The 72,089-nt window shown below is 36.8% G+C and overlaps 2 protein-coding genes across 5 annotated transcripts; one reads left to right on the top strand and one right to left on the bottom strand.

Annotated features, from left to right (window-relative positions):
• The first annotated feature begins 44,808 nt into the window (after nucleotides 1-44,808).
• Nucleotides 44,809-49,581, top strand: LOC124926870 (serine--tRNA ligase, chloroplastic/mitochondrial). Of its 2 annotated transcripts, XM_047467179.1 has the most exons (10): nucleotides 44,809-45,147; nucleotides 45,243-45,397; nucleotides 46,422-46,515; nucleotides 46,594-46,742; nucleotides 47,558-47,650; nucleotides 47,759-47,938; nucleotides 48,419-48,585; nucleotides 48,672-48,806; nucleotides 48,873-48,966; nucleotides 49,301-49,581. In XM_047467179.1, the coding sequence occupies exons 1-10, from the start codon at nucleotides 44,913-44,915 to the stop codon at nucleotides 49,577-49,579; spliced, it is 1,581 nt and encodes a 526-aa protein (XP_047323135.1). In that variant the 5' UTR covers nucleotides 44,809-44,912; the 3' UTR covers nucleotides 49,580-49,581. The 2 variants fall into 2 exon arrangements, with proteins under 2 accessions (XP_047323135.1, XP_047323136.1); XM_047467180.1 differs by lacking the exon at nucleotides 44,809-45,147 and having other exon boundaries at nucleotides 45,261-45,397; nucleotides 46,415-46,515.
• Nucleotides 49,582-50,189: 608 nt separating this feature from the next.
• Nucleotides 50,190-53,528, bottom strand: LOC124926496. 3 transcript variants are annotated; one of them, XM_047466731.1, is made up of 6 exons: nucleotides 52,026-52,163; nucleotides 51,791-51,929; nucleotides 51,586-51,714; nucleotides 51,423-51,513; nucleotides 50,860-51,056; nucleotides 50,190-50,559 (listed from the first exon to the last, which is right to left on the bottom strand). In XM_047466731.1, the coding sequence occupies exons 1-5, from the start codon at nucleotides 52,100-52,102 to the stop codon at nucleotides 50,890-50,892; spliced, it is 603 nt and encodes a 200-aa protein (XP_047322687.1). In that variant the 5' UTR covers nucleotides 52,103-52,163; the 3' UTR covers nucleotides 50,190-50,559; nucleotides 50,860-50,889. The 3 variants fall into 3 exon arrangements, with proteins under 3 accessions (XP_047322687.1, XP_047322688.1, XP_047322686.1); XM_047466732.1 differs by having other exon boundaries at nucleotides 50,865-51,056; XM_047466730.1 differs by lacking the exon at nucleotides 50,190-50,559 and adding an exon at nucleotides 53,140-53,528 and having other exon boundaries at nucleotides 50,576-51,056; nucleotides 52,026-52,139.
• Nucleotides 53,529-72,089: the final 18,561 nt, after the last annotated feature.

Genomic DNA, 72,089 nt, shown 5'->3' with positions numbered 1-72,089 from the left:
AACGTCTTATTCCGGTTCTACCTCAGACTTGTCTGAAGGAGTTAGACTCACGTCTAACTTTCAATAATTAGACAACCCGTCTAATTATAATAACTATTAGACCGGTATGTCTAACTCCACTGAGTTAGACTACCACGTCTAATTCCGCGTATTCATTAAACCATCCGTCTAATTCTTTACGTTTATTAGACTTACACGTCTAACTCTGATGAGTTAGACTGTACGTCTAATTCCATTAGACTTACGTCTAACTCCGTGTATTCATTAGACTACCCGTTTAATTCTTTACATGTCTATTAGACTTACACGTCTAACTCCGATGAGATAGACTGTACGTCTAATTCCATTAGACTCACGTCTAATTCCGTGTATTGATTAGACCATCCGTCTAATTCTTTACACGTCTATTAGACTTACACGTCTAACTTCGATGAGTTAGACTGTACGTCTAATTCTATTAGACTCACGTCTAATTCCGTGTATTCATTAGACTACCCGTCTAATTCTTTACACGTCTATTAGACTTACACGTCTAACTCCGATGAGTTAGACTGTACGTCTAATTCCATTAGACTCACGTCTAATTCATGCGTCTATTAGACTGCCCCTGTCTAACTCCGTTGAGTTAGACTGAGCGTCTAATTTCATTAGACTTGCGTCTAACTTAATGCGAATGGAGATCAAAATCGGTCTAATGACCCTCATTAGAACCAAGTCTAAAGACATGTTTGTCTTAATACACCTGTATCAAAACTTATAAATTATTTCATCATCAAAATATCAGGGGATAAATTATTTCAACACATAGTTAAAATAATTCGACCCAACAATTTCCCCCTTTTTGATGAAGAAATTGCAAACCTGCATACAAGTAACACAACATGCATTCATCCAATAAATAAACAACCAAATTGTTCACTTACACCAACCATTCAAAAGAGCCAGTATTCGAAAAACGTATCAAAAACCATGTTCAGTAAAGTTAAACAGAGTAAAAGAAGAGAGATCATTGTTCTGCCCTTTTTACTTGAGGATCGGCTGGACTCATTTCTTGCCTGGGAAGCATGTTCATGAAGTGAGGATATCCGCGACCACCACGACCTCCTGCATTCGATCTACCTCCACGCTCAGCAACAATGCCACGTCCACTTTGATTAATATCAGACAGCCTACCTCGGCCGCCACCATTTCTTCCACCACGTTCAGAACCACTTCGGCCACCGCATCTCTTGGTTGGCCTAGGATTGTCATCAGAATAGATGGCCCGCCTGGATATTGTTCCGGTTGCTACTCCATCGTTTCTCTTGCTAGACTCCCCTTGAACTGGTCGAGGTTGAGCACTTTCATCATTACCTAAGGCATCTTCCTTAGCTTGAAATTTCCTGGCAAGGTTCTCGGCAAAAGCTTGTCGTTCATTGTCGTTTCGGTTCATGCAACCTTGCATTTCCACTAGCTGATTCTTCACCAAAGCGAATTCATCCAAGGTTTCCTTGTGGCGTTCGTCATTGATGTGCCTCTCAATGTCAAATAGTTCAGTTTGACGGTTGAAGCATTCTTGTTCAAACTTTCCAAACTTTACATTAGAGACATGGGTCTCATAGGTGTTCAACTTCAGGGTCTTATCCAACTCAGATAGGATATTGAACATTTTATCAAAATTCGCTCTTTCCTCTTCCCTGGAAATCATTGATTGACACATTGTCTTCTGCATTGTCGAAAGCATAGACCTCATAGATCTTAACATATTATTTCCTCCAGCGGATGGACTTTCGTGAGAAGACACTTCTTCAGATTCTGCAACCATACTTTGAATAGGCTCAAAGTTTGTATGAACCTGCAAGGATTGCTCTGGCTGATGAACTTCAGCATCCTTAGCAGCTTTCTCTTGTTCCTATTCTTCGTCAATTTCTTTCTGTGCCCTTTCGAATCTTTCGAGCAAACTTCTAGCATAGTGACGAGGAGTGGTTATATTTTCATGAACACTTCCCACAACACCTTTGGGAAATAAGTAGGTCTTAACAAATTTGGGTTGTTCATCCTGTTCCTCCTCAGACGAGGAACCTTCTTCTTCATCACCTTTTTCCTTAGAGGGTTCCCCCTCAGTTCTTGCAGTCTCTAGCTGAGTTGTCTCGGCCAGTTTTTCTTGAACACCCTCTGTTCTCACAACAGGGGTTATAATCACATCTTCTTCAGAAGGAGCTTTCGAAGCCTCCTCAACTACATCTTCCAAGATTGCTTCTTCAACATTTGTTACAAGAGCTTGTTCAGGCTCTTGAACATTCACCATTGCTTCATCTTCATTGGGAAGCTCTTGAACAGGGTGATCTTGAATGCGTCTCTCTTCGGCAGACAGGGTCCTGAATTCGATCAGGAGAGCAACATATGATTCATCAGCATTTGAAATGTCCATGGCTTCTTCTTCGTTGAGCGGTTCTACGCCAGAGCAATCGACGCCATGGATGTATCTGGATGCGGCAGAGACATAGCCTTCCATGATATCATTCAACTTCTTCAGCACTTTGGCTTCAACAACAGCTCCTCTTGCGTCAGGGTTGAAGTTTGCTTTTCTGGCTTCATAAATTTGGAATAGAGTTTTCCCAAGAATGCAAGCTTCCACCAATTCTCTTTTGTTCAAAGCTTCAGCCACATCTGAAGTTCTTGCCCACTTCAGGACCTTCTTCTCGTTTGCCACTCTCTTATTCCATTCTTTCGTTATGGCAGCATTGGACAGAGAGCCATTATAGCTAGAGGACAGCCTCTCAGTACGCCAGGAATCATAGATCTCTAATTTCTCAGCCGAAAGGACCTTCACTTGATCAAGAATGAGATCAACAATACCTCTTGCTTCAGACACCTTCTCAGGGGCTTGAAGAGCAGTAGACTTACCTTTTCCAACAACCTCTACAGGTTTTGGAACAGGTCTTGGTTCACCAATAATGATTCCTTGTGCCCCTTTCCTGGCTCGCAACAGTTCGAAAGCGGATTGGGGTTTCAGACAGAGCTCAGCAGGAAGCTCTCTGCAAACGATTTTTCCAACTACCAAGGAGTCCTTGGGAGCAGGAATGATGGGTTCACCAACAGCAAGGGTAGGAACATCACCTTGTTCTAGTATGGACGACTCTGTAGCACCGGCGGCTACCTGATCAGATTTAGTAACAGGGGATTCTGCCCTGTTAATAGATTCAACAATTGGACCGGCTGACTCAACAACGGGCCCTTCAGCAGATTCTCTCAAGGGAGAGAAGACAGATTCGGCTTGTTCCACTTCGGGAACAACAAATTTTGGCACAACAGCCACAGACTTAGAAGACGTTACCTTAGCAGATTTAGACACGCGAGGCGCCTTTGTCTTCTTCTCCTTTGAGGCACAGGACCTCAAAGGTTTCCTCAGGAAAGTTGAGGGAGTAGATACAGATGTCATCGGGGTTGCAGCAAGTACGCCTGGACATTGCTTCACCCTTGAATCGACAGATTCCATGTCCTTCTAACTTGGACTCTTCATGCTGGAGGAACTGGCCTCCGATTCATTCACGGTTCTGGTTCTCTTTGCCCCTGTTGACATAACAGAAGCAGATGGCTTTGATCGGGTGGAAGGCCTTCCACCAGTCTGGAAACTAGAGGCTCCAGAAGCAAACTCTAGGTTGTTCTTCACTCTGATTAGAGTGCTGGCAACCGTAGAAGCGGTAAAAACTCTTGCAGAGTTAATCTGAGTCGGTTCACCAACAGGAACCCCCAGGAACTTCAACAGATGGCTCAGTTGAGCCGCATAGGTGATACTCTCCTTGTTACTCTGGCAGATGGAGTAACACAGATTCTGGAACAGGGTATGACCCCAGTTCACTTGGATTCCTTTAGAAATAGCGCACATATAGTCAAAACGGTATTGACTATAAAGGTTGAACGATCCGGACTTCCCTTGCAGCGCCTTCGCCATAACGTTGTTTAGGAGAATAAAATGGGGCTTGAATACCTTCTTATATCCATTAACATGGATTTTGGAACCATCAGCAGAGAAGGAAGTCTTCATTTCCTCCATGACCTCAGAAGAGAGCACCAAATCGAACAGATGACCCTCCGTTGGAAGTTCAAAGAACTCCGCATATACTGCTTCGTCAAAGGAGATCTCCTTTCCGTTGACGGTTTCTACGATGGAATCATCCACCATAACCGCCGTTTTGAAAAACTCGTGAACTTCATCTTCATAGAAGATGAACGGTCCGCCCAAATACTTCCTCAACCCATAATATTCTAGGGTTTGGAACATCTTCACCACCTCCGGCTGATCGAAGGTGTACACAGATAGAAAGTCCACCTGCAAAGTACAGTGACCGAGCGTGATTTTCTTCACCATTTTGAGAGAATATGAATCGATATGATATTTCAGAGAGTTTTAGTGAGAGAGATGCAAGAAAACTAGGGTTCTTAAGAATTTCAAGAGATTGAAAGTTTTCAAAATCATGTAAGAATATCCTTATATAGATGAAAGATGGAAATACTGAATAACCGTCTATTCTAGGGGTATGTCCCATTAATAAATGTTAGACGTCCTTTTTCAAGAAGTAATCAATAAAAATGAGGGTATGTTAGTCATTTTCTTTAAACTTGATAGACGCGTGTCTTCATGTTATTAAGAGATGACTGTTCGATATTTTGAGCGGGAAAAGTAGATAGCTCTCAGCGTGTGACAACTGTCCCTGATCAGTCTAATCGGCAAGTAGTTAGCCGTTTTTCTTACTTCACAAATAACGCAGCGTCTATTAGACGGATGAGTGTATTAGACGCATACGTCTAATTCCGTGTTTATAACAAATCTGTCTAATGTTTATTAGACATTACATCTAATTCCGCATGAACACCACGTGTTAGACGTGTGATTATTAGACGTGAGCATCCTTTTGCTCAAGACGTAAAAACGTCTAACATCTATTAGACGTGTCCGTCTAATTGCGTGGATATAAAATCCCAACATATAGACTTAGATGTATAGATTGTGAATAAAAATACGTCTAAGTAAAAGCTTTTTCTCTTAGACACCCTTGTCTAATTAGACCGATTAAAGATATTCGTCTAGAGAATATCTTTAATTCCAAAGAAAATTTTCTTCTCAAAAATGAATATGGACAAAAGAGTTTTATAAACAATTTTTGTGGTCCAAAGACGAAAATAATTTTAACAAATAAAAACAATTATTCTTCCAGAATGGCAAATGTCATTGTTGATCTTCCAAGCTGTGTACTCAGATGAGTACTCTTCTAGCTTCTTCCCTGCTATCCTCCTGCATCACCTACAAAATAAACTATTTACAAATCTTGGTACCCATACTCAATTGGGTCCTCGATCAATTAGTCCCTTAGGATTCCATATTTGAGTTATTTTGATGGATTTCCCATTTTGTGTTGTGATTAATGCATATGATTTTGACTTAGCAGATGACTTCCTGCTAGCCACTGATCCGTTGACTTTTGAAGAAGGTTTTCTTTTAAAACTCCTTGACTTAGAGTCAGGTTTTAATTTACCATACTTATTAGCCTTTTCAAGCTTATTCTTAAGCCAGCTAACAGTTGGTGAAACATAAACTATTTCATTTTTAAAAGCAACTTCTTCATTAATAGGATCAGATTCAATGTTAGTCATACTTCCTTTGACAAAACTTATTGGCTTAAGTTTGTCATTTGGCTTTGACTTTATGCAGGATAGGTTAGGATCATTGCTATCAAATCCCAATCTGGACCTAGATCCAGCAGGTTTCAACATGCTGATCTGGTATTTGACAGCATCACCAGGCCTTGTCCATACACAAACAACATAGTTAAGCCTTTTGTTTTCAGATAAAAGAGTTTTAATCTGTTCCTTGAGCATCTCGTTTTCAGATGAGATCTCTTCAATTTTCTTTTCAAAAACCTGTGACTCTTCCTCTTTGAACCGATTTGGTTCATTTAAATCTGATGAAGATTTAGTTTCATTTAGAGACTCTGCTAGCTTTCTGTACTCGATGACCATTTCATCTAGTGCAGCTACCAGTTGTTCCCTTGAAAACTTTTCGGAGGAGAAATCAAATACCTCAGTTTCCCGAGTTCCTTCCTCATCTTCTCTGGCCATGAAGCAAGCCACGTCTTCTTCATCACTTTCACTAGATGAGAAGTACGAGCCACGACTGCTTCCTCTGCTTTTTCCGTTACCGACCATAAGAGCCTTCAACTCTTTTCTATCTTCCTTAGCATCTTCACGCTTTGGCTTCCGGCATTCCGATGCGTAATGACCTTTAATACCACAGTTAAAACAAGTAACATTAGCTTTAGATTTTCTATTATCGTTAGAATTTGAAGAGTTTGAGTTAGAGTTTCTCTTCTTCATGAAGTCGCCAAACTTCTTCACAAAGAGAGACATGGCATCGCTGCTCAGCTACTGAGCTGCCATCTTCACGTCCGGAACAGTTGGTGGCTCTTCAGCAGTCACCAACGCCTTGGCAATGATAACGGACGAGGGTTGATCTTCTTCCATCCTACAGTTCAGCTCGAACTCGTAGGCCTTGAGGTCAGCGAAGAGATCAAAGAGAGAGGATCTTGTTCAGATCCTTGGATTATCTCATCGCCATAGTCTTTATGTCCCATTCCCTTGGAAGAGCACGCATGACCTTGATAGCAAGCTCCCAGTTGCTATAGGTCTTGCCTAGGATGGACATAGAGGAGACGATCTTGCTGAATCTGGTGTCGAAATCGTTCATTGTTTCACCAGGACGCATTTTGAAGCTGTCGAACTGTTAAGTGGCAACCATGATCTTGTTTTCCTTGGTTTGCTCGTTGCCCTCACACAATTGAGTGAGTCTGTCCCATACCTCTTTGGCAGTGTCACATTTGATGATATAGTTGAACATACTGTCATCGAGAGATCTGTACAGAACATCAAGAGCCATGTTGTTGAGGTTGTTCTACCTCTTTTCATCAGCAGTCCAGTCGGCCTTCTCCTTTTCAATCTTGATAGGACCTTCTGTGACAACACTCCATATGTCATCACATATAGCAAGGATCCGATGAGTCCTATATATGCTGTTACATCGACACTTTGGCCACCTTCATCTTTATCCAGTTTACTAGAGGAGCTCATTGGAGTAGTTACAGCAGAACAGTTCTCCATTCCAAACTTCTTTAGCAGTTCTTTGGTGTACTTGGCCTAATTGATGAGGGTCCTTTCTTCTAACTGGCGGACTTGAAGCCCAAGGAAGAATGTTAATTCTCCCATCATGCTCATTTCAAATCTGTCATGCATCAGCTTAGAAAATTTCTCACATAGTTTGGGGTTAGTTGAATCGAAAATAATGTCATCAACATATATTTGAACAAGTAGAATGTGAGAGTCTTTAGTGAATCTAAACAAGGTTTTATCCACAGTTCCAATAACAAAATCATGATCAAACAAAAATTCAGTTAAAGTGTCATACCAAGCTATAGGAGCTTGTTTCAGACCATACTGTGCTTTATCAAGCTTATAACATGATTAGGTAACACATGATCTACAAACCCAAGGGGGTGCTCAACATATACTTCTTCACTCAATTTCCCATTTAAAAATGCACTTTTCACATCCATTTGAAAGACCTTAAAGTTCTTAAATGATGCATATGCTAGGAAGATTCTAATTGCCTAAAGTCTTGCTACAGGTGCAAAAGACTCATCAAAATCGATACCTTCCTCCTGTCTGTATCTTTGAGCAACTAAACGAGCTTTGTTTCTAATGACTAAACCATCTTCACTAAGGTTGTTTCTAAAGACCCATCTTGTTCCTATAACTGACTTATCAGTTGGTCTAGGGGTAAGATGCCACACTTTATTTCTCACAAATTGGTTTAACTCCTCCTGCATAGCATTGATCCAATCTGGATCAACTACAGCTTCACCAATTTTCTTGGGTTCAATCTGAGAAATAAATGCAGAATTGGCCATTTAATCCATCAGTTGACGACTTGTCCTTCGAGGAGAGAAGGGATTTCCGATGATCAATTCCGATGGATGATTTCTGTTCCATCTGAAGTTGGATCCAGGGGGGTTAGTCATCTGAACGGGTGACTCCGCAATGTCTAAACTCTCAACATCTTGTTGAACAGGAGTTTGGACGTCTGGTTGAACCTCAACTGGATCATCCACTGGATCAGACAAGGTAATCCGCTTGTCCAGAGTTTCTTCTTCTTCACTCACAGACTCAAGACTTGTCGCTTTTAGTTTGTCAGCAAGATCAATGGGTTCAATGGATTTGCTCTCAACATGCTCATCAAAAACTACATGGAGGGATTCCTCAACTATGTGTGTTCTTTTGTTGTATACTCTGTAAGCCTTGCTTACTGACGAATATCCCAACATGAATCCCTCATCTACTTTAGCATCAAAAGCGGTCAGATAAACCTTTCCATTGTTATGAATAAAATATTTACACTCAACTATCTTAAAATAAGAAATTGTGTGAATTCTCCCATAATACATTTCATAGGGAGTTTTATCAAAACGTTTGTTGATTATTGACCGATTTTGTGTATAGCAAGCAATGCTTATTGCTTCTGCCCAAAACCTCTGAGGCACGCCTGATTCAGCTAGCATAGATCTCGTGGCTTCCTTTAGAGTCCTCACACTTTTCTCAGCAATGCCATTTTACTGTGGAGTTCTGGCACTAGATAACTCGTGCCTAATTCTAGTCTCCTAGAGATAAGATGATAGGTATCTGTTAGTGAACTCAGTTCCTTGATCACTTCTAATGCATGCAATATTCAACGATTTCTGATTCTGAATTCTTTTAAATATTCTAATCAAGTTTTCAGCAGTTTTATCCTTTGATGACAAAAATGCAACCCATGTAAATCGAGAAAAATCATCAATAACAATTAGGGAAAATCTCATTCCTCCTAAACTTTTTTACAGGAATTGGACTAAACAGATCCATATATAATAGTTCTAGGCAACGGCTGGATTGAGATTTTCCTTTACTTTTGAACGATGATCTGCCCTGTTTACCTAACTGGCAAGCATGACATACCTTGTCCTTAGCAATCTGTAATTTAGGTAATCCAATAACTAAGTTGTTTGAACAGATGTTGTTAATGGTTTTGAAATTCAGATGATTTAACCTTTTATGCCATAACCATTTCTAGTCATTTTTGGCAATCATGCACATAGGATCAGAAGATTCTTTTTACCAATTCATTTTGTATGAGTTTCCTACTCTACTACCTGTTAACAAAGTATTTCCGTCTTGGTCTTTAACTAGACAAGCATGAGTCTGAAAATCTACTGACAAACCATTATCGCATAACTGACTAATACTGATCAAGTTATATCACAAACTGTCTACATGTAGCGCATCATTAATGGTTATGTTACCATGGATAATCTTACCCTTACCCATGGTTTTACCCTTCTTGTTGTCACCAAAGGTAATCTTAGGTCTAGAGAAATCTGCTATATCAGTAAGAAGCCGTCTGTTTCCTGTCATATGCCTGGAACATCCGCTATCAAGATACCATACAGATTTCTCTAGCCCATCGATTATTTGTACCTACATAGATAAATATTTACAATCTTTTCGTACCCACTTTTAATTGGGTCCTCGGTCAATCAGTCCCTTAGGATTCCATATTTGAGTTATTCTGATGGATTTCTCATTTTGTGTTGTGATTAATGCGTATGTTTTTGACTTGGCAGACGACTTTCTGCTAGCCATTGATCCCTTATCTTTTGAAGAAGACTTTCTTTTAAAACTCCTTGACTTTGAGTCAGGTTTTAGATTGCCAGACTTGCTGGCTGCTTCTAACTTATTTTTCATCCAGCTAACAGTCGGCGGAACATAAGTTATTTCATTTTTGAAGGCTACTTCTTCGTGAATAGGATCAGATTCACTATTAGTCAAACTCTCTTTAACAAAACTTATTGGCTTAAGCTTGTCATTTGCTGAGTTTGACGTTTTGCAGGACAAGTTAGGGTCATTGCTGTCAAATCCTAGACCGGATCTAGATCCAGCAGGTTGTAACATACTGATCTGATGTTTGACAGCATCTCCAGACCTTGTCCATGCACTGAAAACATAGTTTAACCTCTTGTTTTCAGATTAAAGAATTTGAATCTGTTCTCTAAGCATCTCATTCTCAGATGAGATCTCTGCTATGTTTTCGTTAAAAATATTTGATTCAGATTCTTTGTTAGAAGAAAGAACAATTGATTCATATTTTACTTTCATTTCGTAAAAAGAGTCAGTTAACTTTTTGTACTCAATGGCCATTTCATTGAGTGCATTAGTTAACTATTCGTTTATAAATTCTGGGGTAGAGACATCATTTACCTTGGATTGGTCATCTACCATCAAACATGTAACAGCTTCAGTCTCTCTTTTAGCAGGAGACTCCTCTGAATCACTATCAACCCATTTGGATTTATTTTCAACACACATCAAAACTTTCTGATCCTTCTTTGCTTGAACGTTTCTACCATAGATCTGAGTAAGCTTATCCCATATCTCTTTAGCAGATGAACATGACTTGATTTCATAGAAAACGTTCATGTTGATCGACTGATACAAAATGTTCTTAGCAACATTATCTAGGTTGTTGGTCATCTTGTCTTAAGTAGTCCACTCACTTCTTGGCTTCGAAATCTTTATGGGGCCATCAGTAATGACGCTCCACATATCACAATCAAGGCAGCCAAGTGAGCTTGCATTCTCATCATCCAATATTCACAGGTATTTCTTGACAGAATAAGGATCTCATTTATGATAGACATGATTCATGATCTTTAAGCTTGAGAATAGAAAACCTTGTTCTGATACCAATTGATAGGATCGGCTTAATCAATAGAGACGGGGGTCTGGCGATTGATGAAGGCTTATGAAAAACTGTTTGAAAGAAATCTTGTTAGGGATTTAATTCACTTTCTATTCTACGCAAACCCTTGTAAACACTTGAAACAGAATAAAGTGCGGAAATGTTTACTTAGGTTTGAAGCTTAAGATGAAGAATGAGAGGATGACATAAATGAAAAGACACAGCAGTTTGTTTATGGATGTTCGGAGCAAACTCTCCTACGTCACCCCTTCTTCCAACCACCGGAAGGATTCACTATGATATGATTTGAATCAAATACAGCTTGTACACACTTAGCTCACTATTGAACAGAACACACTCTGTTCAACTTACAAGATGAAGAATATCACTCAGCTAAAGGATGATTTTGATTCCAACTCTTTCTTGATTAACACACAGTATACTCAGGAAAGCAGCTAACGATTTCAAAGTTCAAAAGATTTATTTCCCTCTCTTGATTCAGGCTTGTTCGCTCTAAGTTCTGACTGTTCTTCCATTGTCCTTAAGAATCTTTAAATATGAACAGGTACCAACGGTCGAATCTTCATAATGATACGTGACACTCTTCCATTGGAACGCCTCCATAGTACACAGCAGACTCTGAATACAAGGATCGTGGCCGTACACAACAGGTAGTGCGCCGAATATTCTTCAAAGATATACCTGCAAAATAAGTAGTGGGAAGGATATTCGTTTACGTGTCATTAGTTAATTGGTTATATATGGCTGTCGTACTGATCTTCACTAGAAAGTGGAGCAGGAGTAGCGTTCAACTATAGCACGTGGGTAGGCGGGTGCTAGCTTCAAGCAATCTGCTTAAGCATGGCATTAGACGTATTTCAATTAGACGACATCGTCTAATGAAATCAAACGTCCCCGTCTAATAACAGAATCCATTAGACCACATGGTCTAATGGGATTAGACTTACGTCTAATTACAATCACTTCAGACTAATCTGAAGGAGTTAGACTGCACGTCTAACTTTCTCTTTCCATTAGACTGCACGTCTTATTACGGTTCTACTTCAGATTAGTCTAAAAGAGTTAGACTACACGTCTAACTTTCACAATTCATTAGACTGCACGTCTAACTCCACGAGTTAGACTGCACGTCTAACTCCACGAGTTAGAATGCACGTCTAACTCCACGAGTTAGACTGCACGTCTAACTCCACGAGTTAGACTGCACGTCTAACTCCACGAGTTAGACTGCACGTCTAATTACGGATCCAATAGACTGCACGTCTAACTCCACGAGTTAGACTGCACGTCTAATTACGGATTTATTAGACTGCACGTCTAACTCCACGAGTTAGATTGCACGTCTAATTACTGATCCATTAGACTGCACGTCTAATTACGGATCCATTAGACTGCACGTCTAACTCCACGAGTTAGACTGCACGTCTAATTACGAATCCATTAGACTGCACGTCTAACTCCACGAGTTAGACTGCACGTCTAATTAAGAATCCATTAGACTGCACGTCTAACTGCACGAGTTAGACTACACGTCTAATACCATGCATCTAATACCAAATCGGTCTAATGAGCCTCATTAGAACCAAGTCTTATAAAATCTAATTTCGATACACCTGCATCAAAAACAGTTAGACGCATATATAATCCATTCATCATCAAAATTCCAATAGTCAAACTATTTCAACACTTAGTCAAAATAAATTGACCCAACAGATTCCAGTTTCTTAAGGGTACTCTGATGTAGACTATGCAGGTTGTAAGGTGGACATGAAAAGCACCAGTGGAACATGCCAATTCCTTGGAGATCGTCTTGTCTCCTGGTATAGGAAGAAGCAAACCACCATAGCAACCTCAACGATAAAAGCGGAGTATCTAGCTGTTGGTAGCTGTTGCGCTCAACTGTTATGGATTCAACAACAATTGAAAGATTTCGGTAACCAGGCTGAGGAATCCCCAATCTTCTATGACAACACCAACGCCATTAGCATAACTTATAATCCGATATCGCACTCGAGAACCAAGCACATAGATTTCAGACATCACTTCATCCGAGATCATGTATTGTAGAAGCATATTCGGTTGGAATATGTCTCATCCGATCAACATGTGACCGTCATTTTCACCAAGCCACTCCTAAAGACTAAGTTTTCCTACTTTAGAAATATTTTGTGTCTTGTAGATCTTAACTAATTTTTCTAAAACCACAACATGCATTTAGGTAGAAGCTTTCGCTTCTCAAAATGTTTTTCTTTTATTGCACTTGTTTTCATAAAAATACCATGCATGAATTTAGGGAGAAGCTCTCGCTTGTAAAAATGTTTTTTATTGCATGATTTTATAAAATATTGGTTTGCATAAATTTAGAGGGAAAGGAATTGTTAAATCAACTAGACAGATAAAACCTAACGATTTTCTCATTTAAAACTGACCAGATCATTCGACTGAAACTACCGTAGATAGTACCAAAACTGCTTAAGTAACTTGGAATTTAATCAGGTCAGTTATTTACAATTTGAACAAATACCGCTCGGTCAGTCTTTGCTTTAAGCGGAAACAGTTTTACCTCAAAAATAAATAATCGATCTATTAAATACATGATATGCAGACAACACATCCTTTCGGTTATTTACATGAAAGTTTCGGTAGTATCATCTTTAGATCAAAATGGGACAATTATCTTATTTTTTCATTATTTGTCCATGTGCCTTCCCTCCCGTAAGTTGAATAGTCATATTTCGAATAACTTGAAGACACATGTCTCTCAAAGTTAAGAATATGACTAACATATCTAACGACCATTTTTTTTATATGATGGACTTTATGATGGCCCTTAAATATATTTTTCTCTATTAAATGACAATTTTATTGGGGGTAACTTACATATCTGAATCGATCCATTATCCTTTTAGTAAGTACAAGTTCTTATCCTCTCTCTATCTATACAACTCCTTAAGATTCCAAATTGCTCTCAACCAAAAGTCATCTCCTTCCATACATCTTTCACCCATTCTATGAGGTAGAGGAGGTAACACATTTATGCTTTGCTGACGATTTGTTCATTCTAGCGCACACCGACGTTGATTCCATTAAAACTATTAGGGCTGCACTAACGTTCTTTTCTGAGGTAACAGGTTTAACTATTAATGAAAGCAAAAGTGTGGCATTTTATGGAGGCGTGAAGGACGAAACAAAGCAATACATCTTCAACATCATGGGCATCAAGGAATGCAGCTTTCCCATAAGGCACTTAGGAATTCTGTTAACTGCGAAGCAGATCGAGATCTCACACTACAAGCCGCTGATTGAAAAGGTAAAAAAAATAATATCTGGCTGGCAGCGAAAAAACTTTCTTATGTAGGGAGGATCGAACTTATCAAAACCGTGGTTATGGGCATAGTTGGCTATTGGGCGCAACAAATGGTCATTCCGAAGAAGGTAATGAAGGAACTCGACACGCTGATGAGAAACTTTATCTGGGGTAGTAGTGGAAGAGGAGGAAAGAAAGTCAAATGGACCGCTCTCTGCAAACCGAAGGACGAGGGAGGCATCGACTTGAAGAACTGTATCGAGTGGAACAAGGCTCTAACCTTCAAGTATCCGTGGGCTTTGGAGCAAAATTAGGAGTCACTATGGATCAAATGGGTGCATACGAGGTTTATGAAACACGAAACCAGCATCTGGAACTGCAAAATTCACGAAGGTATGAGCTGGTCTCTAAAAAAGATTTTTAAACTAAGAAGAGATATTGCAGATCTTTATGACATCCGACTAGGGGACGGGAAAGGCATTCTATTCTGGCACGACCTTTGGTTTGAAAACCAGCCTATCTTCGACAAGGAAGAGTTTCAAATTACTCGTATCATAAGGGACTGCGCAAAAGCGATAATCAGAGACATCAAAGACGGGAATTGGAACTTGCTCTTTAGAAGAATTCCATAAGGAAAGAGGATACTTGATCATATAAGTAACATACAACTACACAACAGACCGAATATTCATGAATGGAAAGCTAAGGACAATGGGAAGTTGGTATTGAAGAAAATATGGGAGGTAATCCGGGAAAAAGCGCAGAAAGTAGAATGGGCTCCTCTTGTATGGTCAACGAAGATTATCCCTCGACACTAGTTCATCATATGGCTCGCCTTCTGGAAAAGACTCAGCACTCATGATCGTATCAGTAAGTATATGAGCATCCCGGACGCGAGCTGTCTTCTATGAATAAGAAATGAAGAAACCATAGATCACCTATTCGGGAGCTGCTGTATTGCTTCGGAGCTTTGAGACAGATTCAATAAAAGCCTGGAGCTGATCAGTTTCCCGAGCGAATGGAATGAAATCAAAGAAGCAGCACTACTCAAAGCCAAGGGAAATAGATTTGCAACAAGCGTGTTCAAGTGCGGCTTTGGAGCAGTGATGTATAACATTTGGCAAGAACGGAATGCAAGGGTATATGACAGAACCCGTAGGAGCATTGACGAGTTATGGAAAGATATTGTATCGGATTACAGCGCCCTCGCGGGAATGTAGAGAAGAATTCCAAGCACGGAGCAGAACTGGAATATCTGCAGGAACTGGAATTTACCGTTTTTTAAACTCACTAGAATTGAAAGATTTATAAACAGATAATTCATTTACGTTTTTAGCTTTTTAGCTTTTATTCAGAATGTTATGACTTCAAAATCATTCTAGGCCTGTCTAGAATGATCTCTTAAACTCGTGGTTTTTTTTTCCCGTTTTCGGGAATTTTTAATGAAATGACGCTAAGTTGTTTTTCCCAAAAAAAAAAGTCATCTCCTTCCTTTGAAATCTAAAGTCATCCTCATTCCAAATCAAAAAATGGAATCCTTTGCTCGAAACACTCTACTTATAGATTTTGAATCTGTCTCCTCTATGATGATTGAACCGATTGTCTCGAGGCTTCAAGGCTGAAAAAGTTCCTCGAATGATCCTATATCCTTTACAAATAAATTGTTTTTGAGTTCTTTGAGTCAGAAAGGATAATCGATGATACGACTATCCTGGAAACAATAAGAGGAGAAGAAGTCTCCTTCTCTAAAGAAACTGTTGCTCTCTTTTTTGAACTTCCAATGGAGGGGTTTTCAGATTTTCTCACCTCTCCAAACAACATTCTTTACAAGATGAAGTGACTATTCTCAGATACCGATTTTCCTATCGAAACTCATGGGATCAAGTCTTCCTTGAAACCTGAGTTTTCGTTTCTCAATGACATCATTTTCAAATCTCTTTTGGCTAAAGAATCCACTAATGTCTACTCCAAAAATGGTAGCAGTTTTCCGACCTATTGAGGCTTTTGGCCTCAGGAAATTTCTTGGTGGTCCGTTTATATGTTACGATGAAGAGGTACGGGCTTTCTTCGATTCGGCGAAGATTATCAAAGACTCTATCTCTACGACGGTTAATGGAACGAAGTTTACTCTTTCCGAAGCCGTTTTTGCTAAGACTTTAATGTCGTTTCCGACGGAGGGTCTGGATTTCTCTAAGGCAATTCCCAGTAGTATATTATTCGAAATGCAAACATTCTGTTAAGCTTGAAACTATAACTTAGCTTTCTGAGTTCTTTACTTCAAGAAACGAGTTCTTAATTGATGGGACCGAGTATGAAATTCTATAATCAAGCGCAACAGAAATAATACGAGAAGAGAATTCGAGGTTAAAAAGAGAAGAAACAAAGGTGAGAAGAGAATACAACTAGAATACACATAGTAGTCCAAGATAGAGGTTCAAGATCGAGAAGATAATTAAGAGTAAGAACTTTCACAAAGCTTTCATTCATGCCCAAAAAGTTGGGTGGGCATCAGCATTTATAGTGGCTGAATTACCCAAGAGTAGTCGGTTACATCTTATTACAATAACTTTTAGAAATAACAGAATTTGGTTTGAAAAATATAAGGGAAAGAAAAACAGAATTATTAATCAAAGAATAAAAACTGGCCCATGTGCACAATAGGACCGAGAAAGGGTGCTGGAATTGTTCTAGGATCGAGGCCTTAATTTGTAGACCCTAACATTATCTCCCCCTTCAAAGTTCGTCGCCCTCGACGAAAAGAACGTGGCCTGGTCAACCTCTAATGCGCATCCTCAAAAACTTCAAAGAAGACTATTACCTCTTGCTTCGGTCAGACTTCAACAAGTTCAGCAAGGGTTGCACCATAGGACCGCAATTCTTAAAAAACTTTTGGAAGCATCGTTTCAATAGTGGAGCTGGTCGGGTCCTTGTAGTCTTTTGCACTACCGGGTCAGTCGCCACTCCGCCCATGTGGGAAATTTCTTTGCACCCAAGGTCGAGTTTTACGTTGTTTAGAGCTGACCTTTATTGCTGCAATGTCTCCAAGACTTGGAGAAGATATATAAAAAACTTCTTCCAGCTTCGATTATACTCTATAGTTTCTTCAAAAACCCAGGCCCAGTCGTTTTTCCGAACTAGCAACATAGGGGCAGCCAAACATCCATGGTTTATAATTACTCTCTTGGCTAGTGGTCGGTCTTTAGGTTGCTGGAATAGAGCATTAACGCCTTCGATTCTGAGCTGGAGTTCTTCAGGAGTTTCTTTCAATGTCGTTGCTACGAGTGAAACAGTTCGGCCTTCGTGCTTACTTTTTACTTGCCCCATGGCAGCAACACTATAATTTTCCAAGGTCTTGTCCAGCTGGTTTTCATCTACCTTGTTGACCTGCACTCGAGGCATATTCTGCATGACCATAGTTTTGTCTTGGTTCTCATAAGAAATGGTCCATGCATGCAAAGAAATGGCAGGTTCGCTCCCTGCCTCAAGCTGCATCGGTGGATCATCACAAACTAGTTCTTGAGTGGGTTCTTGGACATCTTGATGATTAGTCGAGTCCATGAATAATTTGGATTTGCTACTTGGCCAGGCTGTGTTAACATTGGATGTAATGGGCAGCAACGACGGTTCAACGTTGTACAAGGGCCTTCTGCTCATTAGGGGCCCGTATGTTGTTTTTTGGCAGTGCTGACCTGCTTCAAGTTCATCCGTTGTCTCATGGGGTGTCGTGTATGGAAGGACCGAATTGCAGCAAGAGATCTCTCTTGAATACATCTCAGGACAAGGCTTTTGTAAGGTTGCGGTTCTGCAAATACGACCCATACCACATTCTTGCTTCGTTTGTAAAGTGAATGGGTGCAATGTCTAGTTTCGTGGCCTCATTCGTCCTGTCCACCTTAAAGAATTGCTCGGCGGATATGAGCCATCCCTCCAAATCAGTCCCATTAAATTGAGGAAAATAAACCTTGGTGAGCCAGGTTGGAGGAACATATTGTTGGCCATATTGGAAGGACCTATTCGGAGGAGGATCGTAGCAAAAAGCATCAACATAAGGTCGGGTGCGGGGATCTTGGTCATTTCCATACGCACCAGATTCAATGGCTGCCAATCTTTCTTCAGTGGCATCAAACCTTTTGTCCATTGAAGCTTGCATAGCAGCCGTTTGTTGGGACAAACCTTTGATTAGGGTCTTTAGAGTGTCCATCTCTTGTTTGCTGGCGGGTTTCTATCATTTGAGAATCGCCTTACTATGATACCAATATGTTAAGCTTGAAACTATAACTTAGCTTTATGACTTCTTTACTTCAAGAAACGAGTTCTTGATTGATGGAACCGGGTATGAAATTCTATAATCAAGCGTAGCAGAAATAATATGAGAAGAAAATTCGAGGTTAAAGAGAGAAGAAACAAAGGTGAGAAGAGAATACTACTAGAATACACCTAGTAGTCTAAGATAGAGGTTCAAGACCGAGAAGATAATTAAGAGTAAGAACTTTCACAAAACTTTCATTCATGCCCAAAAAGTGGGATGGGCATCAGCATTTATAGCGGCTGAATTACCCAAGAGTAGTCGGTTACAATCTTGTTACAATAACTTTTAGAAATAACAAAATTCGGTTTGAAAAACATAAGGGAAAGAAAAATAGAATTATTAAACAAAGAACAAAAACTGGCCCATGTGCACAATAGGACCGAGAAAGGGTGCTGGAATTATTCTAGGACCGAGGCCTTAATTTGTAGACCCTAGCACATTCCTCTCCGATAGTGATGTTCTCGTCAGCTACAATAGGAAGAAGAAGGATCTAAAGTGCGAATATCACATTCATTTTAATATCGCTACTAAAGCACTCCAAGGGCGAGGAGGAGCTTTCGATTCGATGACCCAATCAAAGTTTGAAATGATGGCCACGATAGTAAGGGTTGAAGAAGTAAACTGGGGATCGATTCTTTTCAACGTCCTCTATGAAATTGTCTCTCCTCACATCAAAAGAAGTCTGGACTTCTCGGTCCAGATTGGATAGATTTTGAAGCACATGAAAGCTCTCACCGGTCTAGTACCCCTCTTAACCCTAAAAAGATTGTGTCATCTGTCTCTATTTCACTATACATAAACAAAACAAAAAGGGAAAGGAGTCTAACTCTGAGGCCTCCAGACAACAATCCAACTGTGGTAAAACAGTCGGTGCAAAATCGGCAGGCAGAAGATCGATAGGCGTTTCTAAACGCATACATACTTCAAGTCGAAAGACGTCTGCAAAAAGACTAAAATCTTCTGGAGTCAAGTCTGCTGCTAGCTCCAACTGTATCACCAAATCCAAACCTGGAGAAGCTAGTGAAATAAACTCATCCCGCAAGAGAACTCAATTTGAGGTGAATATTCATACTCCTCCACATTTTGATGCTTCTTTTTTGCCGGTAGATATTCTAGTTCAAGAGAAAAATGCAGAACCTCTTGTTACTCCGGTTGAACCTCTAATTTTAGAGGTTCAAACGGTAGTTGCTGATGTTCCAACCGAGGTGGTCGATCCTATTATAACCGATTGGTTAGATGCTTTCCAAACTGACCGGCCGAATGAGTTTCAAACCGACCGGTCAGACGCTTCTCAAACCGATCGGCCACATGATACTACATCCAGTCAACCTGATATTGTTCCAACTATTCAGCAGGAGATTCTAACTCCGGTTGCGGTCTCCTCGACGAGTAAGGATGTTGATAAGGTGGCTGATGTAGCCATTAATAAAGAATTTGTTCTTATCCCTTCTACTCAACAAGAGGTGTTGCACTCTTCGGGTGCTTTCAATGTAGAAGTGGAAGATGTCACAAATGAGGTTCCAATAAAACAATCCCAAGAGGTTTCTCTTCCTTTTCCCAGTTGAGATGAGTTACAGGAATTGAGATCAGAGAACTTGTTCCATATCTTAAACCCGTTGAAGTTGCAGGGGCTGGGAAAGACATTGTTGCTCCAACTCCCGATTCTCCTCTTGATGTTACTCTCGAAGCTCAAGGCTCCATTAATTTGATTATTGAGGAGGTTAAAGCGGCTGCCAAGCTCAAAATTGATCTTTTCAATATTTGGGTTAGTACAAGACTTTGCACAAACTTCAGTGCAGTGCTTCCAGACGTTACAAAGGATGAGAAATGATCTGAACTACTGAGATTGGAAAAGGTAATCTTTTTCCATAACTAAAAATAAAGACGTTTTTGAAGCCCTCAAGCGAAGAGTATTTGTGGAAGCCTTTGCAAGAGGTCGTGCTATGTCTCCTTACTATAAAAACTTCAGAAGAAATTATGATCCATTTGTTGACACTGCAAAAACTGATGAGGATGTAGTTAATCATCTAAGAGGGTTATTGGAGGAGTATTGTTCTACTTCTCTTAAATATGTGGATGGTGTTGAATCTTCCAACTCTAATAAATCTAGAATTCCTTCTCCTCAAACTGATCTGAACTATTATGATGAGGACGAGCCTATGGACTTCGTTGAAGATATGCTTACTCCTCAAAAAAAAGTCCACTTTATCTACCAAACTAAGCAGATGTTCGAAGGAGAAGAAGAAACGTCGAAGAAATATCTAGCTGAGTAGAAGAGGTCTTCTGCCGAGGAACGACGTTACCAAATATTCCACATTTATGATCAGACGGGACCATGCGTTAAAGAGAATTTTCCCGGTTATAAGGAAGACATAGAGCGCCATCGGGACTTGGTGTGGGAAGAGGGATTCTTATCTGACAAAATCTCAACGGGTGTTACCATCTTTGAATATAAAGGAAGTGAGAACGGAGATGGGGAAGATCAAGCCGTTTTGAAACCATCGTCTGTAGTTGAAAAGGTTCCCTCTTCTTCTCCTCAAGTTGAAAACACTCTACTGACTAGTAGTGAATCATTTCCTCCATAGTAGGCGGCTAATGAAAAAGAAACTGAAGCTCAGAAGTCTAAGCAGCCGACCCCTGCTCAATCTATTTTAGGTAAGTCTACCAAATCTAAAGAGGTTTCGGAGTGTATCTGTAACCTTAGGAATTAGATTCTTAAAGAACCAATCGGTCATCGAGCTTTAATATTTGTACTTAAACCTCCACAATAGAATACACAACCAGAATCATCCATTCAGGTTAGCTTTCATCCTACTCCTATTCGATCCGTCGATGTTGGCTCCCACCTATCTACTTATTCTCATTCCGAGGAGGAGTCTCCTAAAATAGTGGATAACCGCCAATTTTCATGGAAGTTATGGTTCCGTGGCAAAAAGCCTTCTAATCCTTCAGTTCAAGATTGGATCGAATAGAGAACTTGCAAGCATCTTCCTTAAAGGTGCATAATGAGCTAGTTATGGATCATAAGTCAACTGATGGCAATGTCATGCAAAATACTCAAGAGTTGTATAGGATGAGACAACAGCTAAACAAGATGGAACCCTTCTTCAACAAGACTTTCAATCTTCATGGAGAGACTAGATCTTCAATTGATATTCTTGTGTCCCAAATGATGGAGATAGCTAAATCCTTCAATGCTGCCAATGCGGAAAGAATGAAAGAAGCTGACGCAATTGCTCAAAGATTCCAAGACGAAGAAAATGCAGTTGTTGAGGCTACTAAACAATCCTCCGATCCTGATGACTTTGATAATATGACATTGCAAGATATGGCGATACAAGAAAACCTTATCTATCGTAGCTCTCGTTCTAGACGCAAGACATCTCAAAATCCTTTTAGGTATCCTTCACCTGATCCTCCTACTCCCAGAGGCGTTGGTTCTCGAGTTCCAAGATGAAGTGGTCGTGGAAGGAGTTCTGGTGGTCGGACTAGTGGAAACATTGTGGCCAAAATAATGGAGGACATCGAAGAAAGAACTACAAGGGAGGGACACTAAACTTCTTTACTTACCGTCATTTTACAATGAACTCTTTGAAATACTTTTGTTGAATTTTCGCTATTGATTAATTGCATTTCTTGAATTAGTTTTCAAATAGGGTTAATTGATTGATGCGCGTTTAAGATATGATCAATTGCTGGTTTTGATAACTTGGGATAAAAGAATCAAAATGGAGAAATTACTAGATATAAATCACTGGCTTTGAAAATTTATTCTAAACAATCAAAGAGGGAGAAAATTATTAGATTAAAGTTGTTAATTAAATTAGGATATTTAATCAATATTATAAAATTGCCAGGTTTTGATAATTTAGTTTAAATAATCAAAAAGGGAGATATTGTTAAGTTAAAGTCTTTGATTAATCTTAAGTGTATCAATAAGACTGAGTTGTATTATTTTTGTGTAGGATCAAAGTGAAGAAAACCGAAACGGAAAGTTGTCCGATAGTTGATCAAATTCGGTATTTGATCAACTTCGGTATTCTGCAATGCGCGTCCGGTTTTATATCGAGATTAGTTTTATATCATGATCGGTATTATATTCAACTTTGGTGTTCTGCAATGCGCGTCCGGTTTTATATCGAGATCGGTATTATATTTAACTTTGGTATTCTGCGATGCGTATCTAGTTTTATATCGAGATCGGTATTTTGTCAAGGCCTATTCGGTTTTATATCAAGATCGGTATTTTGTCAAGGAACGCTTCCGGTTTTATATGAAGATCGGTATTTTGTCAAGGAACGCTTCTGGTTTTATATGCTTTCGGTATTTTAGAAGCACGTCTAGTTTTATATTAACTTCAGTTTTATTCAAACTGTCCTATATTTTACTAGTTCGGTATTATATCAAGACGTTTCCGATATTTTATCAGTTCGGTATTATATTAGTCTTCCGGTATTTTACCAGTTCGGTAATATATCAAGGCCCTTCCGGTTTTTACAGGAGTTCGGCGTTATGAAGCATTTTCGGTACTTGATAAAATTCGGTATTTGATCAAGCATTCGTTATTAGCAGTCTGACACCACAACTGAGCTAATCCTACAAGAGACTACCACGTGCCAAAGTAATTCAAATTTCATGTGATGTACGTTCCTAGTACACCACGATCCCATTAATGATATTCAAAGTACTATCTTCATCTAGTACATTCACGAGTAAAAGCGCATATTCTCTAATGTTATATTATGGCACTCACCCAACCGAAATTGGACAGGTGTCCTCTAAAGCAAATTTGTCTATTGCCTTTTGTCTATTAAAGAAGAAGATGGAGGAAAATTTGCAACACTTTTGAACACCGGTTATTACTACGCTTTCGCGAGTCTTAAGCTTTTCTGAATCAATCTCTCAAGCGCTTAAGCTCTAAATTTCTAAGAGTTTTTCAAGTTTGCTAGATTGTTAAAGTTGTATTACATATTGTTCATTCTGTGTGAGTCTTCAGTATTATATGTTAACAGAATTTGTTTCTGCTCAACATAGTGTTGTGTGCTAAGAGTTTGGAAATAGGCAGTGTCTAAGTCCTGGATGTACGACTGGGTTTGTGTACGCGTTGTAATCAAAACAAATCTTCTAGTGAATATCCTTCTCACAGTTGAGAAGAAGGGGCGGCGACGTAGGAGAGTTTTCTTCGAACATCCATAAATAAACTTTGTGTCTTGTGTTCTTTTATTTCCGAATCTTCCTACTCCTTTTCTAACGCTTCAAGTCTAAACAAACATTTCTGCACTTGAATCCGTTCAAGAGTTTGTGAAGATTTGCGAAGAATATAAACATATATTAACTTCTAACAGAGTTAATATCAAACGAATGTTTTCGCGATTAATAATATTTGGTCAACCCCCTACTATTGTTGACTCCTTTTCTAACACTCATCGTCAAGATGTTTGACAAATTCACGAAGAAGACTCATTCTAACTTTAATTTTAATAATAATAATTATAAGAATGAACCCAAAGCTAACTTGAAATGATTTAACTATGACAAACCATGTCATTTCAAGGCGGACTACAGAAAGCCCAAGAGGGATGATAAGAAGCCTTATGATAAGAAGAATAAGAAGGATCAAAATTCTTTACTGGCCAAGGAAAGCTAGAGCAAGTGGGATGACAGTGACTCAAATGACAACTCATCAAGCTAAAATGAGGATGAAGGCATTAAATGCTTCATGGCTGACGATAATGAGGTATTTGACTTTTCTTCTAACGACTTCACAGGGGATGACTTAACTACTACACTCAATGACATTGGTCATTGAGTACAAGAAGCTGTCAGACTCTTTTAATGAAATAAATTTGAAAACAAAACTGATATGACTTCTTCATCTCAAAATACTGAACAATAAGTTTTGAAAATAACTGAGCACTCATCTGAGAATGAGAAGATCAAGGAAATAATTCAAACTCTTTCTGATGAAAACCAAAGGTTAAACTACGTGGTCAGTTCCTGGACAAAATATGGAGATGCCATCAGACTACTAATTAGTCAGCAAAGGCTTGCCGGATACATATTCGGTTTAGGATTTGTTAATGGAGATGAGTCCAACAAAAATTTGAACCTAGTAAAATGCGAGCTTAAACTCATAAGCTTTGTCAAGGTAAATTTAACTAACAGTGGAACTAATCATAGCTGTGATAACTTGACTTTAAAAGATAAACTTAAGTATATTAAGCAAACTGAAAAAAAGTCAAGTTGGCTTAAGCCCAAGAAGCGGGCAGCCAACTTGTCTGGTAAACAAAAACTTGACAGAAAGTCAAGAAGTTCTTCAAAACTCATCTCCTAAAGTCAAGGGATCATCAGCAGGCAGGAAGAGTATGCCAAATCAAAATCATTTGCTTTATTAACAACTTAAAATGGAAAGTCCATAAAAATAACCCAAATATGGATCCCCAAAGAGACTGATTAACCACGAACGACACCAACGACACGGTAACTCTAATAGCTAGGTCGTTCATTCATCTGCAAAACTTGGTTGGAAGGTTAGGGTTTCTAGTTTACCTTATTCTGTAATAGCTAGGGTTTCTAGTATACCCTGTTTTATAATTGCTCTATTTTGTTGTTGTTTTTTGTTCTTCATTAAAATGGGAAGAAAGAAAAAAAATAAGGATAAGGAAATCAAAGAATTTGTAATGGAAGGTGTAAGGGAGGCAACTAAAAATGAAATTGATATGATTGTTGAAGAAATTATCCATGTAAAAGAGGAATGCAACAAAATTCATGAACTAATTGCTGATAAAAATTCTGAAGAAAATGTAGCAGTAAAACAGAGGAAGAAAAAAGGAATTTGGAAAGTTGATTATAATGAAAGAGCAAATCTCTTTGAACTGAAAATCTAATCAGAAAACTCATGATGCACGCAAAGAAAGGAGAGATTGTGCTCAACAAAGATAAAATATAGCAAACAACCGTCTAATTGAATGTACATTATCTTAAGGACTGAAATTTATTAATGAAGGAAGAGTATGTAAAGATAGTAAACTGGTCAATTGAAACAATGTGAGAGCTGATGAAGTGCCATAAATTTAAGACCTAAATTATCAGGAGCAATCTAAGACCTATAATAATAATAATTATAAGAATGAATCCAAAGCTAACTTGAAATGTTTTAACTGTGAAAAATAGGTCATTTCAAGGCAGACTATAGAAAGCCCAAGAGGGATGATAAGAAGCCTTATGATAAGAAGGATCAAAATGCTCCACTAACCGAGGAAAGCAAGAGCAAGTGGGCTAACAGTGACTCATAAAACATCTCATCAAGAGAAAGTGAGGATGAAGGCGTTAAATGCTTCATGGATGACGACAATGAGGTATTTGACTTCTCTTCTGACGAGTTCACAAGAGATGACTTAACTACTGCACTCAATGACATTGGTCATTGAGTACAAGAAGCTGTCAGACTCTTTTAATGAAATAAATTTGAAAAACAAAATTGACGGCACTTCTTCATCTCAAAACACTGAACAATAAGTTTTGAAAATAACTGAGCGCTCATCTGAGAAAGAGAAGATCAAGGAAACAATTCAAACTCTTTGTGCTAAAAACCAAAGGTTAAACTACATGGTCAGTTCCTGGACAAAATCTAGAGATGCCGTTAGAGTGCTGATTAGTCAGCAAAGGCCTGCCGAATACAAATCCGGTTTAGGATTTGTTAATGGAAACCTAGATGAGTCTAACAAAAAATTGAACCTAGTAAAAGGCGAACTTAAACCCATAAGCTTTGTCAAGGAAAATTTAACTAACAGTGGAACTAATCATAGTTGTGATAACTTGACTTTAAAAGATGAACTTAAGTATATTAAGCCAACTGACCAAAAGTCAAGCTGGCTTAAGCCCAAGAAGTGGGCAGCCAACTGGTCTTGTAAACAAAAACTTGACAAAAAGTCAAGAAGTTCCTTTCAAAACTCATCTCCTAAAGTTAAGGGATCAACAGTAGGCAGAAAGAGTCTGCCAAATCAAAATCATTTGCTTTATTAACAAATCAAAATGGGAAGTCCATAAAAATAACCCAAATATGGATCCCTAAAGAGACCGATTATCCACGAATGACACCAACGACACGGTAACTCTAATAGATTGATTGTTCATTCATCTGCAAAACTTGGTTGGAATGTTAAGGTTTCTAGTTTACCCTGTTATGTAATAGCTAGGGTTTCTAGTGTACCCTGTTATGTAATAGCTAGGGTTTCTGGTGTACCATGTTCTATAATTGCTCCGTTTTGTTGTTGTTTTTGTTCTTCATTAAAATGGGAAGAAATAAAAACAATAAGGATAAGAAAGTCAAAGAATTTGTGATGGAAGGTGTAATGGAGGCCACTGAAAATAAAGTTGATTGGATTGTTGAAGAAATTATCCATGTAAAATAGGAATGCAACAAAAGTCATTAACCAATTGCTGATAAAAATTCTGAAGAAAATGTAACAGGAAAATAGGGGAAGAAATAAGGGTTTCTGTCAATGAAAGAGAAAATCTCTTTGGACTGAAAATTAAATTAGAATGCTCCTAATACACGCAAAGAAATGAGATATTGTGCTCAACAAAGATAAAATGCAGAAAATAATTGTCCAATTGAATTTACAATATCTTAAGGACTGTAATTTATTAATGAAAGAAGAGTATGAAAAAATAGTAAATAGGTCAATTTAAACAATGAGGGAGCTAATAAAGTGCCCTAAATCTAAGACCTATATTATCAGGAGAAATTCCAACTAGAGAATAAACGAAGTCTGGAAAAATAATGCAGGAAAGAAAGATGAGGATCATGCTAATAAAGAAAAAATCTACTTGGGCGATGTTAAAACAAAAGTGGAGGTACTCACTTCTTCTTTTGAATTTAAACTGCCAACTGAAGTGGAGGAAAAATGTGTTAAAGAATGGGAAAATGTAGGGGTTAAAAACTACATAGGGAAGAATAGAATATCATTCTCAGTCACCAAGGAAGCCCTAATGAAACAATGGGAGGAGAATGGACTATAGAAAATTTATGCAAATATACATGATCTCTATTTTCTACAGTTAAATAATAAATCAAACTTGGATTATATTCTGAAATATGGGCATACTTATATTGGATCCAACTGTATGAAGCTGGAGAGATGGTCTGAAGAATTAAATCTGCTAAGAAAACCAAAAGAAACAGCCCATATATGGTTTAAGCTTTTGAACATCCCATCACATATTTATAATGCAAAATCTCTAAGTCACTTTGCGAGTTTATTGGGGGAAACCATTATACATTGACTCAATTACAGAAGCATGATAACACCTTACCTTTGCTAGAATAAGCATTGAAGTGCATCCTTGAAGTACGCTACCAAAGAACATGACAATATTTGATAGGAAAGTCTACAGTAATGGCAATCTCATATGAATGGAGGCCAGACATGTGTGTTTTTTGTAATACTTTTCAACATGTTAGCACTAAATGTGCAAAAACAACTGAGGAAGAGCATAAAATCTTAAAAGCCCAAAATGAAGAAAAACATAAAAATGAAACGGGGGAAGTTAAAGAAAATCAGCAAGGAAAAATATAGAGGAAGAAATCAAGGAAAAATCAGAGGAGGAAGAAAGTAATGATGTAGGGGAAGAAAGTAAGGTCGAATCAGATAATGATGAAATCAATGAAATTGATGAAACATAGGATTATAAAGAAGATAAACCTAAAGGTAAGAATAGGAAGAGGTAGAAGATGAAATCAAAGATACAACAAAGAGGAAACTAAGGTTGTTGATCTTCAAACACGAAAAACTAAAGCAGAGAAAAGTAGTGACAAAAACCTTGAAATCCTAAAAAAGAATATATTTTATTATATTAGTACAAGTTCATATAGAGGAACATTAAATAATAAGACAAACAAACATTATTATCTGCTTCAATTCAATCTCCCTTCATGAAGAACGCGAGAAGATTGAGACGTGGAAGAAGGAAATATGGGCATAAGACGGATATGGAGACAACATAGGTTGGGATAACTAGATTGTAGTCTTTGTTTTTTTTTAATCTGTGTTTTGTAATGCGATTTGACTGCCACCATTCAGAAACTTTTGGGTCTTTTGTTTGTCATCTTATAATCAAAACATGTCAGATCACCTTTTAAAAACAAAGGGAATATTCAATTTGACAGGTGTCTAGAATTATTGCACATGGATCTATTTGGTTCAATTCCAATAACTAGTTTAAAGGGTATCAGATATACCATTGTCATAATTGATGATTATTATAGATTTACTTGGGTAATATTTTTGGTGTCTATGGATTAAACTTCTAAAAATTTGATTAAAATCCTTAGAAGACTACAAAATTAAAAATCTTTAAGTATCATAAGGATTAGAAGTGACTGAGGAACTAAATTTACAAACAAAAGTCTGTCTTCTTTCCTTGAGAAATCTGGTATTAGACACGAGTTGTCTAGTACTAGAACTTCACAACAAAATGGCATTGCTGGAAGGAGGAACAAAAAATTGAAGGAAGCAATTATGTCAATGTTAGCTAATTCAGGTATTTTCTCACAAAAATTGTGGAGAAGCCATTAACACATCATGCTATACTCAAAATAGATCAATGATTAATAAACGTTTCAATTAAACACATTACGAAATCTTTTATGGTAAAGTTCCTAAAATTTCATAGTTTAGGATATTTGGTTGTAAGTGTTTTATTCATAACAATGGCAAAAATCATTTAACTACTATTGATGCTAAAGAAGATGATGGAATAATGTTAGGCTATTCTTCAGTTAGCAAAGCTTATAGTGTTTTTAATAAACAAACTTTAACTATTGAAGAATCTACCCATATTGTTTTTGATGAATCTTTTGAAAATAATTTAACGAAATCATTGAAGTTGCTAATAGGTTGGAAGCAGCTAACCTTTAATTTGATAGCGATGATGAAGTTCAAGTCAACAGAAACAACTCATGTGATCAGCCAACTAAACCGATTGATGTTCAACCAGACAACCTGACTGTAAGTCAATAAGCTGTTGATTGTTCGGATGTTCCGGAGCCAGCTGACCCTCTGGGACCGAACTTTAGATAGAACAGAAACCTCCCACCTGAAATAATAATAGGTAATCCTAATGTACCTCTTAGAACCATAAACCAATTAATGGATGAATTTGCAAACTCTTCTTTTATCTCTAAAATTGAGCTTAAGAAAATAAATGAAGCATTGTTTGATCCAAATTGGATCAATGTTATGCAAGAAGAGTTAAATCAATTTGAAAGAAATAAAGTATGGAATCTAACACTAAGACAAGATGATCAATCTGTTATTAGAACTATATAGGTTTTTAGAAACAAGATAAGTGAAGATAGATTAGTTGTGAGAAACATAGCCATATTGGTAGCTCAATGATATAGAAAAGAGGAAAGAATTGACTTTGAGGAGTCATTCGCCTATGTGGCTAGACTTGAAGCTATTAGAATCTTTATAACTTATGCAACTTTTAAAAATTTTAAAGTATATCAAATGGGTGTTAAAAGCACTTTTCTTAAAGGTCTATTGAATGAGGATGTTTATGTTGAACAGCCTCCTGGTTTTCAAAATCATTCTTTGCCTAATCATGTTTTCAAATTAGATAAAGCCTTATATGGTCTTAAACAAGCTCCTAGAGTTTAGTATGTACTTTAACTAAATTCTTGTTTGAGCATGATTTTATTTTTGTCACGGTAGATATAACACTTTTCAAATTTGGTAAAGATTCACATATATTACTTGTTCAAATTTATATGAATGATATCATATTTAGGTCAACTAACCCCAAATTATGTGAGAATGTTTCTAAGATGATGCATGATAAGTTTGAGATGAGCATTATGGGTGAGATGACGTTCTTCCTTGGTCTTCAAGTTCGGCAACTTGAAGCTGGCATCTTCATCAATGAAGCGAAGTATACCAAGGAATTGCTAAAGAAATTCGGCATGGAGAACTGTTCAGCTGCCTCTACACCCATGAACTCATCTAGCAAGCTGGATAAGGATGAAGGTGGCTAGAATGTTGACATCACAACCTACCGAGGAATCATCGGATCTCTTCTATATCTAACAACAAGCCGACCAAACATCTTGTTTGTTGTCAGCGTCTGTGGAAGATTCCAGGCTAATCCCAAAAAATCTCATTACATAGCTGCTAAGCGTATTTTGAAATATTTAAAGGGAACTCAATCTGTTGGACTGTGGTATTCGAAGGATTCCAGTTTCAAATTAATTAGTTACTTTGATGCAGACTATGCATGTTGCAAGATTGATCGGAAGAGAACCAATGGAACTTGTCAGTTCCTTGGTGATCGTCTGATCTCTTGGTTTAGTAAAAAGAAAATGTCTATAGCCACGTCTACAACAGAAGCATAATATCTTACCGCAGACAGTTGTTGTGCTCAATTGTTGTGGGTTCAACAACAGTTGAGAGACTTTGGTATCCAAATAGACGAGTCTCTTATCTTCTATGACAACACCAACGCTTTTGCGATCACATATAATTTAGTGTTGCATTCCAGAACAAAACATATCGTTATCCGACATCACTTCATTCGAGATCATGTTGTTTAGAAGCATATTCGGCTAGAATATGTGCCAACGGATCAACAAGTGGCCTACATCTTCACGAAACCACTCCCCGAGACTAAGTTTTCTTACTTTAGAAATATTTTGGGTCTTTTAAATTTAAATTAATTTAATATGCAAAAATTTAGGGGGAATTTGTTGATAAGATAATAAGCCAAACATGTTAAGCCAGACGTCACAAATTGTGCTGAAAGAATAGTCGTCTGACGACACTGTACATCAGACGGGCTGTGCTTAAGCAGCTTGTAATTTCAGCATAGTCAGACACTAAGATGTTAGGTTGATGACTGCTGACACAATTGTTTATATGAGTCAGTAGACGCCTTCCGAACAGACGTCTCACTAAGCTTAAATGCAAAATATACAGACAACACAATCAGTCGACCATCTAAGTGTACTTCAGACGACTCGTCTTAATCCGAGTGGGAGAACCGTCTTAATCTTATCAATACGCTGTCGTTTTAATTCTTCCTTGGACAATGAACGGTCACATTTTAAAATAAATATTTTCCCTCCATTTATTTTGAATTAGATTTCATAAAATAAATATTTATTTTATTTAATTGAATCTAATCTCATAAATACTTTTTAAACGAATAATATAAAGACACATGTCTATCATGTCCTTAAATGTGACCCACACACATAGTTAATTAAATTAATAGATGCATACCTTAATTAATGATGTCTTTTAAGACACACGTCGGTTAGAATATATATAAAGGGTGCCTTGCACACCTAAGACGTTTCATTATCTTATTTGTGATTTCTGAAACCCTAAAACTCTTTACCTTCTCTCTAGAAATTCATTCTTCGTCTTCTTCATCTCCAATTTTTATCTAAATCCTAAGATGACTTCGTTTTCTCAAAATACGATGCAGGTAGATTTTGAATCATATATGCTTCAGGGTTGCCGACGATGGTCACCATGATCAAAACATTAGACGCTTTTGGTTTAATGAAGTTCGTTGGAGGTCCGTTCACAGTTCACGAGCCAGAGGTTCGTGAGTTCTTTTTGAATGCTAAGGTGGTTGGAGATACCGTTCATGCGACAATGAAGGGCTCTAAAGTTTCCATCTCTGAAGATCTATTTGCCCATCTTTTGGGGCTTCCGATGGAAGGGCTTTCCACCTTCGACGAGATTCTGGCCGAGGACATCTTGGAAATGCAAAATGTCTTCTCAAACGTCTTAGCTCCCCTTGAGATTCACAGGAAGAAGTTTCTCAAATCGGAGATTTGTCTCCTAAACAACATTGTCTCCATGTCTCTCTAGGCGAGAGTAGGGTCGTTCGACACCTAGGAGCGATTTGAAATCATGGTGGCAATAACTAAGGGGACGGCTATCAACTGGTCATCCATCCTTTTCACAACCTTGACGATGATGGTTTCGATGACAAAGAAGCGTCATGTTGGCTTCTCTGTCCAACTAAGAAGGGTTCTTGAGCACATGCATGCAAACTTGGGCAAGGGTGACAACATTCATACTAGTAGGGTGATAACTAGAAGCACTATTGGTAACTATATTCTTAGGATGAAAGCGATCAAGGAGTTCAAGACCAATTCATTTGTCCAATAGTCGAGTGGTCAGTCGACCACTATGTCCAAGCGCCCAACCGCCTCTCATCGTCCAACCCATTAAAGAGGAGGAAGTTGAGTGTGGAGGAGTCGGCTGCGAGTTCCAATAGTCAGAAGCGGGCTTCTGTCGGAGAAATCGCTAAGGTTGACTCCAATGCAAAGAAGGCTAGACTAGAGGATACTTCTGCTGCAGAGGTGCCTCATCAGGTAACCTCCAAAACTTCTCTGGTCGTAGTGCCTACTAAAGTTCCCGATGTAGAACCGATTGGTGAACCAACTAATTTGTTAGTTGGTGCTACTTTTGAAGAAAGTCCTATGGGAAAAGTTGTTGCCTCTCATATTGGTGAACAAATTGTTGTGTCAGTTGGTGCTATTGTTGATGAAAGACCTGCGGGGGACATTGATGTCACCCTTGCAACACTAGAAGATGTCACCCTTGCAATACTAGAAGATGTTGAGGCTATTGGTTAGGGTGCTGAAACGACATCGTTTTTACCTGTTGTTGAGTCGACTGCTACCCCTGCTGTAGAGAAAGCTATTGTGCATACTTTTGAAAATTTTGAGGCTACAAAAACTACTGTTTTGAATGCTGGTCAGGATGATAAAACCCCAACAATTCAAACAATTGCTGGTCCTACTGTAAATCAACTTGAAAGTGCAATTCCAAAGGTAGCATATTCAATTTCAGGCGCCTCTCTAGAAACTATTAGTAGACATGTTCAAGCTGCAAAGGGAATCATATTCAAGGAACTTGTCCCTACTTCCAAGCCTTCCGAAGTTGCAAGAAAGGGTAAAGATCCATCAGTCTTTGTCCCCGAGCCTCTTTCAGACGTGAATCAATCTATCGAACTCATCCTTGAGGAGGTTGAGTCTTCTACTTCAGAAAGGCTCGAACTCTTTGATAAATGGAGAAGCATAAGACTCCACAAGAGATTCGACGAGGTCATCCAAGGCGATCTGATTGAGCAGTGCAAGGCACTGTTCAGTTTGGAGAAAATTGCTCTTGCTTGGGCTTGCACCAACGACGTCAATGAGGCTCACAAGAGGAGAGAGCTGGTAGCAGCAATCACCAGAGGGGGTGCTTTGCTCCCTATCCTTCGCCAAAGGGAGGAAAACTAAGACCTTTTAGAGAGAATAGCTTAGGTAGATGGCAAGGTAAACAACCGTATGCAACTAATCTTGGATTTGTACATCTCAATTGCCTTGTCCTTCATTCATGGGACGAAATCCTCCAAGATTGCTGAACTTCAAAGGGAAATATCTTTGGTTGCGTTGAACAGCTCAGATGCCGAAGAGCAGCTGCTCTTATTGAAAAGTTGTAGCCTCCTCTTGCTAAGAAGCAGCCTCTCCCTGTTGTAGAGCAGCTTTCTATTCCTGTTGTTGAGGAGCTGTCTCAAACTGCCTCCCCTACTCAAGAAAAGGAGCTCTCCTCTTTTCCTGAGCAGCGCATCTCCCCTTCTTCTAAGCAGAATTCTACCGCTTCATAGAAGAAGCCTTCTAGAGTTGTTGTGCATCTTTTCGCTCCTTCTTCCAAGAAGGCATCCTCTAAAGAAGCTGATCTGCTCTTCTCATCTGCGTTTGAGAAGTAGATTTCTCAGGTCGCTGTGCAGATTTCTTCAGACAAGGAGCAACAAATGTATAAAGAGAGGAGATCCTCCCTTAAATCCAAACATCCAACCCCTTCATCATCGAAGAAATCCCTCCTAGCTAAATCCATTAACTTCGAAGAAGTGACGGGATTTCTCAAGGATTTGTATGAAGAGATTGAAGGAGCAGTCGACGAGTCTCGAGAATGATCAATGTGTCTCAAGCCTCATCTCCCGAAAGAATCCTGAGTCGTCTACAATTAAGGTAAGTTTTCGAGCCTCCCCTCTTCGCACCCTCCAAGCTGGTTCCCATCTCGATTCTTCGACTCCCACTTCCCTTGAGGAGTCCTCTCGGGGAACAGTAGATCTCTTCAACTTTATCATCGATGTTCTTGCACCTATGCAACAGAGCATCGCAACAATCTTTGGTGAGTTGGAGTTTCTGAAGGAGCAGTCTGCTTCGAATTCGAAGGAAACTGCCGTTGTGGCCTCGGATCAAGAAAAAGCCCTTAAAGAAATATCGAGGACTTTTATTGAAGTGACGATCATCCAGGATGCGTTGACCAGGCTGAAATGTACTCTAGTTAAAACTGTTTTCAACCACCACGGAGCTCTCGTTGCAAGAATGAATACTTTCAACTTTCAGCTACTCGAAATATCCAACCACCTCAAGAACGCAACAGTTGAGCGCATTAAAGATGTCGATGCAGCAACCAAGTATACTGAAGATGATGGTGTAACAGTAAATCTTATTGAAGTTGACGATGATGCTGTTAAAAAGGGGGAAGGTAGCAGTTGAGGGGGAAGAGAAAGTTGTGGCCGAGGTAGTCGAACTGGAAGAAAGCCAGGTCGAGGAGGAGGTCGTGGAGGAGGAAGAAAAGGAGGTCGGGAAAGACTCTTCTTCGATAAAAAGGGGGGGATATTTTTCTTTAATTTGAACATTTCATATTTATATAAATATCTTATTTGTCTTTTAATTTTTCTGCTCTTAACTTAGTTTTAACATCATCAAAAAGGAGAATCTTGTTAGATTAAGTTAAATGAAGAAAAAAGTAAAATTAATTAAAAGAGAAATAATTAATTAAGTTGAAATAAGAAAAATACTTTTAATTGATTAAAATGAACTTAGGTGAATAAAAAATAAGTTTAATCAATACGATATAGTTTTAATGATGTGTTCGTGAACAAAACTAAGTTGTGCAAATGTTTAATGTGCAAGTATAGCTCAAGAGGTGTTGTTAGCAGTCTAAAGAAGCGTGAGCAGCCGCCTTACTTCAACAGTAGTCTTAAGAAGCATAAGCAGACGCCTTGCTTCAACAGTAGTCTTAAGAAGCATAAGCAGACGCCTTGCTTCAACAGCAGTCTGAAAAAGTGCGAACAGACGCCTTGTTTCAACAACAGTCTTAAGAAGCGCGAGCAAACACCTTTCTTCAGCAGCAGTCTAAAGAAGCGCGAGCATGCACTTTTCTTCAGCAGTCATCTGTAGAAGCGCAAGAAGCAGCCTTGCTTCAGCAGCCGTCTGAAGAAGCGCTTGCTTATCTACATAGCTCATTAGCGTAGCGAACAACAACGTTCGTTATCAGTAGTCTTCCAAGTCAGCTTAATACGACAATTTTTTACCGCCACGTACTCACTTATTCCACTAAGCCCGTGCAGTACCTTCTAGTACACCATGTTCCAACGAATATTCTGCGCACTACCATCCCGTATGACACGATCCAACGAATATATTCTTACATACGATCTCGTATATTTAACAGAAATCCGACACGTATATATGAGATAGATTCGACCGTTGCTACACTTTAGATATAAAAAGGTATCAAAGTACAACGACGATCTCTCTCTTGCGCACTCTATAATCGCACGAATTGCTTGTCTCTTTGATTTACTTTCTCTAGCTCATCTTTCTCAAGTGTATTATGTAATTCATTACGTTAAGTTGAGAGATAATTTGTTGTTTTACCTGAGTATATTTTCAGTATTGTAAGTTGAACAGAATGTTGTCTATTCAATAGATTGATAGTTAGGAGTTCAGAACATGCAACTATTAAGTCCTGAGTTCTGACTGGGTTTGTGTAGTCGCTATACGAATCAAATCCTTCTAGTGAAATCCTTCTGGAAACAGAAGAAGGGGTGACATAGGAGTTTTATCTCCGAACATCCATAAAACTCTTGTGTTATTTCATTTCTGCATCTAATAGTTCGTAATCTACCGCTTCAAATCTAGCAAGCATTTCCGCACTTGAATTCGTTCAAGAGCTTGCGACGATTTGTGCAGAATGAAAACAGATTTTATCTCTAACAGGATTAAAAATGAATTGAAAGTGATAATTAGTACAACAATATTCATACAAAAGCTTTATAAATGCAACAACTAATAAGAATAGATTAGGAAAATAAAATATACTAAAACTCTGTGAATAATTCCTTACATCGTTTCTATTTCAACATCTAATTACTTCGATTCATTAATTATTTGCAGGTATTCTCAGCCTAGATTTGAAGAATTTTGTAACTTACATCCATCCTTTAATGGCGTCATTTTCAATGTCTAATTACAAACCTAATTTAGAGAGACCAGAAGGAGTTTTGAAGTCAAAGAAGAGGAAATCGACACCGATAATCAGGCCGACGATATAACGAATGCAAAACAGATCTACATCTGTCGGACGAATCTGCCTTCTCCGACAACCTCCGTCAAGCGAGGTCGAAGTTTCAGGGAAACCACCGATATTGTCCTTGCTACATTTGCCAGAGGAAAGACTCGATGGAGCAGAGCAATTCTCAACATGAAGAGGATACACTAGCAGCATCCAAAAATATAATCAGTCAAATTTCGTTAGTAAGGTATTTTTATGAGGGAACTTTTGATGGACTATGTAGATTACAGATTTCGTCAAAAATTTTGTCATTAATAAAAAAAATTGATGGAACAAAATTCGTCACAAAATATATAAAAAATGTGGTCAAAAAATTTCTCTAAATTTTGTGACACATGTTTATTGTCTATAAAAGTGATGGAAATGAATAGTGCTAAATTTTCTTAATGTTTTTCTATGTTTTTACCTATTTTAATTACTTTTTTTATGATAATTAATTTTGTCACAAATTACGTAGGTAAATTCGTCGGACTATTCTGACCGCCCTCAAACGTTAGTAAATTTTTGTCACAAATACCCTTTTTTGTTGTAGTGTTTGCTGAGGGATCTAACAACCAAAATCCTATCTTAGTAGTTGTGACCGGCTTACTTGTCAAGTTATACCAATGTATGAATTATAAAAAAAGTATGCTTATGTCTTAATTTATTTGTGTTAACCATTTTTACGTGCTTTCAATAGGTCATCATGTCCTTTCTTCAACAACGACCACACAAGTTTTTCAAAATCTAATGATTCCAGAAGTGGTGATTATGCGAGAAATGTTGATATTTAATTTCTTTAAACAATACTTTTTGTTTAAATATTTTTTGTTTTAATGGTTATTATTTTTGTGCTACCTTTACTCAACTAATTGTAGATTTGTTGTTCATCTATCTCAAGTATGCTTATTGGATGATACTATTGAAAGTTCGATGTCTTTACAAGATGAGATGATGAAAGATCAACACACAATTGAGAAATTATACAACCTATTGTCAAAATGAGGACATCAAGGTTGGTAAAATTGGTATTTCTATTTTTTTTATAATTATCTTACTAGTTTATTGGTTAACAGAGTGTATAGTAACGTTGAAGCGACAATCAACAATGTATGCAACTACAATGGCCGGTTTTACTACTCTTATGATGATTGTCGCAGAAAAGTAACGCTCGAGAGCAATGTTTTTTTTCAACTCATGTGTTAAAGTTACAAAAAAATCCGATTCCAAGGTGTTAAATGTTTATATTTTGTCTATTTGATCATTAACCAATTATATTCATATATCTGATTATATCTATTTTGTTTTCTCATTAATTGTTTTTTATCCCTTTTAGATATAAATTAGAGATTAAGGTTGGTGATGAGTCATGAGTTGCATTGTTTGTGCTTTTTGATAGAGTTTTCAATAAGTTAGTTAATTTAACTGTTTCGGATTTGTTACATTTACATTCAAATTGTGACAAGGATTTACCATTGCCGCTATCATCAATGTCATTGCGAAAACTTGTGTTCCAATTTAAAATAACCAATTACAATCTGAAGAAAAAATTGCACAATTTTACGATTATAAAAGTGTTTGATCCAAGTCAATCATTGATTACTCAACCGGTAAACATATTTTGGATATCTCTATGTTATATATGCAACTTTGAAACGTGTTTTACATATTAAATTAAATTTTGTTAGGCAGGAGCATCAACTTCGGACAAAGTTGTTGAAGAGGTACTTTTCAATTTTTGTGGTCAAATAAATTGTTTTTTTTATCTATTTTAATGTCTTATATATGTTTTTGAAACGTGTTTTATATATTAAATTAAATTTTATTAGGGAAAAGCATCAACTTCAGAAAAAGTTGTTGAAGATGTACTTTTTCAATTTTGTAATCAAATAAATTGTTTTTTTATATCATTGTTTAATATTTTATTGGCTTAATCAGATTGTTACAAACAAATTTGGAGATACTCGCTCGAATGACAATTAAGAAGAAAAAGACATAAGATTTAATTTCTCTTTTTTATTTTACATTCTCTCTAATTTCGTTTTATGAAAGTTGTTTTTTATTAATATATAATTCAACCTGTCTTATTTTTCCTATAATATAGGATATCTTAAACTATTGTCTTTTAATTTTTATATATGGTCTTCTAGAATTATAAAATGATTCATATGGAATAATCTATTTTAACTTAAATTTTTTTATTTTATTTTAAATAGTTTAAATTAAATCTAACCAATAGTAGAATTAATTGTTTTTCATATTTTTCATAATTAATTTTATATAAATATATTTTTCCTCACATAATTTTTTCCATATATATATATATATATATATATATATATATATATATATATATATATATATATATGAATATATAATTTATTTTAAAAAATCATTATCTAACATTAAAAAATAAAATTATAAAAATGAAAAAATATATATATATTACAAATTCAGGTTTAAATGTATATAAAAATATTTGGTTCATAAAAGTTTGTTTCATAATTTTTTTCCATATATATATATATATATATATATATATATATATATATATATATATATATATATATATAATTTATTTATAAATATTTCATAAAATTTATTTATATTATAAAATAATTACTAATAATTAATTTTCTTTTTCTATTTTTTCTCTAATTATATATATATATATATATATATTTTTCTCTTTTTATAAATATATTTATTTTACTAAATTAAATAGTCTATAAATTAAATAGTCTATAAGAACTTCGTTTATATTCTTCCGGTACAACTTAAGGTATCCTATTAGTTAATTATGTTAATTATGGTAATAATCATTCTATCCATAATTATCATCAATTAAGACCTAAGTCAATCTCAGCCTAATATTCCTTATTTGGAGAAATCTTAAGACCTGAATAAGTAAGAAACTCACATAAAATGTGAATAACCTGTCCTCTTTTCTTGAAAACAAGGAAGCCGTTGTTGTTGGAATTTTTAGGGTCCCTATTATAATAAATAATTATGTAATTGTCATATTTAATATAAGCCAAAATAATGTGATTAAGTTTATGGCTTATGGGTGTATTTGTCATGAATATAAAGTGAGGATACCTAAGTGGGATTTCTAATTTTATGAAGGGGCTAAATTAAAAATTACCTAACTAGAATAACTAACTTAATGTTGGTTCCCCATTTGATGTACGACCAATTCTCCTTTGCGTCTCCATCAACAGAGAGAGAAAATTATTGACGTATTCATCAAATTGAAGAACCATTCCATATAAGGAAAGTTTAAGGAAAGAGATTAACGAATCATTCAATGCATGCAAAGTCTAAGAAAGTGAAGATTCATGATTCATCAAATTAAAGTACGCTTCCGCCACATTCAAATTTTAATTTCTCACACATTAAATTAGGATCTAATTAGGATAATTCTAACAATTGGTATCAGAGCCATTCTAATTTAATTATGTGAGATATATTTGCAATATACATGCAATTAGGGATATATATATATATATATATATATATTGATTTATGATAATTTCAAATAATATATATTGAACATTTCAAATCATATCAATAATATTATTAGGAATATATATATTGATTTTGATAATATTATTAAGAATATATATATTAGATTTGAATATATTGATTTTGATTATATATATATATATTGTTGGGTTTTGAGCTCATATTTAATTATAGTTTATATATTGTAATTGGGCTTTAAGTCTTTATTGGACTTATGAGTAGTAGTTTAGTCTTTTGGCTTTTGATGTACTCCTATAAATAGAGACATTGTAACCTAGAGTTACTTGGACCATTATTCCATGGAATATCAATAGAATGGACGACTCCCCAAGATGTAGGCATTGTTGGCCGAACCTCGTTATATCTTGTGTTCTTTATTATTTTTTACCACTTCATCTCTATATCTTCGTGTATCGCGTGTTTAGATTAGATCTTTTCTCAACAAGTGGTATCAGAGCATATTTTGAGAATGTTTAACATAATCTATTTGTGAAGATATGACGGAAACCCTAACCACCATTGAAGAAGTTGTTGATATTTATGCTTTTGTTGAAGATTGCTGGTTATTTGAGAAAACGACATTGGTTGGAGAAGATTTATCCGCTGTGAAGATTTGAGTCGAAATCTTCAATTGCTAAGGAGATGTCAACGATCGTTAAAATATTTCGTAGTTTTGGGTGACGATATCTTGAGAATAAGACAATTGGTCTTTTGTTCTTCTCGAAGGCGCCAATTGGTGCAGGTGACAAAAAGTCGTCGTGTAGGTAGCGACACAAGAATGAAGAAGATGAGAGAGGAGTCAAGAATCTTTGAAGCGATTAACAATTAAGACTTTTTCAACTAAGACTTTTTATTTAAGTCTCGTTTGATTTCATAAAATAGGTTTAAGACCTATTTGATTCCAATTTTCACAAGTAAGCCTTGTTTGATTTTAATCAAATTCTCAAAGTTTTGTATGCTTTGATCTTGGATTTATATTGAGGCTTGTATGACTTGATTTTCTCAAATATGGAGATTTGTGTTTATCTTCTAAGAGATTTGATATTCGTCAATGGGGAGATTGAAAATTGCAGTTGAAAAAGAAGGTGGAGTACTTATTCGATGTTGCAGATTATAGAAGACAATTGATGCAACATGTAAAGGGTTTTCTGATTAAAGTAGGTGTGTTTAATATTTGTTTGCAAGAGTGTATTTTTGATATGTGTTTAAGGGCCGGATTTGGATTTGCATCAACCTTACGAGTAGGTTTTGATTGGCAATCCCGGTAAGTGCTGGTGCGGAATTGTCAAGTGGGTGTTGATGCCTCAAGGGTTCTACCAAGAATGATAATTTCTAAGTTATGAGTTGAGGGTGCACTAATCATATATATGGTTGGTTAGATTCTTTCTATGTAGGATTTTGCTAGAAGAACAAACAATACATCTTCATGCTTATTGAAAATTAGTTGGAGGTTTTATTATAACCGATTGTTGTCTTGGCATACATGGGTGACATTATTTCACTAGGTCGAGGGCTTTGACTTGAAGAAATTCTCGTCTGAAATAAGTTTGGAGAGATTTTTATTTGGAAACCGGTTATTGAAGAAGTCAAATTAAAAGAGAGGTAGAGTGAAAATCTAGTAGTAGATTTTCGCCTACAGCCGCGCATGGTTCATCAAACTGACGACCGGATATTCAAAAAGAGTCCGATTGCGCTGAGATTTTGTCGAGAGGATTGGTGACTCATTCCTCTACATTTTCAACGGTCGGATCAAGGTTTGGACGTCTCGAAGTTTGTTTTTCTAGTGCTTAAAGTGTCTGCCTAATTTTAATTTTATTTGACTTATTTGGGACTAAAAAGTTTGTATCTTTTTGGTTATGACCTTATCTTATTGGAAGAGCTAATAAAGATAAAGACTGTGGGCAATCCTTTAGACCAAATTGCAAGATTGCATTGAGTTGGCGGGTGATTAAGGATTGAAACAATTCCAGTTAACACATATTATCAATGAAAGACTAGGAAGAGGAAGACTAATGAAAGACACTTATAAGCTAAGGTGGAGACATCTTGAAAGCAACTCTCAAACGACCGAGAAGAAATCATTGCATTATCTTCTAATGTGAGAAGATAAATAAAAACCTTGAGTGGGATTCCTAGTCATGAAAAAGGGGCTAGATGGGAGACTCGGTTAATTCGAAGGTGATGATTTTGTTATTTATTTTATTCTATCTTAATTGTCTATACATTGTGAATCATATATTAGATGAATGGGATGATTGAGACCTTGAATAGGGATTCCTAGTCATGAAAAAGGGGCTAGATGAGAGGTTTGATCAATTCAAATGAAATGATATTCGATTTCTTTCAGAGAAACTATAGATGATCATTTGAAGCATGGGTGAAGACAATTGAAGAGAGAGATATTGAATATTGAAATAATATTCTTGGATTGCTAGGCGTTTTTGGATTCAAGAAACTAGTAGATTGCAAGCTAATTTGTTCAAGGAGAAGTATGAGGTTCAAGTTGATTGAGTATGCAACGTTCAAGGCAAGATGGGTGACAAATACTTTGTCAGATCTTGAGTTAGAGAAAAGAGATGTGGTGATAGCCTAATTTATTTGTTATGAAGTAGACGATAAAAGTTCGTCTTGGGTTTTCTCGTTTTTCAATCGATATCTTATTTTGAGGAAGTAGACGATGGAAGTTCGTTTTGGGTGTTCTCATCGTTCGATAGATATCTGATTTTTGAAAAAGTAGACGATGAAAGTTCGTCTTGGGTCTATTCGGTATTTTGGTTTTAGTCGATTGTTGGACTTGAAAAATAAGACATTCGGTTTGTGGCAAACAAAGGTAAAGATTATTTTGACATAATAAAGAATTGTGAATTCTAGTTTCCGCATATGTCAACGGGTATGAACAAAGATTGGGAAGAGTTGTTGAATGTCTCTAGTCGCTGAAGTAGCGTAGTTGCCAAATTTACTTGGTGTTATAAACTCTATGATTTTATTTTCTAAGGGCTTTTGAACGGAAGTGGAGGTATAATGATTTATCTCGTGAATGGCTCGAACAGTGAAGATTGATGTGTGGCTCATAACTTTTTGATGGCGCGATATACGTAATGGTGAATATTGTTATTCTTCTAAGGGTTCTTGAGTGGAGTGGAGGTGAAGATTGATGGGTACGGTTCGTGTATTTCCTAAGGGACGTGAAATTCGTCAAGGTGGAGATTTGTAATTTATTCATCACATCTCAATAAGCGCGGTATTCGCCCAAGGTGGAGATTGTTGGGTTTTGGGCTCATATTTAATTAGAGTTTATATATTATAATTTGGCTTTAAGCTTTTATTGGGCTTAGGAGTAGTAGTTTAGTTTTTTGGCTTTTGATGTATTCCTATAAATAGAGACATTGCTAGAGACCTTTAAACCTCTATTTTACACCTATTAGGTATTAGGTAAAGACTCTCAAACCCAAAGAAAGTGGCAATACGGCGAAAGCTGCCTAGCTTCTTTCTTCACAGACAGCGTAGTGATAAGAAAATGCTAATGCCGTTGACTCAGATCCAAGACGGAAAGTGGTTGATGACGACTTTGAGTAGGAGGACAAATTCATCACAACAGGTTTCCGAGATCCAACCTAGGGTTACTTGGACCATTATTCCATTAAATATCAATATAATGGACCACTCCCCGAGGATGTAGACATTGTTGGCCGAACCTCGTTATATCTTGAGTTCTTTATTACTCTTTACCACTTCATCTCTATATCTTCGTGTATCGCGTGTTTAGATTAGATTTTTTCTCAACAAGTGGTATCAGAGCATATTTTGTGAATGTTTAACCTAATCTATTTGTGAAGATATGACAGAAACCCTAACCACCATTGAAGAAGTTGTTGATATTTGTGTTTTTGTTGAAAATTGCTAATTATTTGAGAAAACGACATTGGTTGGAGAAGATTTAGCCGCTGTGAATATTAGTAATATTTAAAATAATTATAATAAATTTTAAATAATATTATAATATCAAAAAGGTTAGTTAAAAATAATATTAAAAACATAATTAACAAAGATAAAAAAAATATTTTATATTTATAAATAAACCTACATAATTTATATAATGTCTTATACTTTCAACCAAACAATAATAGTCTATATAAATTATATTATTTTATACCTTCTTATAATTTATATCTAATATGTTGTACCTCTACCAAATGCAGCCTAATTATATAATATTTATTAAAAAAAAAAAACCTCCCAGTCCATTTTCAGTAAGGAAGAAGAAGAAACCAAGAAGGTAAGAAGAATATGTCCGATTTTAGTAAATTTAGTTTCTTGAACTCGTAACATGGTATTCTCTAGTCGACTCGCGAGCTCGAGCTCATTCACGAGTTAACTCATGAGATTGACAGCTTATCTTATTTTCTAAGCAAAAGAGCGACTGACTGCGCATTTCAAAAGAGAGAATTACCTCCATTGATGAAAGGATAACTTGTCCGTTGTCCAGCCAGTCCTCCTGAACGTATCATCCGAGAGCAAGAAGTGAATAACCCAGCCATGACCTTACACCTGAACTGTACGACCTTCCGCTCTGCTAACCTGGAAAGTTTTCCGTCTTCTCAATCCCCACCCATTTTCAGACGTACCAGATCCCGAACTGTTATATCACTTTCTTTGCTCCCCCGCCTCCATTTTAACCAAAGGCAACCATTTCCTCTTGTCCTCAGAGCCCTCTCTTCTGTCACGAGCATCCAAGACCACCCTCCTCATGCCTCCATCTTAGAATCAAATGGTAATTCTGAATTCCCTTCTTTATTATTATCCTGCTTTTATGTATGATTTTTTTTTTATTAATTATGGTAGTTCCTTTCTCTTTTGAATGTATAGATGTTGTTGCCAAGCCTCAATGGAAAGCAGCCATAGATTTCAAGTGGATAAAAGACAACAAAGAAGCTGTTGCGCTCAACATAAAGAGAAGGAATTCCAGAGCTAATTTGGAACTCGTTCTTCAACTCTATGAGAAATCTTTAAATCTCCAAAAGGTTATTTTCATTAGTTCATTACAGATTTTTTTTTTCTTTTCCATTTGGGTCTTCCTTCTTCATTTTGTTGATTAACCAAATAAATATATTTGTCTGAAGAAGAAATTTATGTTCTCTTATCTAGTAACTTCATTGGTTCAACTATAAAAGATAGATAATATGTGCTTCTTTATATGTGCCTTATCTAGTTCTGGCATTTGTATTTACTCAGTTATTTTGTTGTTGGCTTCTTTATATGTGCCTGCTTCTGCTTCCTCTTCTGTTAGGCATATGAACCAAATAACACAGACCCTCATGACACACCTACATAGCAATGATGTTTTGTACTTTTTTTTTTAGTTATTGATTCTGAAGGGACCTCAAGTGATTGATTCTTTTCTATTGAAATTTCTCTTGTGATGTTTTATCTTATGAAGTACAGTCCTGCAATATAATGTGCAAAAAGCTCATAAACTCTCCCTTTCTTTGGGTTGTTGAAATATGCAATGAACACTGGATATTAAACTATGAAAAGTACTGAAAAACCTTTACTTATTATGGGTGGTGTCTATATAAATTAATTCTCCTAAACCTAATTTTTACCTTGCATTTTTATCTTGTTTTATTGTCAATAATTTTATTTAGTTTCCTAGTTATCTTGATAAAGTCTTCCATGGAGCTCTTTTAGATGCTTACAGCTCTGCAACATTATTATCACTTGTCTAGAGCTGACAATGTCATAATAGTTCTTGCACTTTGATTATTCCTTAATTGGCGTGGAAAGTCAGATTTATCCTAAATTTTTAGTTGTATCTCAATCACATTGAGAAATCCCCAAATTTTTATATGTAAAAGCTATTTTTTCATTTGATAAAAAGTGGATGAATTATGCAGTTGGATTATGATTCCAATGTTTCTAGAAAAATTCCAAATTTTTGTTAGTTGGGTTTTAGGTGGACCATAAGTTAGATTTTTTTTGGCTTAAATCCAAACAAAAAATTGCTCTATTATTCTTGAATGTAGCTAACACTCTCACAGGTAGCAGGAAGTTGAACAGATCCGTGCTGAAAGAAATGCAGTGGCAAACAAGATGAAAGGAAAGCTGGAACTTTCTGAACGTCAGATGCTCATTGAAGAAGGTTCAGTATTTTACATTTTGCTCTATGAAATGCTTTGATAAAAATTAGTCTGCATAAATGATCTTTTTAATATTTTAGGAAAGAATCTGAAGGAAGGGATTCTTACTTTGGAGGAAGATTTGTTGAAACTCACTGATCAACTTCAGCAAGAAGCACAACTTATCCCAAACATGACTCATCCAAATGTTCCAACAGGGGGAGAAGATGCTGCTGTTCTGAGGACATTGGTATGCATACTACGCGAAACAACTTGCTCTTACATTCCCTACATAGTTTGATAAAAAGATATATATTAAAAAACCCTATATTAGTAAACATAAATTTTGAATGTTACAAAATCCTTTTAATCAGAACAATGAAACATATCAATGAGGTTACACTTGAATCAGAATGATTAAATGAGAAATGGAGGTTAGGGAGAAAAGTGAAGACAAATGAGCAGCCCTTCCCTCCTAGTACAACATGTCCTAACAAAAAGATCAAAAACATGATAGTCACCTATTGGGAAAATTTAGCATGAGGACCATGTTATGGTAACAATATAATAAAGTTGTCATCCACAACACAGAATCATTTCAGACCAAGTCCCAATGTTGGTTAAATCTGTAGTCATATTGATTGCATTACTATTTTCGGAATCATCCATCTCATAGCCAATTGGTGTATTCTTCTTATCATAGTTGACTTTACTATCAAACTTATACATTTCTAGTCTAGTTTTGAATTTTTCTTCTTCCTTTCCTTCCATCTTGAGTACATCTTTGCCCCATTTCATCGCTAGATGTTGGGCTACTAAACAGTGTGCTCACGTCTCTTATTGGATTCAAATTACCCTTCGTCTCTTCTCTTGTGACAACAAAAAATGAGTTGGTGTGGAATCGATGGCAATGATACACAATGAGAATGATGTTTCCCCAATAAAGTCAAAGAAAAAGAGTGATTCAACATAAAAGGAATGCTCACAATGTTTAAGTAATGATTTGATTATAATCAATCACCCATGACTATAATATCTTTTTTTTTGTGTGTGATTAATTTATAGGTTGGTAGCCCAAGGGAATTTGGATTTCCTATTAAAGATCACCTTCAGATTGGGAAAGATCTGGATCTTTTTGATTTTGATGCTGCTGCAGAGGTATTGATCACATTCTCTATCATATTTTGATTTTGGTACATTTACAAATTATATATATATATATATATAATATATATATAGTCTTACTGTAATCGTTTTTGCAATCAGGTGAGTGGGTCGAAATTCTATTACTTGAAAAATGAAGCAGTTTTACTCGAAATGGCCCTGATAAATTGGACTGTCTCAGAAGTCATGAGAAAGGGTTTTACACCCCTTACTACACCAGAGATTGTTAGATCATCTGTGGTTGAAAAATGCGGTTTTCAACCTCGAGGAGACAATACCCAGGTGTTTATTTATATTACAACAAAGCCATTATTCTCTGCTCGATCATTTGAGTTAATTGTCTTGGACCTTTGTTGGCTAACTGTAAAGTATATAGACAGATTAGTATTTTGGGAAAACTAATGCTTGGGCTTTCTGAAATGTTAAAGAATATTTTATTGTTTCTCATCTTGATACTGATCCAGATCTTATCACCTATATTTAGGATAGAACTTGCATCAAATGATCACTTTTCTTTCCGAACTTATGACTTTGCAGTAAGTTCTTAAAGCATCTTTACACAATTTGTGTAGCTTCAAATCTCGTTCATTGGATAAAGTATTTTCTTCTTTCTAAATTGCACCAAAAAATGACGATGGGAAGTAGACACATTTTAAAGCTTACGAAGCAAAATGTGTTTTTGATGTAATTTGTGGAAGAAAAATGAGCTTTTTCCAATAAATAATAAGAAGAAAAACTAACCATTGTTTTTTTGAATGGCAGGTTTATTCTATAGAAGGTAGTGAACAATGCCTGATTGGCACAGCAGAGATTCCGGTGGGTGGAATTCACATGGATTCCATTCTTTCGGAATCTCAGTTACCTTTGAAGTATGCAGCTTTCTCCCATTGTTTTCGCACCGAAGCTGGTTCCGCAGGCACTGCCGGAAGGTAATTAATTATTCAAAACCATTTATTTATTTTGTTTTATAAATGTGCGAAACTTATTGATGCGAAGTTGGTTGGATTTGGCGTAGAGGATTATATCGAGTGCACCAATTTAGCAAAGTGGAAATGTTCATTCTATGCCAGCCAGAGGACAGCGACTCTTACCATGACGAGTTGATCAAAATTGAAGAAGAGCTTTTCTCGTCGTTAGGTCTTCACTATAAGTAAGGATCCATTTGTACTATTCATTGCATCTTCTGTTCAGAATTTAATGTTGAAACACATTGCAGAACTCTAGACATGGCTACTTTAGACTTGGGTGCGCCTGCATATCGAAAATTTGATGTTGAGGCTTGGATGCCTGGTTTATGCCGCTTTGGAGAGGTATATAAAGCTCGTTTGATTTTGGGTTTCAAAAAAAAACTATCAATCGCCTTTCTTTTCAATTATTCAAATCATTTAATTCATCATCTACACTAATAAAATATCCTACCTTAAAAACTCACTTTTTCATTAAACAAGATTTTAATTTCATAATCTTCAAATAACCCCACATCAAACAAGCTCAAATAAGATCACATTCAATATTAGATTCGGATTGAAGTGGGACAAGAAAACCTTTGAAAGAAAGAAAAAAACATACTTTAGTTAAAACTGCATATACATTGCAAGTTGTTTAATTATATATTGAAAACAATAATTTTTTGTAAACAAACAGATATCGAGTGCTTCGAATTGTACAGACTATCAGAGTCGTCGGTTAGGAATCAGGTTTCGACCAGAGATGCCCCCATCTGCTGAGAAGAAGAAGGTGAAAGGAAATGCTGGACCAACTCGATTTGTTCATACACTAAACGCTACAGCATGTGCTGTGCCTAGAATGTTGGTATGCTTACTTGAGAACTATCAGCAAGAAGATGGTTCAGTTGTTATTCCTGAACCATTGAGGCCGTTTATGGGTGGACTTAAAGTCATTTCTCCAAAACCCATCATATAGGAAGATGAAAATCTCATTTCTTCTTTTTTGTACCAATAATTATTTTTCTTTGATTAGAACGTTAGGAATAAGAAAATAATTATTGAATTCTAATTTTTTGAATTTTTTTATACATTAAATTTAAGTTAAATATGTTTGATGTGTTAATGTAATATCTTAATAATACATATTACTGATATGCTAATATTTTAGTTTGATTTCCTAATGTGGGCCAAACTCTTTCCCCTTTGCTTCTAGAATTACATGTCCAACAGCCTTGTAGCATGTCATAAATCCTTAATCTAAACAATCTCTTTGGGTTAGCTATAGTTTACTTTGTTACAATAGGCAATTAGCATACCATCAACATGCATCATACTTGCACTATTAAATGAATTTTCAACATGAATTTATAAAATTTTAAATACCATTGTCTTGTGAGTTTATAAAGAGATTTTCTTTGATTTTTTAAATTCCTATAGAGATTTTCTTAGAAGATGTTAATGAATGTTAAAATTGTGACACTGAATTTTTACCCGAGACAAAAACTTAAGACAGACAATAAACAACATTAAACCAATAAAGCAAAAATTTATAGTTGTTTGAGTATAAACACCTATATCCACTTGCCATGGAGTGCTATAACATTCTACTAGAATCAAATTTATCATGCAATAATACACCACTCTCCACTATCAATTTGCCAAGGACACAACCAAAGCCTCTTTGCAAGGGTGGTGGGTAAAATGGAAAATGGAATTAATCAAAATCTTGAAGAGAAACCTACATGTGTCACTCACACGGCTAAATACCTAGAGAATTATAGAAAGAGACCATCAAGAGGAACGAAACACAAGAGCTCTCATAGAGCCAAGGATAAAAACACTAGTTCACCGGTGTGGAAGAGCTTCATCAAAACTATTGTTCACCGGCGTGTGGAAGAGCTTCATCAAAACTATTGTCAAAGATCGATGGATACCTTCGCATGACTTGACAGTCCCCTACATGTATAGGCAATGAACAGTATAAATTTTAAACTTTTATTTATATTTAAAAATACAAATATAAAAAAGTGGATAAAAGTAGACAATATACGAAATTTCATCTAATTTAATCAACTTTCATACCAAATACAAAATAAATAAAAATATTAACTTTGACAGTTTCCAAAAACTCAACATAAGAAAATAAGTTAACTCAATTCTAAATGAAAGGAGGTAATTTAGGGAGAACACTCATTGAGAAATATCTTAAATGGTTGACGAAACTGACTTCACTTCAAGGGTGTCGTCTGAAATTACCTTACCAGACTAAATACCAATACAACTTCGTCACGAGTTCTTGGAAGCATTTTGGTTTTGTGACAATCTTCCATTTTCTCTCAATAAATACGAAGGAAGAAAGATAGGCAGCATCATTGCAAGTCCCAGGCAAATCAAGACAAAGAATGCAACCAACCAGGCATGTTGAGGAATGCCTAAAAGTAGCTCATCACAAACTGGCAAAAGAAAATCAGGGAAATTTCAGTATTTATTACAGATTCACAAGGATGATCCTTGCAATGATTTTTCTTAAGTTAAAAGTTTTTATTAACATAGTTTACAAAATCTTGTATCAAACGAAAAGAAGATCACTCCAAATTTTAACTTTGACGACTTTCCAATGAGCGTGATTGGGATCAAATACTAGGTTTCAAATAAGTTAATAAGACAACATTTGGATCAACAATTATGATAGGAAACAACATATGAACAGAAAAATCAGCCATGATATGTAGAATCTATTTTGTAGAAAGCTAAAGAGACATGATAAAGGTTCGAACAACTAAAAATACTTTAGATTTGTTAAGTTGATTTTAACATACCAATGTTAAAAATGACTTCTTTCCTCTCAGATACGTGTGTCATTGCTACAACCCCTTCAGGCTCCACTATCACCAACACATATATTTCCTCCTGAACATACTTTAGCAATGAGACATTCAATTATGAAAGGGAGTACATTGTTAGAGTGAGGCATGACAGAACCTGGTTATTGAGCAAGTCTATATTATCAGTCTTGAAGATTAACTTTTCTGTATTGAGTAGCTTCCTCTTGTGGTTCAGTCCCAACTCTGAATTACCTTTCTTCAGTTGAAGGGAAAATCTAGAAGGGATCTGCATTTGGAGAGTATAAGAAAATGATTCACATGGAAAAATGGGAATTCAATACAGAAAGAGAAAACGTACATACAGAAGCTGGATATGATATCTTGACTTCATACCATGTATTTGACTTAAGCCCTTTCAAGTTGTAGAGGCGAGAACTCATTTGTAATGGCAGGATTTCCTTCCAAAGCTCTTCTCCAACATTCAAAGTTTTACTTTCAACCCTGCCAGTTTAGTAAGCATAAATTTTCATCAACATGGAATATGATAATTTGTGTTCTCTACACCAGATTAATGTGTCGATTTTCATGGATACGTACACGAGTGCAACATTTAATGGCCAACCCCCTAGGATAAAAAGAGTAACACACAACTGAAGTACTTGTGTATGTAACATCCTTGCAGTTGGATCACTTTTTACTTGAGTTGTTGATCTGAAAAATCAAATCAACATATTATACATATGATATCATCTAAATAATATATATATATATATATATATATTAGGCAAGTAAACAATTTTCAACAATACAACTTCTTTCTTTAGTTTTCTACATGGTATCTTTTGAATAAGACAACTGTTTCTTATGTTGCCTCTGAAGGTTGATAATCATTGGTTGATGACTTCAATGATCTAGTTAGTTTATATTAGTAATGTTCTAGTCATTGGCCTCTGCATCTTCCATATACATTTGAATTCAATCATCACTGAAACTATTATGTTCAAATACGTAAACAATGACTTCAGTGTACCATATACATATCCACATTTCATGACCAACTGTCGTCATCAGATTCATCTGAATTGAAGAGTTATTCTATTCTCTAGACATCAGTCCAATTCATTTTTGTAACAGCATAGTGCAGACAAGAGCAAATTTTCTAGGCCAACTCATTACAGATTTTTCATGATATTCAAGCAAACCAATCATAATTTCAGAACATATTCCAGCTTATTTCTATTAAATCAAACAGCTTTAAATCCAATGATTCTCAATCAAATAAAGCATAAGGACTCTTCAGATGAAGAACACATTTAATTATTGTTCATAGCTTCGATTTTAAAAAATCTGAACTCAACTAGAAAAATCCAACCTAAAAATGATAACACCAATAAAGACAACAAGAAAAACATCTCAAATCAAATTTGATGGCAACATCGACTATTATGCTGAATTTCAACAGAGCAAATGTTGGCTAAATCCTACAACAAATATTTTTGCAATTGATCAACATCAAAATCAGTCGTGTGTCTCAAAATATGAACCAACCAGACATGTATCGATCCAAAGCATCAGGCCAAAAGAACCTCTCAACATTGGAATACACATTGTACTGAATAGATTTGCAAGATTAAGAACAATCAACGCATTATGTCCACAAATCAGCTAGTACACAATCTAGAAACTATTACAATATAGATTAGGGTGGTACCTTAGAATAATACAACCCCAAATCAAAGAAGAGTCAGCTGCCCAAATTGGCCCAAAGCAGCTTCAAGTCTTCACCTGCTCCTCTAGCTCCTGGAGTCTTCAATGGAGGCCTATCACACCTTACATTCACTCCGGATATCGCAATTGAGGTTTCTTTCTTAGGGTTTTTCGTTGATTTCGTTTCCCTCCTACCGTCAGCCTCGTCCGGCTTACATAGCACAAAAAAACGCAGCACTCGTCTCCAGCTAGAGCTCCACACGAACAGCCTCTTCGCAAATATGATCAAGATTCGATCCTCCAGTCTTCGCTTCGATCTTGATCGATTTTGGACGAAGATTCTGAAGAATAGTTTGCCGTGACCTACACAGCCTCCTGGACTTTCATTTTTCTTCTGTTCCAACCACTCTTTCTTTTAGTTTAATTTTACTCAAAATCTCGGGAAATTGGACTAAATGACCTTACAAATAAGGGAAATTGCCTCCGTGGTCACCAGATAATTGAAATTGATCTGGTGACCACTTAATTTTTTTTGGACGAAATTACCCTTTTCGCGTAACGCGAAGGGACTTCGCGTTTCGCGAAGTGAGACGCTGTGAAAAGTCCAGAATACCTTTATTATATAATAAAATCCGGCCATCTTTTTTTCATTTCTTTTCTTCTTCTTCTCTCTCTTCCCTTCCGCTTTTCTCCTCCTTCTCTCTAATCTCGCCGGCGACGGAGTTCAACGGCGGCACTCAATGAGCTCCACGACGAGCACAAGCACTGTAACAATTGGTAAGTTTATGTATTTCAAGTTTATTGTTGTTCATTTATGCATTTTCGAATCACTGCGTTGTTTAGGGTTTCATCTGATGATACTTCCCGTTTCGCGAAGTACTTCCCGTTTCGCTAAGTACTTCCCGTTTCGCGAAGGGTTTCCATTTCACAGTATTAATTATCCCGTTTCCAATTTTTCTTGCAGCCGAAGTTTTCGTTTTCTATAATGGAGAGTGGAAAGTTGATGCTAATGGAATATGGTTTTTTGATGCCTCTTCAATCAAAACATTGGATTTACCCCAAAGTACTCGTTATGCTGAATTAATTGATAAACTCCATGAAAGACTTCAAGTGCAGAAATCTACCTATGATTTAGTGCTGCAAGTGAAGTATGATATTCCGAATATCACAAATCCTAAACCCGTTTTTATTGAAGATGATGAGGATCTGAACATATATTTATCACGCTTGATTTTGGGTAGAACTGTGTCACCATTGTTTGTGTCTGTAGTAGAGAAGTCACAATTTACTAAAGAAAAGATACCACTACTTACCTACCCAACTCAAGAAAGTATTCTCCCACAATTTACTCTATTAATTGTACCAGAAGCTTTACCCTCGGAGGTCTTTGTTAAAAGTAATGAAGCCGGAGATAACTCTTTGCCTCACATCCCACTTACTCAGGACTTGCATGCATCGATACCTACACCACATAGTGCGAGAAGAGCATCAACGGGTACACCTACTAGTGCAAGAAGATCATCATTGGGTACACCATGTAGTGCAAGAAGATCATCATTTGGTACACCATCGACAGACATATCACCGACAGACATATCACCGACAGACCCTTCATTTGCGTTGGCGTTAACTACTGAAACTGTATTGGAAGTCGGTGCCTTGTTTGAAAATAAAAAAGAACTACAACTGATGCTATATAAATATGCGATGGCTAATCATTTTGAATTCAAGGTGGAGAAGTCAAGAAAACATCTTTGGTATGTGAAATGTTTGGATGAGAAATGCAAGTGGAGATTGCGTGCCGTGAAAGGTAAATTATCTGAGATGTTTGAGATCCGGAAATTCGACCAACAACACTCATGCTCAGTTCTATCTAGGCCAGAGAAAAAAATGCAAACACCAGCATGGGTTATTGGGCAGTGCGTGAAGAGTAAGTATATGGACCATCACCATAATCACTTGCCTAAGAAAATAATTGAAGACATGCAGGCAACTTATGGGGTAAATTTGACTTATAATAAGGCTTGGAGGGCTAGGGAAATGGCATTAGTGGCGGTGCGAGGAACGGTTGAGGATTCATATGAAAAATTACCCTCATACTTATACATGTTGGAGAAGCATAATCCTGGTACCATAACAGACATCCAAACAGACGAGGTCGGGCACTTCAAGTATATGTTCATGTCCCTAGGCCTCTCTATTAGGGGTTTCAAAGCATTTTGTCGTCCCGTATTGTGTGTTGATGCTAGTTTTCTTAAGCACAAGGTGGGAGGTCAACTATTGGTGGCTATTGCATTAGATGCTAATGAACAATTATATCCTGTCGCATTCGGAGTTGTTGATTCAGAGAATAATAACTCTTGGACTTATTTTATGCAAAAATTGAGAGAAGCAATTGGATTAGTTGATGATCTCGTCTTCGTATCCGATAGACACCCAAGCATCGCCAATGCCTTATGTGCTGTTTTTCCAGAAGCATACCACGGTGCGTGCACATATCACATAAAGATGAATATCAACGCGAAATTCAAAACTGATAATTGTCATATGGAGTTTGATATGGCTTCTCGTGCGTACACCGTCCACGAATTCAATCGTTTTTTTGACAAGATAAGGGTTAAAGATAATAGGATTGCTGCCTATTTGGAAGAAATTGGATTTCAAAGATGGAGTAGAGCATTTTTCCCCGGTAAGCGATACAATCAACTAACAAGCAATTATGCTGAGAGTTTTAATAGTCAGAGCAGGGAAGCCAGAAAGTACCCCATTTCCTCAATGGCCGAGTATTTAAGATTGACAATACAAGGTTGGTTTAATGAGAGAAGAGAAAGAGCGTCCAACCACCGAGAAGTGTTATCTCCAACATATGAAAACTGGTTACGTGAGGGATTCGAGAAGGCTAGATTCTATACAGTATCATCGCTTAACCGATTCGAGTTTTATGTGCATGACAATCAGTCTCATTTTAAAGTCAATTTGAAAGACATGAACTGCACTTGTAGGGTATTTGAAGTTTCTGGTCTTCCTTGTACTCATGCAATGGCTGCTGCCCGTCACCGCAATTTGGTTTGTTATGACTTTTGTTCAAGGTATTATTCAGCTCACATGTTCAATCTATTTAACCAATTGTTTAATCGTTTTATTTTCCATTCTTACAGATATTACACAACTGAATCTTGGATGAATGCATATGCGGAGACATGTTACCCTGCTGGTGATGAAGACGATTGGGATATTCCCGAAATGATCAAGGAACGCGTATGTCTAAAACCACCTGTGAAGGTTAAGAAAGGGCGTCCACAAACAAAGCGTAGGTCATCTCAAGGTGAGGTACGTAAGGCTCCGAGACGATGCACCTCATGTGGTGGACTAGGACATAATAGGGCCACATGCAAAGCAGTCATGCCTGCTCCATCTACTGCAAAAGCATCATCATCTAAGCATCATGACTCATCTTCTCAACAGCACGAGCCATCATCTCAACAATATGAGCCTTTAGATTGATTGGGATAAGTTGTATAAGTGTTTTGGATAAGTTGTATTATGTTTTGGATAATTTGTATTATGTTTTGGATAAGTTGTATTATGTTTTGGATAAGTTGTACTCGGATAAGTTGTACTCGGATAAGTTGAACTCGGATAAGTTGTAATCGGATAAGTTGTAATCGGATAAGTTGTAATATGTATGTTGTATCTAGTTTATCTGTGTACTGTAGGAGTACTTAACGCTTCGTTAAGTACTTAACGCTTCGTTAAGTACTTATCGCTTCGTTAAGTACTTAACGCTTCGTTAAGTACTTAACGCTTCGTTAAGTACTTAACGCTTCGTTAAGCGCTTCGTTAAGTAAAACTTGGTTTAAGTGAGTTTAAGTTAGTTACTTGGTACATTGATTTATATGTTCAATTCTTTGGTTTTTAAATATCAGACTACCAACCAACCAGACTACATTAAAACTACAAATATTTTAACATGAAATGTAACTTAAGTTGAAGTTCTACCCAAAAAGTAATACAAGTTCAGAATACATAAGCACAAGTCAAGTTCTATCCAAAAATCAATAAACGATTACAATACAAACTAAGGTTCTGTAATTTGATGAAATAACCGGACCGCCATCTTTTGTCGAAAAAACTCCATTTCATTGGAAGTCACCTTCTCTACACCTAAACCAGCAGTCAAGTATTCCATGTGCATAAGCATAAATACACCACAATCCCCACTTTCCGCTGCTCTAGGGACTTCCCCATTTTTGGCGACTGCATTTTTGACTGGGTGTGGCAACCTTTTATATGTCAGTTTCTGGAAATTGAAATTAGGATACCGTTGTAGCTCAGCATCACTGGCTCCCATTGCATATATTCGTGGAAACATCTCACACAAAGGTCTCATGTATGGATCGAGATTCCTATAAATACTCGAGTCACAGTCATAAACGTCAATGTGATTATCTTGTACACGAACGACGCACAGTACCCAATGCTTGTTGCCAATGTTCAAAGGCACGTAAATATCGTCTACTAGTGGCCATTCTGGCATATGTCTATGAGGCGCTCCCCAGAAGTACTGAGAAAAGACGTCTGATATTGGAAATTTTTCAGGATCTTTTTTCAGTCTCAATCTCCCCACCATCCACCTTTACATCATTCTCAGTCTCACCACCATCCACCTTCACATCAGTCTCAATCTCCCCACCATCCACCTTTACATCATTCTCAGTCTCACCACCATCCACCTTCACATCAGTCTCAATCTCCCCACCATCCACCTTCACATTATTCTCAGTCTCACCACCATCCACCTTCACATCAGTCTCAATCTCCCCACCATCCACCTTCACATTATTCTCAGTCTCGTCCACCTTCACCACACTATCCTCCGCCTTCCTATCCTGCAAAAATAGAATAACAGTGTGGTCAACGTTTACTTCCCGAAACATATGACTTCGCTAATCAAAACTTACCTCAGTTTTATCCTCCACCTTCACACTCTCCTCCTCCACCTTCCCATCCTTCATCTCCTCCACCTTCCCATCCTGCAAAAAGAAAACAACAGTGTGGTCAGCGTTTACTTCCCGAAACAACATTTGACTTCACTAAGTAAAACTTACTTCAGTTATATCCTCCACCTTCTCACTCTCCTCCTCCACCTTCCCATCCTTCATCTCCATGTCATTCGTCTTCATCTCCTCCACATTCCCTTCCTGCAAAAATAAAACAACAGTGTGGTTAGTTAAGAACAACAAAAGATAAGTACTTAACGAAGCGTTAAGTACTTAACGAAGCGTTAAGTACTTAACGAAGCGTTAAGTACTTAACGAAGCGGTAAGTACTTAACGAAGCGTTAAGTACTTAACGAAGCGTTAAGTACTTAACGAAGCGTTAAGTACTTAACGAAGCGATAAGTATCTTTATCTTACCTCAGTCTTGCCCTTCTTTTCCAATTTGCTCTTCTTCTTCTTCTTCTTCCTCTCCTCCTCCATACTATCTAATTTGACAATTAAACTGGCCATCCTTTGGTTGGATTTGGCTAATAACTGTTCGCACATACTAACAACCAACTTTTTCATATAAGCCTTGTGATTTGTTTGAGTTTCTTCGTAAGCTGTTTTCATCTCTTTGAGCTCCTCCTTCACCTCTTTGATGAGCTCCTCCTTCAGCGCTTTTACCTCCTCTTTCAGCTCTTCACATTTACATCCAACAGAAGATGTTGGAGGTAATCCAGGACTAGTAGCGGATGGGGGGCTAGGAATGTTGGCAGGACTAGATTCATAAGCAAGCTTCCTCTTCAGGTTTACGGCTTCTTTGAGATTAAGCGCAGCCTTTCTCTTCCGGGTGTTTGGTTTGGAAGTAGGTTCTTCATGTTCATCCTCAGGTTCACTTCCCTCCTCTTTATCATCATAATCCTCCTTCACTAACTTCCCTTCTGTAAATCCCTCAAAAAATTCATCAGTTGACTCATCTATTTGTTCAAAGTCCTCACCACTGTATAACCTCTTCTCCATGGAGGACTCTTCCATCTCAGTCAGATCCGTTGTCTCCAGGGCAGTCTTTATCTCGATCAAGGTGTTCTTCCTGTTGGAATGATAGACTAACAACCTTGGGCGTAGAGGATCATTAAGCTCATTCTTTCTAGCAAATTTAGGAACAAAACCTTTGATGACCTCATATGTCCACACTTGAAATGCCAGTGCAAACCCATAAATGTTATAAGCAAAAGGAGCATAAGGATCAGTACTCTTTTCCTTCTTCTTCTTATAATATTTGTGACTGAGATGTCTCATGTTCTTGTTCAAACCCTTGAGGGTGGCTCTGAAGGTCACCTTCCCCCAAGGAAATCGGAGGAAACTTTCCTCGTCTTCGACCATGTGGAGGATTTTGGCAAATACCACCCTCCTTGGGTCAAATGAAAATAGGTACTGGCAAATCAAGCATACCAGCCCCATCTTCCAGGCATCTTCCTTATCTCTACATTTCAAAAAAGCAGTCTCCAAGTCTTGCATTACTACACTCGTCTTCCCTTTAAAATATTTTACCAACAGAGGTGGACAACCTCGGCATTCTTCTTCGTTCACCTCAGGAAACCTTCCGAAGTTTAGGCCCGTCACCAAGGCGTACTCTTTCATACCAAACACAAGTTCTTGCCCATTGATATTGAAAGTAATCTCCTTGGAGGTTGAGGTTACCCTCCTAAGCAACATGTGATGTACAATAGTTCCTGAGAACTGCAACACTGGCGCAGAGACTATATATCTGAATTGGGTATTGTACACCTTCTCCACAAGATCCATTTCCTCAAACTTCATAACAATCTTCTTAAGGCAGAGGGCGCTTTTCCAAGAAATCCGTCCAGGGAAATCAGGAACGGTGGTTTCTGCCATCTACAAAAGGAACAACAACAAAAATGTAAGATCATATACATAGACCACATCAAACGTTAAGTACTTAACGCTTCGTTAAGTACTTAACGCTTCGTTAAGTACTTAACGAAGCGTTAAGTACTTAACGAAGCGTTAAGTAATTCGCGAATCCCTAAACCAGAAACAATAACCAACAACCAGAAACAAACATGCAAATATAATGCAATAATCAATAACCAGAAACAAACATTAAACGCTAAACCTAACCAATATTAAACCAATAAACTAAAACAGCCAAAACCCCTAAAACTAAACATGCAAATATGAAAACCCATAACCAAAAACAGACATGCAACAACCAAACTAAAACTAACCTGAGATTTATGGGGAATCAATGATAGAGAGGGAGGACACGAGGGGGACGGGCAGATCGGCCTTGTCAATGTCTTCTTCAGTGTGACGGTTGTAGAGAGAGAGGAATCGAGAGGATAGAAGAGGGAAAATGGAAGAAATGAATGTCCAAATGTTTTATTTTTTAAAATATATGGTATGGCGCGTGCATATACGCGCGCCTCTTCGTCTTCCTACGCGCGCGTGCAGAAGCGTTAAGTACTTAACGCTTCGCTAAGTACATAACGCTTCGTTAAGTACTTAACGCTTCGTTAAGTAACTAGCAGAAACGATATCATCTGCAAATATCATCACAGCCAAAAGAACAATCAATAAGTTGAACAAACTAATAAACCAATATGAACAAATATGAACATATATGAACAAATATGACCCAATATGAACAAATATGATTCAATATGAACCAATATTAACCAATATCACCAAAAAGAACATATTTAGGGTTAGGGTTTCATTAAGAAATACAAATGAGAACATAAATCTGTTATATAAACATAGATTCGGGGATTAGGTTGCTTATCTTGTCGATTTATGCTTGAGGGCTCGCCGTCGCCGGAGTTTACGCCGCCGGCGACAAACTCAGGAGGAAAGAAAGCATGAGAGAGAAAGAAAATGAGAGAAATGAAAAAATTTGAGTATATATATCAAGACTGTTTCACTTCGCGAAACGCGAACTCCCTTCGCGTTACGCGAAAAGGGTAAATTAGTCAAAAAAAAATAAGTGGTCATCAGATCAAAAATTATTAAAAATTACCACGGATGCAAATAGGCCTATTTGTAGGGTCATTTAGTCCAATTTCCCCAAAATCTCTTTAGGTCTCTAGTTGATTTTGAGAAATTTGATGAAATGACCTACTAAAGGCCTAAATACAAAAATGGACCTCACTTGATATAGTTTAAAAAAAGGGGTCTTTTTGTCCTGCAAAAAGTCGGTGTTGCCCCCTCGCGCAACTAAATTACCTCTCGAAGACGAGAAATGCTATTCACGCGTTTTCATCTAAAATGCGTGAGTTCATAAACGTGTTTTAGATGAAACGCGTGAGTGACATTTCCCGTAAATGGAAAGTCGAGAAATGTCATTCACGCGTTTCATCTAAAACGCGTTTTTGAACTCACGCGTTTTAGATGAAAATGCGTGAATGACATTTCTCGTATTTCATTGTATATATAATTTTTTTTGGCCCAAATTAAAAAAAAAATCATTCACGAATATCAATTCTCTCACTCTCCACTTCGACTCTACTCTCAAACCCTACTCCTCTGAAGACCACGACCTCGACCAATTGTCACTCTTAGTTGTTGTATGAAGTATGTCCATGAGTTATTATTCTCTGAATCAACGACACTAAAATCACCATGATATAGTTGTTCATTTGCATCCAATGCTATAGCCACCAATAGTTAATCTTCAACTTTATGCTTAAGAAAATTGGCATCGACGCACAATACATGATGACAACTGGTTCTGAAACCCCTAATTGAGAGGCCTAAGGACATGAATATATACCTAAAATGGCCGTGCTTAGCTTCAAAATAAAGAAAAGTCAGTTGAAATCCAATTTTATGAAACAAAATTGATATTTTTAATATTTAAATAATTAATTAATATTTAAAACTCATTTACTTATTAAATAATCAATTTTTTAAAAAACAATTCCAACCCAAGACTATGATAAATGAGAGAAAATAATGTGATACATGATTTATAAATATTAAAGTTATTTAAAAAAAATAAAATATATAAGTAAATGATGGAGAATTTAAAAAAGATTTTTCTCGTCACATTTTTTTAAACATGATCACATCATTACATGTCATTTATTCTCTCATTTATATATTTGGTAGAATAATAATAGGACAATAAATAAATTAAATAATAAAAAAATATATATATATATATATATAATACATTTGATAAATATATATAGATAAGAGAATAAAAATTATATTAAAATAAATTAAAAAAAGGTTACGATCGAATTTAAAAATAAAAAAATGACTCGAACATAACATGTGACAAAAATTTCGCGATGACAAAAATTTCTTTCTTTCTCTTTATTAATTTCTCTTTTTTTCTATTAATAATTTTTTTTTATAATTTATTATTTTTCATTTTATATTTATTAATAATTTTCTTATACTTTTCCCAATATTTTTATTAATATTTTTTTCTCTTGGAAGAACTAGTTGGAGTGCCTATGCATTCTTTGAATATTCTTTTCGTGCTGATTTCCTCGTAGAATTATAGCCTAAACCGTAGCGATCCATATATTTATTGATAGAATCGGGATCAACGATAGAGACGGGGTCTGACTATGTTGAACGTTTACACACTTCGTTTGATATTAACTCTGTTAGAAATTAACATCCATTTCTATTCTTCGCAAGTCGTTACAAACTCTTGAACGGAGTTCAAGTGCGGAAATGTTTGTTTAAACTTGAAGAAGTAGGTGAATGAAATTGAAAAGAAATTAACACAAGAGACAAGAGATTTTATGGATGTTCGGAGCAGAAGCTCATATGTCACCCATTCTTCTCAACTTTGAGAAGGATATTCACTAGAAAATTTGGTTTAAATACAACACTTGTACAAACCAAGTCGGACAACCATGACTTAGACACTGCCTGTTTCCGAACTCCTAGCACACAAACACTCTGTTGAACATAAACAAATTATGTCAACTTACAACACTGAATACTCACACAGAATAGACAGTATGAAATACAATTTTAATACTCTAGCAAACTTAAAATTTTTTAGGACTTTGAGAACTTGAGAGAGTAGTGAGAACAATTGGTATTTTGCTTGTAAAGCTACTGATAAAGTTGATAAAGCTTGTTTTAACACTTGTGAAGCAAATTGTCTTTTGTCTTCTTAAGTATGCAAACTACAATGAACATGTAACAAACATATATGCTTCAGAGGACGCATGTCCTAATTTGATTGTCTGAGTTTCAGAATGGTACATCACGGAGGATCTTCTTTGATCTTGTCTATACTTGGATGATAATAAACTAAATTCTCATTAATGGGATTACGATGTACGAGGAACGTACAACTCAGAGGATTTGACTTATCTTGGTTCATAGTAGTCTTTTATATGTCTGATTCTGCTACCGTGTCATACTGCTCATAACAAATGCTTATTCGGGAACTAAGGTTGATCAGATATGGGTAAGCGCTTAGTCAAAATGTTGAACTTGGAAATTACTGGAAGCGCCTTATGTAGGACCGAAGTGGTAAAATACTGGAAATGCTTAGTATAAATCTGAATTGATAAATAACCGGAGACGTTTATCCAAAAACCGATTTGGATAAACTACTGGGTGTGCCTCTTGATAAAATATCGACTTGATATAAAACTGGGGGTTTACAAATTACTAGACACGCTCCATTAAAATACCGAATATACAAAATACCGGATGCTTACAAACTACCGGCCGCGTCCAATATAAAACTGAAGATACAAAATACCGGTGACTACCAGATACGTGTTTGTATAAAATCAAACTCACAAACTACTGGATACGTATCAATATAAAACCGAATATAAAATACCAGACATGCCTTTGTAAAATATCGAAGTTTAAAATACCGGATGGTTCCAATATATAATCGATCTTGTATAATGCCGATTTAGAGATAAAACCGGAAGCGCCTCTTTTATAAAACCGAAGAATGATCAAATGCCAAATTTGATCTACTACCGGACAACTCTCACTAGTAGAAAAAAGGTCTTCTGTAACGACTGCTAGTAACGACGCTCGAACGCCCTTACTAATACTTTTTATTAGTAACAGTTATAATAAACTGTTACTATTATTAGTATATTAGTAACGGTTATATAAACCATTACAGATAAGGCTTCAATTACAGTCTTTGGTTAGAGATATCAGTAACGGTTTTCTTCCAACACCGTTACTAATATAGTATCTGTAATGGTTAATACGAAAACCGTTACAGATAGTAAACCGTCTTTTCTTATTTTCTACAAGTAACTGTAACAGTTATAGATAAAACCGTTACAAATAAGACCTCAGTTAAAAGTATTTGGTAAGGTTTTCAATAACGGTTTTATTCAAATGTCGTTACTAATAGAGTATCTGTAACGGTTATTTTGAAAACCGTTACAGATATTGAGCCGTCTTTTCTTATTCTCTACTAGTATCTATAACGGTTATTAAGGAAACCGTTACAGATAAGGCTTTAGTTAAAGTTTCTAATAAGGGTTTTCAGTAACGGTTTTATTCAAATGCCGTTACTAATAGAGTATCTGTAATGGTTATTTTACCAGTTATTCTCATCCCTTACAACGTCTCTCCTACCACATGTATGGACAAAAACAATTTTCTTCTTTCAATGCTCATTCTAGGACCAAAAAGTCCCGGAGATTGTATTTACGTATTTCTTGAGTCACTTATTGAAGAGTTGAAGGAATTGTGGAATACCGGTGTGAAGACATACGATGCAAGCAGAAAACAATATTTTAATTTACGGGCAGCTCTTATGTGAACTATTAATGATTTCCCGGCATATGCAAATTTGTCTGGATGGAGTACAAAGGGAAATTGGCATGTCCTTCTTATAATCAGAACACTGCGTCTTTGAGGTTAACAAATTTCCAGAAGGAGTGTTACATGAATTATCGACGATTCCTCCCGTCTAATCATCGATGCCGCAAAGAGACCGATACGTTTGACGGGCATACTGAGTATAAAGTTCCTCCTGTACTATTATCGGGTTCCGAAATTCAATTGCAGGCGCGAAATCTAAAGGAAATTTGTTTGACAAAGTACTTGCCTAAGAAAACGAAAGTTATACATGAATCCCGAGGTAATAATTGGAACAAATTCAGTATATATTCTTTCAATTGCCTTACTAAAATCTTTGATGTTGAGACATAATTTGGATGTAATGCATATTGAGAAGAATATATGTGATAGTTTGTTGGGAACTTTAATGAATTTCAAAGAAAAGACCAATGATGGAATTAAAGCAAGGAAAGATTTGGTCATAATGAACATAAAACATTCCTTACATCCAGTTGTAGTTGATGGTGTTCTTTGGTGTCCGCCGACCCTTTATGCATTGTCCTCAGAAAACAAGAAACTTTTATGCCAGTTTTTGAAAGATATTAAAATGCCCGACGGTTTTTGTTCAAATATTGGGGCGTGTGTAAACATGGAGGAGAAAAAAATTTCAGGATTGAAGAGTCACGATTGTCACATTTTATTACAATATCTCCTTCCACTAGCTACACGTGGCCTACTTCCCGATGATGTGTACGATGCTGTGGTGAATTTAGCAAGGTTCTTTTGGTTGCTTTACCAAAAAAAGTTTACAACGCGGGCAATTAGAAACATTACATGACGACATTGTCTTGACACTTTGCAAATCGGAGAAGATCTTTCCACCTTCTTTTTTTGATATAATGGTGCACTTACTAGTTCATTTAGCTTTTGAAGCTTGTCTTGAAGGGCCGGTTCAGTATCAATGGATGTATCCAATTGAACAATATATGAGCACACTCAAGAAATACCTTAGGAACAGGAACTTTCCAGAAGGTTCAATCAGCGAGAGTTACCATTTAAATGAGAGTATGAGCATGTGTGCCCGATATTTGGACGATCAAGAGTTAGAAGATGAATCGATAAATACAAGTACAACATTCTCCATATTCATCGCTATGGAAGACTTATCTAATGGCACAGCCTACACATATCAACCGGGTGATCGTGAGCGTGCTCATTGGTACATCTTAAAAAATTGTCGCGAAGCTGAAGAATATTATAAGTAAGTTCATTAATTTCATTATGAGGTATGATTTAAGTAATAATTTAATCTATCATTTGCGCAACGATTTTGTTCAATCATGCCCTCCTAATATTTCCAATGAAGCTCGGTATAAATAATATGTTAGATATTTCCAAGAAAGAGTAAGTAATCGTCTCAACAATTTATTTTTTTAGTATATGACAATTAGTTTAACAATAATTTCTAATTAATATGTGGAGCAATTAACCGATCAATCCGATAGGACAACGAATCTTAAGATTTTAGGACGTAGGCCTACATTGTATGCAAAGAAATATAACTCGTGCAAAATAAATGGGTACAAGTTTAACACTTAAAAAACATGACGAGAGCTTGACCACCCAAAATAGCGGGGTTTTGTTTGTTGGTAATAATGGGGCCGAGACTATTAACTACTATAGAGTGATCAATGAAATCATAGAAGTGATATTCTTTTATGGAAGATGAGTGATTATCTTCAAATGCAAATGGTTTGATGTTCATCATAAAGATCGGGGTATTAAAGTTGATAAGTATGGTTATGTTAGTATAAATATCAACATGATTCTACAGACTCAATTAAATGAACCATTCATAATGGCAAGCCAAGCACAACAAGTCTTTTACTCTACAAATATGGCATAAAGGCTTGAATGGAAAATTGTGACACTAATAAATCCCCGTTACTCTAATTAAGGTTGAATTATTTTCTATGAAGGTTTACTTGTAAATTTTTCTTATAAACATTACATTCAATATTTGCAGCTATCATGGCACTTAAAAGAATGCAAGGTAAGGGTTTAAGCAGCGCGCTAAACGACCTTGTACAAAGGACCGATGAGCATTCAGAAGATCCTTTGCAATTATTTAACTCTATCGGGAAAATTAATTTGGACCTTGATGATGTCATGAATGTTGATAGTGTACCAAACACTAACCTCGATGATGATGATGAGACACAACTCCCGTCTGAGGAGAAAGATGGAGGTACTGGTGTTTGCTTAAGTATTTTGTTATGATCCTATATAATTTTGTGTTTAATTTTAGGATCTATTTCGAGGAGGAGATGGGGCAAGAACAAAAATACAGCAGTTGGTAGATTGCAAGCGGGGCAAAAGATGACTCTTCAATTTAACCCGGTAGATGGTAAACCAATGTGCGAGAATAGGACAACGTGATCGAGGCATATTGGGAGTGTCATTCGAGACTCCAATCCACTATCACGGTAACTTTTTATATTATTAATTTTTATGTATTCATCACAATCTATAATCATATTTTAAGCAAACAAATTATGGGATAGATGGAGATGTCATTGGAACACCTTGTACGTTAAAGCTTGTGAAGGTAACGAGGAAGCGATTAGGGAAAATCCCTCTCCCGAGATCGAACTAAGTGATTGACATTATCTTCTTGATCGTCGCTTTCTCACTCCGTAGTTCAAGGTAAGTTAAAGTTTTTATAAAGAGCTCTTACATTAATCATTCATTAAACACAAATGTTTTCTTATTTGCAGAAAACAAGTAATGTGAATGCGCAAAATAGGTCGCGTATTGTGTACAAGAATCATGCGGGCAACATCTCATTTTCGCAAGTGGAGAAGCAAATGGTTCGTTTTATCATTGAATAACAAAGTTTATAATGTTATTACGATTTTATCAATTATTAAATTTGTACAGGAGAAGACTACCGGTACCTCGCCTAATTTTGCGGAATTATTTCTCCACACTCATACAAAGAAACTAACTCTGCAAGATCCAAATCCGGAGGTTCCCCCTATTATTCAAGAAAAAGTGGTAAGTCGTATTTATTAATTTCATTTATTTTATGATGTAATCAAATGTAATTTGTGTTTGTAGACTGCCTTACGAACTGCTATAGAAGAAGACCCGACTAGGAATGACCTGCAGTTGACTGAGTATGCGTTCGGGTCTCAGGGACATGGGCGAGTCGTGGGTATGGGCTCATGTGTCACACATACATGTTTTAGAGCAGATGCTCGTGGGGATTCTAGCACACCGCGCAGTGACACGCAACATTTTCGTGAAGAAAACCGAGTTTTACTTAAGGAGATGCAGAGGATGCGAGAGGAGCGTGAAACGGAGAAACTTCAGTCACGGAGAGAGTGCGAAGAAGCATTACTCGAGCGTCAAATGGAGCGTGAGGAAGCACAAAGGCAGCGTCAAATGGAGCGCGAAGAAGCTCAAAGACAGCGTGAAATGGAACATGAAGAAGCTCAAAGGGAGAGACAACAATCATTTGTAGAGCGTGATAGAATGCGGGATGAGATGCTTGAGATGAGGGAGACGATGAACTTCTTATTATCCATGATTCCCGGTGCTCGCCCTATACGTCCACCTGCCCCTGCTACTAGAGATGATGCCCCTAATTCGACTAGTGATGATGCCCCTCCCACTTGAATTATGGTTAGTTGAAGGTTTAGATAGTTTTTAAAATGTATGTGTTATTTGAAGTACGTTAATTAATGATTTTTGTGGATTTAAGATATGATTGTAGTTTGTGGATGATTGTTGTTTTGAAATGATGATTGTGGTTTTTGGTTATTGATGATTATGGTTTTTTGTTATTGGTTTTTATAGGTACAAATGAATATGAAATATATATATAAAAAAACGATTATTATTTAGTAACGGTTTAACAAAACAAAACTGTTACTGTAATTTTCTCTGTAACGGTTTAACAAAACAAAAACCGTGACTGAAACTTCTAAGGTATCAGTAACGGTTTTCGAAAACCGTTACTGATATTCATAGAACAATAGTAACGGTTTTAACTCGGCTAGTACCGTTACTGTTGTCCAACGAATATCAGTAATGGTTTTCGAAAACCGTTACAGATATCCAATACATTCAGTAACGACTTTACCTCGGCTAGTACCGTTACTATTGTTCAATGACTATTAGTAACGACTTTCGAAAGCCGTTACTGATACCTGAGAAGTTTCTGTGACGAGTGTGTCTGTAACGAATGGTAACGGTTTTATTTGCCGTTACAGATGGTTTTCAGTAACGATTTTCAACCTTACTAATACCTCTTTTTCTACTAGTGTCTTCTTTTTCGGTTTTCTTCAATCTGCACATAATTGATTTAACACAATCTAGTTCTTTATTTATACACTTATAGTTAATACTTTTATTTAACAATTTCTTCATTTTTGATTATTTTAGTTAAATATTCAAAACCTGGTGATTTTACAATCATTGGCTAATTATCCTTTGTTAATTAGCTATTTTGATCTAACAATTTCTCCCTCTTTGATTGTTTAGAATAAATTATCAAAGCTAATGCTGTATTTATTTTTAGCAAGTTCTCCCTATTTGATATTTTTTATCATAAAATTATCAAAACTAGTAATTGATCAAAAAAATGTTTTTAACATTCATCATTTGTTTTTCTTGTTTGATAATCAAGACAAGAAATGCAATTAGTTAAAAGACAATTGCTCAACAAAATCATTTTAATGAATGTAAAATAAAGAAGATAGTAGGTAGATAAGTTTAGTGTCCCTCCCTTGTGTATCTTATTTATCTGTCGGTAATGTCCCCCATGACCTAGTCCACAATACTCCCACCGGTTCGACCGCAATCATTTTTTCCTCGACCCATTCCTTTTGGAACACGAGAGCTGCCACCTTGGGGAGCAAGACGTTCGGGAGATGCCTAGTACTTAAAGGGATTTTGAGTCGACCGTCGTCTTGGTGAAGCAAGAACATATGCAATAGAAGAACCATCGCTTCGAAGTAATCTTTGTTTTGAGCGAGAGCTTTGGTTTTCCTATTGTATCGCCATTTGGGATATGGTCAAGTTGTCCTCATCACCGACTTCAACGGTTTGTTTAGAAGCCTTAGCGACTACATTTTCTTCATCTTAAAAATGTTGAGCAACTGCCTCGGCCTCTTTTAGTCTTTCAGCATCGACAACATTGTGGGACTTAGCCATTTCTATTATTTGGGACGTGAAAACCTCAATTGAAGACTTGGTTTCGCTCTGAAGACTTAGGGATTTGTTGAAGAAAGATTCCACCTTGTTCAACACCTGTCTCATCCGATACATTTCTTGATTGTTTCTGTCAAGGTTTCTGTCTGAGGCTACAGACGAGCTTTCTATTCGGTCCAACCTTGAGCTGATAGATTGAAAAGTATCACACCATAGAGCCATAGCCTCCATGACTATGCGTCGAATAGTCTCAGTTTGGATGAACTTTTCCTTAGAGTGAGACGGAGTGGAGATATAAGAGCCAATCGAAGTACATTAGAGAGGTATAACATGATGGTAACTAACCTGAATAGATATCTCTAGTTCTGTTTGGTCATTTTGACTGACTAATTATTCAAGAGTCTCATCTCTGGTTTTATGAGAACAGTCTGAGGCTTCTTTAGTCTTAGTGGACGTACCCGAATGGAGTGATCAGGAGTCAGCTGCTTGAATCTCTTTACTTCACCTTCTTTGTCAACAGCCGCCTGCTCTAGAGGAGGTAGATCACTATCGGTCGACTGAGAGATATCAATTTGAGGAGAAGAAGAGGGACCTTTGTCGGCTACGAACGATGAATTCGAATGAGCTTTATCTTTCCCATCCTTATTCTCATTACCTTCAGACTCTAATGAGAATACGCTTGATGCTATTTTGTCATTAGACATAATTTCAAAAGCCACATGAACGCGCTCCCAATGTTGTCTTGGAACACAATGTTGCTCTTTAGCACTAGGCCCCCGCACTTCATAACCATCTAACAATTCTCGTTCCTCTACACTAGTCCTTTCTTGCTCAACCGGATGTGTCTTCGATGTTTCAGATCCTTCAAATAACATTTGCTCAATTCTTATAGTTTGAGTCCTGCCTTGAGAAGTGAGCATATCTTCAACGAAGTCTATAGGCTCATTCTCGTCGTTATGATTTAGATCGGTTCGAGGGGATGGAATTCCATATTCTTTTAAATTGGAGGTTTTACCATCGTCCACATATCTGAGAGTAATTGAAACATACTCCTCCAAAAGCCAGCTTAAGTGATTAATGACTTCCACGTTCGTTCTTGTAGTGACAGTAGACGAATTATAGTTCGTTCTCCAGTTTGTATAGTACGTGAATAAGGCGTGACCTCCTGCATAAGCCTCTACAAATTCACTCCTTTTGAGGGCTTCGACAATAGATTTAGTCTTCGTTAGGAAAAAGATCACCTTTTTTAAACTCAGCAATGCAACCCACTTCTCATCTTCTATAACCTTTGGAAACACCTCACTGAAGCTGGTGCATACTCTTATGTTAGACCAATTGTTGAACATATCGATATTCATTTGTGTCGCCGCTTCAAACTCTTCGAGAATCAGGTCGATGGTTGTTTGAGCTTCTAGAGAAACGTCAAGAGGCGAGGCAGAAGGGGAGTCAGCAGGACCTTTTCCAGCTCCTACAACTTCAGTGCGTTTAGGACTTGGAACGAGTTCTCTAAACTCAACTCCCCTTATTGTTCTCATTTGAGAAAAATAGGAAAAGCCCCTTGGGAGTGCTTGTACCGGGACTCCATCTGTGACACCCTCAACCCCTCCATCAAGAGTAGCCGTAAAATAAAAGATCCTTTATGGAAAGGACGAAATACGAATAAAATTTTCATTAATGGCTACATTAGCAACCTCATCAGCAACCGTTGAGGAGACCATAACCAGAGTTGGAACCTCCTTCTGAATGACTGGCACAAAATCAAGTTGACCGGTTGCAGTAGATTATGGCTAGCCGGTTTGTAAAACGTCAGACCGATCGGTTTGAGCAGCATCGGACCGGGCGATTTGGGAATCATCCAACCGATCGGTTTAAAAAATATCATCTAGCCGGTCGGTTTGAGAGACTTCCAACCGATCGGTAGAAGTAGCATCGACCG

Source organism: Impatiens glandulifera, chromosome 2 (assembly GCF_907164915.1).
Source record: "Impatiens glandulifera chromosome 2, dImpGla2.1, whole genome shotgun sequence".
Lineage (NCBI taxonomy): Eukaryota > Viridiplantae > Streptophyta > Magnoliopsida > Ericales > Balsaminaceae > Impatiens > Impatiens glandulifera.
The sequence above is the reverse complement of the archived record's forward strand: the minus strand, read 5'-3'. Positions and strand labels throughout refer to the sequence as shown.

Coding starts and splice junctions, on each gene's coding strand:
- LOC124926870 (XM_047467179.1), top strand. CDS start 44,913: ATGACCTTACACCTGAACTGTACGACCTTCCGCTCTGCTAACCTGGAA. Junction 46,516..46,593: donor TCAGATGCTCATTGAAGAAG/GTTCAGTATTTT, acceptor TTAATATTTTAG/GAAAGAATCTGAAGGAAGGG. Junction 47,651..47,758: donor ATTTTGATGCTGCTGCAGAG/GTATTGATCACA, acceptor TTTTGCAATCAG/GTGAGTGGGTCGAAATTCTA.
- LOC124926496 (XM_047466730.1), bottom strand. CDS start 52,102: ATGTTACATACACAAGTACTTCAGTTGTGTGTTACTCTTTTTATCCTA. Junction 51,930..52,025: donor CCATTAAATGTTGCACTCGT/GTACGTATCCAT, acceptor CTAAACTGGCAG/GGTTGAAAGTAAAACTTTGA. Junction 51,514..51,585: donor TAGACTTGCTCAATAACCAG/GTTCTGTCATGC, acceptor AAGTATGTTCAG/GAGGAAATATATGTGTTGGT.